Below are 59,772 nucleotides of genomic sequence, written 5' to 3'. Positions count from 1 at the left end.
GCAGAGGAGGAGAGTGAAAGGACGCCAGTCAAGAGAAGCAGAAGGAGCCGAAGTGTTTACACGTCGCCTCCACACAGCAGCTGAAGAAGAGGATCGCCAAGGAGAGAACTGGCTTCTAGACAGCAGGTGGTTCTAAACGTGACACAGGAGCGGTAGACTAAGCAGCAGTTGGCATCTAGAGGGAGCACTGAAGAATCCATGGAGGCTGAGAACTCAATTCTACCCAGAGCTATGGCCCCAGTTCGTGTGCCCAGTAGTATGTCCTTCATGTTAGACTTCATGATTTTGTTAGTAAAGCTGCGGTTACATTTTACGCTGCAAGTGATGTTTGGTCCAGACCAGCTAGCCTGCCTTCTGCCAGCGTGCTGAATTTTAGTATATCATCTGTCAGCACACCTATAAGAGTGCAAGCACCTAGTGTCGTCCCAGTATTAGATAAAGTAGCAGGGGTAGTAGAAACATGTGTAAGAGAGACTATGTCTTGTGAATTATCGCCTCTGGGATACCGTTTGCAGGCAAATTTAAATCTGGTGTAATGAATTTGTGGAACTTTTGTCTTTATTACCTTTAGCAAACATGCATATTGTTAAAGGTAATGCAAAGTCTGGATGTGGAAAATGAGGAAGACAGGAAGCATAGCTTGCCTAAATATTTTAATAATTGGCTGCAGGCCCTCTGCATATGATCATCTGTTTTAGGTGAAAGATTTCCTGACAGATGGAGTGGTTTATTCCCACAAATCAACATTATACTGGAGGCATACTGCATTTTTTTGGTTGCAGTAAAAAATGATGCCAACATAAAGTAGACATATAAGAAATGCTACTTATTAACTATTTTGAGTGGTATTATTTATCTGTCTTACAAGGAAAGAAATTACAATTTTGAAACAGAAAACTTTTTTAATTAATTTTTGGTGTTTTTCGCAAATAAACACAGAATGTATCAACGAAAGTTTACCACTGACATAAAGTATAATGTGTCACAAAAATACAATCTAATTTGGATGAGTAAAAGCATTAAAATGTTATTTGGACATAAAGTGACACGTCCTTAAGGGGTTTTTGAGTAAACAATGAAGTTACAGAAAGCAGAGATCTTAGAAACTGTATAAATTTGCAACTTTCATCAGTCCGCATTATATAATGATCCAACTTTATTTTCTGAATCTGGAATACCACTTTAAGTAAAGGCATCACATTTTGGTCATACACGATATACTGGATAAAAAACAAAAAACAAAATAGAGACTCCAATCAGCACTGTCAAAAGAAGGCTGGCTAGTAGTGGTCCCAAAGGAGTGTCTTAAACTATTACTTATAATTTACCCATTACCTCTTTGATTTGCATTTTCTAAAAATAATTGTAAAGTAAGAAGGAAGTTTTCCATATCTAGGTGAAATGGTAACTAATAAACAACTGACCTTCGCACAGTTATCTGGTTTCTAAAGAAGAATTCCAGTTACTGCAAGTTCAGATAAACCATAGTGAGTTAATATTGAGAAAATAGTTTAGGCCACCTGCCAAATTACACAGATGAATTGATGAGGACAATGTAAGCAGGTAGGTCCTGTTTATAGAGCACAAACTGTCAATGTGTGACATCAAAAACCGAATACAGCAATGTTTATGGGGTATTGCCATACTTGGGAGAAATTGTGTAACAATTTTTGGTGGTGCTTTTTCGTCTACACTCCTTGGAAATTAAAAATGTTAAGTTAAAACTACATATTCTTTAAAAAAAAAAATATATATTTTCACGGCCCAATTATAATACATTATTAAACACCTCTGGGGTCAAAATGCTCACTACACCCACCTATGAATTTCTTGAGGGGTGTCGTTTCTAAAATGGTTCCTTTTTTCTGGGTGTTTCTTAAGTTTTGGTACCTCAAGGTCTCTGAAAACCTGAAATGTTGCCTGGAAAACATTCTAATAAAAAGAAGGCCCCTGAATCCAAAAAGGTGCTCCTTCATTTCTGAGTCCTATGTTTGATCCAAGTAGCACACAAGGACCCGAAATGGGATATTTGGAAAAACTTCTGAATCAGGATAATAAATATTAAGTTGCGTTTCTCTTTTAACACCTGCTGTGTTACAGAAATAAATGTATTAATATTGAATTTCCGCAAAAAGAATACATTTTCAAATTTTTGTTTCATTTCTATGAAACACCTAAAGGGTTAACAAACTTTGTAATTCTGTTTTTAATACTTTAAGTGGTGTCGTTTTTACAATAGGGTAATTTATGGGGAGTTTTTAATATATAGGCTCCTCAAAGCCCCTCCAGAACTGAATCGGTTCCTAGAAAAATATGTTTGGAGCAGATAGATTTTTCGATAAAGTTTGGTGTTTTGCACAAATAAACACAGAATCTATCCACCAAAGTATACCACTAACATAAAGTACAATGTGTCACTAAAAAACAATCTCAGAATCATTTGGATAAGTAAAAGCATTAAATAGTTATTTGAACATAACGTTTTATGTTAGTTTTGAAAAATGGGACCTTGTCTTGATGTCCAAATCTCGCTGCATCCTAAGGGGGAGTTCACACTGAGTTTTTATATGAGTTTTTTGGCGCGGAAACTGCGCCGCAAAAGACGCAGAAAAACGTCCAAAAATGCCTCCCATTGTTTTCAACGGGAGGCATTTTTTTCCCGCGAGCGGTAAAACCGACTCGCAGGATAACGACATAAGGGACATGCCCTATCTTCGGGCGTTTACGCCTCTGACCTCCCATTGATATCAATGGGAGGCAGTGAAAGCGTATTCTGCAGCGCTTTATGCCCGCGGCGCTCAATGGCCGCGGGCGAAAAATTACGCAAGAAACGCCACAAAAATTGGCGTGCAGGCAGAGGAAAATCTGCCTCAAAATTCTAAACTGAATTTAGAGCCAGATTTTCTTCCTGCAAAAAAACTCTGTGTGAACTCAGCCTTAGGCTAAGTTCACACAGATTTTTTTGCCGAGTTTTTTGACGCGGAAACCGCGCCAAAAAACTCGGCAAAAACGGCCCGAAAATGCCTCCCGTTGATTTCAATGGGAGGCGGGGGCGGTTTTCTCCCGCGAGCGGTAAAATCGCCTCGCGGGAGAAAGAAGCGACATGCCCTATCTTTGGGCATTTACGCCTCTGACCTCCCATTGACATCAATGGGAGGCAGTGAAAGCGTATTTTGCGGCGCTTTATGCCCGTGGCGCACAATGGCCGCGGGCGAAAAATTACGCAAGAAACGCCACAAAAATTGGCGTGCAGGCAGAGGAAAATCTGCCTCAAAATTCCAAACTGAATTTTGAGGCAGATTTTCTTCCTGCAAAAAAACTCTGTGTGAACTCAGCCTTAGGCTAAGTTCACACAGAGTTTTTTGACAAGTTTTTTGACGCGGAAACCGCGATGTACACCCCCCATTGTGACGCCAAGAAGGTCTCTCTGCCTCTATACACTACACAGTTCTCTAGCAGCAGAGCGCATGGAAGAGACTGTGTGCACTGGTCTCTGTGCCTGGATGATTCGACCCCTTCCCTCCGGCAAAGGGTCTCAGGACACTGTAATCTGAGCTGCTAATTAGCATCAGATAAGACTAGGACTGCTCCGTCCGTCCCCTCCCTCCCCCTGCAAGCACTCTACCGTCCTGTCTTATCTTCCCTGCACTTGCCAGGGAAAGTGAAAAGAAAAACTCTGATTGCTTTCTTCTGGAGTGTGCAGAGATATTTCCATCTCTGTATATAATGTGTTGTGCTGTGTATAGCTCAGTGCACGTTCACAGTATTGTAATTATACATCAGAGTTCACATCTCTGTATATAATTATGGTGTTGATAACTCCTGAATTAGTCTTCCAAGCATTCAAGAAATGGCGTATCTGGAGGAATCTTATATGTTCAGATGGTGGTAAAGCATGTGAGTCTTTAAAGTAATCTAGGGTCCGAAGGTCACTTCCTATAAAAAATTGTGTAAAACCCCTTGTTAGTCCACCATCGGAAATCAGATCTGTGTATACCTGGGGGAAAGGCAGGGTTACAAGTAATAGTCATAAGTGGATTGTGAGGATATTTAACACTAAACTTTCGTACAGGAGAATTCCATAACTGTAGCATCTGAAAAATCACAGGGGAGAGGATCGAATGTCAGTCTGAAGAAGCTAACCACAATAGTGTTTCCAACGGGACCTGAGGGCATGCCGCCAACTCTAACTGCACCCATTGTGGGTAGTAGGGCCTTATAAAATCATCATTAAATTGTGCCAATCGAGTTGCGTTATAATAATTAAATATTTTATTTTTATTCAGTAAATTATTGTGTTACAACCGCAACTGAGAGTAATACAAAATAATGCTCCACACAATACCCTACAGATTCACGGTTCACATCAACTTCAGACACCCCAAAGCATCTCCTATTTACATAGTTGGTTCTGCTTTTTAGATATTATCTTCTCATACATTTTGATTTTAAGAAAAAGGTTTCTCCACTCCTGAAAAGATGGGGGAGACTCTGCCATCCATTTCCTTGCAATAACAAGTTTAACGAGCAGTAAAACTCTCAAAATGAGATGTATTTGCATTTGCGAAAACGTAGCCATTGCCAGACTTCAGTACAATTCAAAAGTGCCAACTGAGCAGATTTCAAGATCTCCCGATCTAACTTGGATGCCACTTCTTTAAATATCAAAGACCAATATGAATCAATAGAAGGGCACTCCCATACCATATGCAAAAACTCTGCCACTGGATATTGGCATCTATGGCCTTTTGCCTCCTTAATTAAACCCATTTTATAAAGTGATGCAGGAGTATAATATAAACGATGCGTAATATTGAACTGAGCCATAAGATGATTTGTACGGAATTTTCCTTTCCATTCTTATACATAATCACCCATTTCTCCAGACTTATTGGGCCTAAATCCTTATTCCAACCAATTTGACTTGTGAAAACAGTGTTTCATGAGTGTAAAATTCTAACTATTTTATAAATACTTGAGAGAGAAGCCCTAGCTGCAGTCATCTCAAAAATACATTCCAAAGCAAAGTGCTTTTGAACCCTGAACAAATTTTTTAGTGCTAGCATGCCATACTTGATAATATCTATATTCAAATTTTTTATTTAATAAGTGGATTGTAAATCATCAAAAGCAATTAATTGTCCCTCTTTAAAAATGTGACCTACCCGTGTAATACCAATTCTTTCCCAAAAACTATACTTGGGAATTATAATAAATTGTTTATAATTATAGTTATTCCAAATTGGGGTGAAATAAACTGCACTCCTAATCCCACAGAACCTCTTAAAATCTTCCAAACTTTTAGAGAGTAAGCTACTAATATAGAGGGACTTAAACCACCCATGGTTCATTTGCCCAGATTCCAAAAGTTCAAAAATATTACACGTTTCCAACTGCGTTATCAAGTAAAAACTTAAAGACGGCAGAATTCTGCCAGCCCACCACAAATTGGAGTACGAGGCCACAAAGTAACCCTGCCTCCATGGGAGGGGCTAAGCCTCCCTCTCTTACCTTTATCCATAAGTACTTCTGTTTAATCCTGACCCTTTTTCTGCCTCAAATAATATCATTGAAAATTACTTCTATCAGCTTAAAGACCCAGCTATTGATCCATATACATTATATAGTTTTCTAAATGAGTGGCATAATATTCAAAGAGATACGATTTTCCAGATTACCATCTATCTTAATGCCGAGATATTCAAAGTGTTGTGAGGGACTCAAGACAGATAATTTTCCAGATAACTCAAAATCTATTGCATCCAATGGTAGCAGAGATGATTTTTCCCAATTAATCGCTAATCCAGATAACAAACCAAATTCTTCTATTACCTGAATGGCTCTCGGGACAGACCTCACTGTGTCGTTCAGACATAATAAAACATCATCTGCATATAAAAGGATTTTGTCCCTCACCCCTCCACAACCGAATCCAAAAATAGACTCATTCTCCGATATTAGAATCGCCAATGGTTCAATGAAAATGTTGAACAAGAGCGGAGAGAGGGGACACCCCTGCCAAGTTCCTCTAAAGAGTTCAAAATAATGGGATGAATCCCCACCTACACTGACTCTAGAAGTGGGAGATCTATACATAACCTTCACCATGTCTTTGAAATGACTTCCAATCCCAAATTTTGCCATAACCCTCTTGAGAAAAACCCACTCCAAATGCCTCAGTAGCGTCTAAAGACAGGATCGAGCGGGTTCCACCCTGGTCCGACTGTATATTAGCAAACAATCTACGACTATTATTACCCCCATTCCTACCAGGGATGAAGCCATTTTGTTCCTCATGGATTTGAGTATTTATGACCTTTTTAAGCCTGTTTGCCAGTATTTTTTTGCATATTTACCCTCTGTGTTAAAGAGAACCTTTCACCTGCCCATACATGTGCAGCTGAGAGCAGCATGTAATAGGCAGGGCTTCACAAACCCTGTCTCACGTAAAAAAAAATATCCTATCTTTCTCCGTTATTTACATATCGGTGCCGTTATATTTGGTGCCCGATATGTAAATAAGCCCCTGAACTGCCAAAGGGGCGTTTCTATCTAACTAAATGGCAAGGGGGTGTGATCTCTTCGCTCTGACACTGTCCAATCAGCTATGGACAGTGTCAGGGCAGCTAGCGCTGTGCTCCCTCCCGCGGGAACACACGCAGACTGGTGGTTCTGCAGAGAGCGCTCTCTCAGTCTGTGTGTGTTCTCGCGGGAGGGAACACAGTGCAAGCTGCCCTGACACTGTCCGTAGCTGATTGGACAGTGTCAGAGCGAAAAGATCACGCTGCCTTGTCATTTAGTTAGATAGAAACACCCCATTGACAGTTCAGGGGCTTATTTACATATCGGGTGCCAAAAATAACGGCACCGATATGTCAATAAAGGGGGGAAGTTAGAAAAATAATTTCAAGTGAGAAAGTGTTTATGAAGCCCTGCCTATCACATGCTGCAGTCAGCTGCACATGTATGGGCAGGTGAAAGGCTATCTTTGAGGAGGGATATAGGTCTGTAAGCAACCCCCTGTCACAAGGAGTTTCCATTTTTTTGGGGATAAGCGCTATAATGGCTTACAACATTATAATGGCATACGACATTAATTTTGAGAGGTTCCCCTCATGTTTTGCAGATTTTAATACTTCCTATAAGAGGGGTAAAATGACATCCCCAAACTTTCTGTAGATTTCGAAATACAATTCAACAGCTCCAGTGCAAGAATTTCCAGAGAAGGAAAGCAACACTTCTTTCAGCTCCTCAATCGATATAGGGGCATCAAGCATCTCCCTTCCCTCCTGACTGAGGGCGAGGAATGGAATCCGGGCAGGATAACAATCCAGGGCAGTGAGGTCTATCCTGGTGGAGGATCCATACAAACTTGAGAAATATTCCTGAAACTTCCCCTTGACATCCTCCCTATCATAAACCAATGCTCCCATCTGACGTCTAATACACACAACACTAGTTGAAAATCTTTGATTATTAATAGTTTGGGAGAGCAGTTTGTCTGGTTTACCTGCCTCACTGAAAAAGTTTTGCCCAGCTAAAAATATTTTATGTTGGTATTTTTTGAATAAAAAGGCCTCCTGCTCCGTTTCTCATTCAAAATCCCCCAAGATTGATCTACTAGGAAGGCCTTCTCCACATCCAAGACCTGCTTCAGCAAGTTGTTTTCCCGCTCTTGAAATTACTTTCTGAGATAGATGATATTTATAATCAAGAAGCCCCTCATATAAGCTTTGAATGCAAATTTTATTTCAGTGAGGCAGATAAACCAGACAAACTGCTCTCCCAAACTATGGATGGAGTTCAGATTAACCTTCCAAAAAAGTGCAATTTCCCTATGAACGTTTTCAAGCATGTCTATATCCAATAGAGCAAGCCAGTATGGGTTCAATCTAAGCAGAGGTTTTATACCTCCCTTCTCCTACGTTGTCAAGACCACCATGACAATAGAGTGATCTGAAATAATGTTTGGTTCATATTTCATTTTTTTGAATGCAATCAGCAAAGCCCTTATTAAGAAGAGCCATATCAATTTTCGACATATGCGCGGCTAAAACAGGAAAAAATTTGTTTGTCCCAATACTTCACTCTCCAGGCATCCAAAAAGTTTCACTTCAAAATTTAGCCAGAGCGAAAGAGCCCCCATCTTTCCTTCCTCTCCCACCCTATCCAACCACAATTAAAATCACCCTTGATCAAAGCAGGGCAATCTTCTTTTTGAACTGAAAATTTCAGTGTCACGATGGGTGTGTGGACCCACTGGGCTGTACCACTGTAGTGGGATAGCAGCTGGACAAACAGGATACCAAGGCAAAGTCAATAGTTATAATAAGGGTACCTGTGGCAATACAGACAGTAGCGATGGCAGGCTCGGATGGAACCTTGGCAGCAGGCAGACACCAGGCGTGGTGAAATACAGCAGGCGTAGTATACGACACAACATGACTCCAACTCCCTACGGCACAGGAACAAGGTAACACGGGATACAGGATACAGGTAGCAGGAACGGGAACACTGGGAACTGGAAAACTCTAAGGGACCATTTGCAAAGACTACCATGGGTAACACAACAAAGCTCAGGCAATAAAGGAAAGGGCAGGGCCCTCTTATAGTCCAGGGTGATCATGGGAGCAATCAGTCAATCTAAAACATGTGTGTGCTCTGGCTCATTAAGGCCGGGAATGAGCTCAAGCGCGCACCCTAGTGGTCACTGCAGAACAGGACGGCCACATGTGCTGGCATCTCTGGGGAGGAAGACGTCTGCAGGTTGATAGGAGTCTGTGGTCTGTGACCGCGGACGTTACAGTATCCCCCCTCTTACGCCCCCTCTTCTTGGGGCCAGAACGAGAGAGGAACTTCTTAATGAGGGAAAGAGCCTTGACGTACTCCTCTGGCTCCCAGGACCTCTCTTCTGGACCAAACCCCTTCCAATCCACCAATTAAAAGGCTTCAACCACTTATGCATTTGTAGGGGGATGGACGTTGCTCTTGTTGAAGAGACTATATGTAGATAGCTTCAATTCATGGGGACAGAAAAACAGTCACATGAACAGTAGATTTCTTATTTTACTCCCTTTGGGAGAACCAGTTTTTCAAACATAATTGTCTAAAGAAAGCATTATGTTCCACATTTAACTGGAACCAGTCTATTTGACCCACTAGAGTCCCTTATTATGAAACTTATGTTGGGCTGGAGAGTAAGGGAATAATAGGAAATATTTACCACTAGGTCTCAATGGTCTGTTCTCTCTTCCTCTGGTTTGACTGCGGTCCCAAGTCCTTTGTATTTCTTTTTCATGTAATGTCGGTTGCGTCTCTGACCACTACTCCTTGTCTGTTGCCCATGTTGTTCAATCTGTTATGATAGTTTCTAAAAAATCAGTAGATGATGTTGAATATGCTGTAGTCACCTTATGTGGTGGTTCCTCTTTTTTTACTTTTTCATATTCACATTGTGGAATCTCCGATTTAGACGGTCCTCCATCTGCCAGTTATACATTTTCCCATATCCATAGTCCCAGATCAATAGGTAATGAAAGCGTTTGGTGAGTCTGTAGTGTCTGACCTATGCTGGGATAGGATTTTTAGCAAAAGTTTTATGTTGGTGACCATTATTGATTAGCATGTATTAGGGTATTTTCAAACTTGCATTTGAGCCTCTGTGACCTATTCAGATTTAACAGGAGGAATAGTGCTGCATGCAACGCTATTCTTCCTGTCAAAATTATGGAAATCATGACAGGGCCTCAAAGAACTTAATTTTAAGTAATTGGGGACCATCGCATGATATTGGTATTCGTGGTACGATAGATTTGTCACTTTGCTGTGGCTTCTGTTAGAATGTTTTCTCTCTTTTGGTAACAGGTCACTGAACATGTAACTATTCCCTAATCAGAGTCCAATCTGCAATCATTTAAGCAGTACATTTTACCCTGTAGAACTTTGTACCATATGTCATTTCAGGACACAACTGATGCAAATATAGGTGCTCACCTGAGCATGTCAAAATGATTTTGAAAAGGTGAAGCAACTATATGTGATGCTTGGTTATTAATGTAAAAATGAGGTGTAGTCGTTGAAAAAGAAGAAAGAGAATTAGTGTAAATGACAATGTATTTTAATATTTCCAGGAGCATGTTAAAAGTTCAAGTGTTAAAAAAAACTTGGGAGTAGAAACGAAATTAAAGTGGAAGAAGCCATTTTCATTCCAACAAGGAAGTCAGAACCATTGACTGAAACCACCTTTATATTCCCCTTGGACATGCCAAATATGGAGTAATACCTACTGTAGTCTTATTGTATTCAGTCACATAGAACTACAGCTCAGCACTTTGGAATGTTTACTGAGGTCGATCCTTTGCCGTTTAAAAAAAATAAGGATGGGCTGCTGGACCAGAACGAGTACAAAATGAGGCAATCATACTGGGTTCTTACCTCTCATGCCATCATTCCATCACATGTAAGTACAGAGGGTACCTGTTTTGCTGTTAAAGTCTCTTTGTATAAGTTAAATTCAGTATAGCCTGTGACATGGCATAGGTCATAGGTCTATTTTATTTTTGATTGTGAATAGATATTTTAATTTGTAAGTTTTTGTGTGCATTTTAATAAAAGTGAACTTCCGTTAAGCTTGACCCCTCTTCTAGTTCTAACAGAGACCATACCATCTTTGTGATAATTAACTTAAAATGAATTTAATCTATATATTATTTTAATTGAGAATTTTACTAAAATCAAATAATTTTCAATCTGATAACTGTTTTTATCTACAAAAATTAAGATGTAATTTGGTTTTATGTAATTTAATCTTGGACAGTGTGTAACAAAAATTAGGTAGCATTCTAATGTACTTTGTGTATCAATTCTTTGCAATTTTCAATATCTTTGCTTGCCGTGTTTACATCCAGAGGATTAAAAGCTTTCCTAAAGGCAAATTAAACAGGATCAGGGCTCATTACAACAGAGCTCAAATACATTTAAAGGCTATGTACACCTTAAAAAATAATTAAAAACATATAAAAAATGTATTATGTGACCTGACGGAATCGACTTTGACAGCAGGATAAATCTTCTATGTATACAGGTCACATAGAAGCTGTATCTTAACCCGTTAGTGACCGCCCCATAGTGTTTTTACGTCTGTCACAAACGGGCTTTATTCTGATGCAATTGCCTTTCTACGTTACTGCATCGGAATAAATAAACAGAGCAAGGAGCTGTCAAATCTCCCCGCTCTCAGCTACCAGAGGTAGCTAAGAGCTGGGGGCATCCCTGCTCGAATGTGTGAGATCGATACTACTGCCTGTAGTGTGTGCCTGCTAGGTCATGCCTCTGGCATAATACATTGCAATACAGAAGTATTGCAGTGTATTGTAAATGCGATCGTATGAAGTCGTATTGAAGTCCCCTAGTGGGACTAGTAAAAAAGTTAAAAAAAAGTTTAATAAAAAGTGAAAGAAATAAAAAGTGAAAAAAAAAATGAAAAACACACTTTTTCCCCTTACAAACTGCTTTATTATTAAAAAACAAAATAAAGTTAAAAAGTTACATATATTTGGTATAGCCGCGTTTTTTAAAAAAACCCGGACTATAAAGTTATTACATAATTTAACCCGCACGGTGAACGTCGTAAAAAATAAAATAAAAACCATGCAAAAATTGCTGTTTTCTTTGAATCCAGCCTTATAAAAAATGTGCTAAAAAGAGATCGAAAAGTCGCATCAACTCCAAAATGGTATCGATAAAAACTACAAGTCGTCCCGCAAAATAAAAGCTCACATACAACTGCATCGGCAAAAAAATAAAAAAGTTATAGCTCTTGAAATATAAAAACACAAAAACTAATAATTTTGAAAAAAAGTGTTTTCACTGTGTAAAAGTAGTAAAACATACAAAATCTATATAAATTTGGTATCGTTGCAATCGCAACAACCTGCTGAATAAAGTTTTTGTGTTATTTATAGCACACGGTAAACGGCGTAAATTTAGGACGCAAAAAAGTGTGGTGAAATTGCAGGTTTTTTTCTATTCACCCCAAAAAAAAGTTAATAAAAGTTAATCAATAAATTCTATGTACCTCAAAATGGTGCTATTAAAAAATACAACTTGTCCCGCAAAAAACAAGACCTTGTACAGCTATGTCGATGCAAAAATAAAAAAGTTATAGATCTTTGAATGCGACGATGGAAAAACTTAAAAAATTGCTCGGTTATTAAGGTTTAAAATACCTTCGGTATTAAAGGGAATGTGTTGCCAGAAAAACATGTTTTTTTTTAAAAAATTAAACATTTAGTGTGTGGGTGATTAAACATTGTTCAAATTTTTTATTTTTTTTTGCACGAGTCCAGGAAATATTATAAATTATTTCTAATTTATAATACTACCCATTTTTGGTCACTAGATGGAGCTGTTCCCAATGTTGCAGCATTGCAACATTGGGTTAAAAGCCCTCGCTCTAGTGAGCTCTCAGCATCCCCCCCTCCTTTATCCTGGCTAGTGCCGGGATAAACGAGGGGTTTGAACGGTGTAACCTCCTACACTGTGTGTCGCCATTTTTTGTGCTAACCCACAGTGTAGTAGGTTTACATACAGTAGTAAACACACACAAACACGAACATACATTGAAATCTCTTACCTGCTCCTGCCGCCGCGGCTCCCTCCGGCCCGTCCGCTCCGTTTGCTGCCGCTGGTGCAAGTGCACAAATCCGGAAGCCGCGACCGGAAGTAGTAATATTACTGTCCGGCCGCGACTTCCGGTCCACAGGAAAATGGCGCCGGACGGCGCCAATTTCGAATAGGACTGTGTGGGAGCGGCGCATGCGCAGTTCCCACACAGACGCCGTACACTGCAGTCAATGGGACGGGAGCCGTTCGCAGTCCCTATGGGACTGTGGCTGCCGTATTCCATGTCTGTATGTGTCGTTAATCGACACACACAGAAATGGAACAAAAAATGGCAGCCCCCATAGGGAAGAAAAAGTGTAAAAATAAGAAAAAGTAAAACACAAACACACAAATGAATATAAACGTTTTTAATAAAGCACTAACATCTTTAACATATAAAAAAATAATTTGTGATGACACTGTTCCTTTAAGGGGTTAAAAAGCAAAAAAACATTTTTAAATTAAAGTCAATTTTAAAGTTATTTGAAATCTCTTAATATGTTGATTTATTTAAGAGAAAAAAATTGTTCATAGAGCTACATAGCCTTAAAGGAGTCTTGCTCCTGTGTGGGCTTGTCATGTTCAATAGCCTTCAAATGTAAACAAGAAAGTTATGAGTCACTGACAGCAAGCAGAGAACCTGAGAATAGGGAGGAATTGAAACACAATATAAATTAGAAAGTTTTATAACTTTTCATTATATTGTGTTTAAGCTTTCCGTTTCCTTTTAGCAGGAAAAGCCCTGTAATGAAAAAGTATTAATTAAAAGGTATCACGTCTTTTACATTTGTTTGTGGAGTCATTTTCTTTTAGCAATTAAAGTAAATATCCAATCAGACAGTCGCTTTGTAAATGATTTCAGGGCTGAATAGCTATATTCAGCCCTGGCATCCCTTATTTTGTGTGATCTCTATTTTGATGGCAGTCATGTCGACAATAGTATACATTAAATGTGTGTTTCCAGCCTAGACATTTATGGCATATCCACGTGGAATGCCATAAATGCTCGATAGATGCATCCATCTCAAGAATGGAGGGTCACCTGACCCGCGTCCTATCGGGTGTAGCGGCCTCTGGTCGGCACATTCATGCGGAGAGTGAATGGAGAGGTGGCTGCAAATGTGCACCGCCTTCTCAGTTCACCTTTATGGGAGTTCTGAAAACATTCGAACACGCTTGCTCTGCTGTTTTCATAATTCCCATAGACCAGAAAAGAGCGAGTCATGCAAATACGTGGCCACCTCGCCATTCATTATTTGCCTAGATGTGGCAGCCACAGGCCGCTTCACCAGGTGGGACGAGGTTCCAGTGACCCCAGTTAATGAGATAGCAGGACTGGGGCCCGCAGCTATCAGACATTTATGGCATATCCTGTATATATGCCATGTATGATGAAGGTGGGAATACTCTTTTAGGCTCCTAAGCTCCTCCTAGTGGTGGCTGAAAGAAGCTAAAATGTAACTGTATGCTATAAAAAGGGAATTTGGAGCCCTGTATCAGAAAAAAAAACTTAAAGAGGCTCTGTCACCAGATTTTGCAACCCCTATATGCTATTGCAGCAGATAGGCGCTGCAATGTAGATTACAGTAACGTTTTTATTTTTAAAAAACGAGCATTTTTGGCCAAGTTATAACCATTTTTGTATTTATGCAAATGAGGCTTGCAAAAGTACAACTGGGCGTGTTTAAAAGTAAAAGTACAACTGGGCGTGTATTATGTGTGTACATCGGGGCGTTTTTACTACTTTTACTAGCTGGGCGTTCTGACGAGAAGTATCATCCACTTCTCTTCAGAACGCCCAGCTTCTGGCAGTGCAGACACAGCCGTGTTCTCGAGAGATCACGCTGTGACGTCACTCACAGGTCCTGCATCGTGTCAGACGAGCGAGGACACATCAGCACCAGAGGCCACATTTGATTCTGCAGCAGCATCGGCATTTGCATGTAAGTCGATGTAGCTACTTACCTGCAAACGCCGATGCTGCTGCAGAATCATCTGTAGCCTCTGGTGCCGATGTGTCCTCGCTCGTCTGACACGATGCAGGACCTGTGAGTGACGACACAGCGTGATCTTCCGAGAACACGGCTGTGTCTGCACTGCCAGAAGCTGGGCGTTCTGAAGAGAAGTGGATGATACTTCTCGTCAGAACGCCCAGCTAGTAAAAGTAGTAAAAACGCCCCGATGTACGCACATAATACACGCCCAGTTGTACTTTTACTTTTAAACGCGCCCAGTTGTACTTTTGCAAACCTCATTTGCATAAATACAAAAATGGTCATAACTTGGCCAAAAATGCTCGTTTTTTAAAAATAAAAACGTTACTGTAATCTACATTGCAGCGCCTATCTGCTGCAATAGCAGATAGGGGTTGCAAAATCTGGTGACAGAGACTCTTTAACTCTGACCTTTAGGGTAGATTTATACACAGCCAGATGTTAGTTTTAACTTAATGGGGAAATATAAAATGCCCTAGAAACATGGAGTTTTTTCAGATAGCCTTTTCTTTTTTTTAAACTTGCATTTTTACAAAATTCCAGCAAGTCATTTAGTCACACTTTTGTCCCATATACAATCATAGGTATTTTTTTTCCTCTTTAAAAATACTTAAAGAGGATCTGTCACTAGTTTATTAATTCCCTATCTCCTAACTAATCTAATAGACGCTGTGATGCTGATAACTACAGTGTGATTTTTATTTTTTTTTTAAACGTTTATTATTTGCAAAGTTATGAGCATTTTTCTAAATATGCTAATTTGGCTATAATAGCCAAATGGGAGGTGACTCTTTCTTTTCACTCTGGGCGGTGTAATGTTTTCTGTATGACGCTGTGCAATCAACATACAGCTTCTCTCCCTACCGTGCCCAGCAACACAGACCGATCATTTAGTATACAGCTTCTATTCTCAACTGTGTTTTAAACTGGCGATACCTCCGGTTGTTTCACATCTAGAACTGCGAACCTGGTGTCATATGTAAGATTAGAATCTCATCTTTCATATGCCACGAGACCCACTGTTGTAGGTGGTCCACAGCCCGAGATATAGCTGTTCTAAGTGATCCCCTTCCCTCCAGCTTTAGTCTCTCACACTGTGAAGCAGCTTCATGCTGATAGGACAGCGTCAGAGGCTGTGAGGAAGCTCCACCTCAGGAGAATCGCTGGTGTTGATGCCCACTTGTCTAGTATAGCCTCGTTTGCATATTTAGAAAAAAGCTCTTAACTTTTAAAATAATAAACGTTTTGGGACACAATTTTCACTATCATCATCAGCGTCTATTAGATTAGCTAGGCGATATGGCATTACCAAACTAGTGACAGATCCTCTTTAAATATCAGTGTGTGTTGTTTTGTTATGTCATTTTCAGTGGTGTTTTTGCAGAAAAAAAAGCATGTGTTGGCAAAGAGCAATATTTGATCTCTGAATCACATAATTTGCTATGTTAAAACCCACACCTTTAAATAGCGCAGTTAGTAAAACCCACTACTAGCAAGAAACGCCACCAAAAAGGCCATGAGAAACGCATGTATCATTTTACTAAATAAACATTGCATTTTTTGGCCAAGAAAACACCACACAAAAAGTGTGTGTAAAGAAGGCCTTAAGGGTATGTTCACACGCTGAGAGGCAGTTACGTGTGAAAAGACAGACTGTTAACAGCTGCCTCGTTTCACACGTAAAAGCTCCTCCTCGTAATTTACGAGGCGTCTGAGACGCTCGTAAACCTTGAGCCGTGCTTCATTGATTTCAATGAAGAACGGCTCAAATTACGTGGCAAAGAAGTGCCCTGCACTTCTTTGCCGAGGCAGTAAATTTACGGGTCGTCGTTTGACAGCTGTCAAACGACGACTCGTAAATAACAGGTCGTCTGCACAGTACGTCGGCAAACCCATTCAAATGAATGGGCAGATGTTTGCCGACGTATTGCAGCCCTATTTTCAGACGTAAAACGAGGCATAATACGCCTCGTATACGTCTGAAATTTGGCCGTGTGAACATACCCTAAGAGATATTTTTTATATTGGAACATAGTCGCCAACACTTGTAACTATAAAACTGAACAATGTTATTGTAGCAGCTGAGCTTTATTTTTCAAAATAATTCTCATGGTAGATAGTGAAACACTGCGCAAATTGCCTTTCAGTTGCATTAACAACTTTAGTTTCTATGTATCTGCAGCAGTGTGGGTATAAAACTGGTAATGACATCATATATATATTGGGCGCGTGGTGTCCGAGCCACAGTTGTTGTTTTTTTTACTCCGCTGCTTTTCTCTCTCTTACCAAATACAACCAAACTCTATGATATGCGCCAAACCTAATTTCTCTCCTCCTTTCCAATTACTTATTATTATTTCATTTCGGCGATAGAAGCAACAACAACAGGTCTGTGTTACTGGATGTGGTGGGCAATTGCGTTGAAGCGTAGGATTTTCGAGTGGAAGTGGTGGACAATCGAGTTGAAGTGTAGGATTTTCGAGTGGGAGTGGTGGACAATCGAGTTGGAGCATAGGATTTTTTGGTGGGAGTGGTCGAGTGGTGGATATTCGAGTTGAAGCGTAGGATTTTCGAGAGGGAGTGGTCGAGTGGTGGATATTCGAGGAGTAGTCGAGTGGTGGATATTCGAGATGAAGCGTAGGATTTTCGAGTGGGAGTGGTCGAGTGGTGGATATTCGAGTAGGAGTAGTCGAGTGGTGGATATTCGAGTAGGAGTGGTGGTAGTGGTCGAGTGGTAGATAAGAGCGGGAGGGGGGAAAGCCAGAGGTAGCTGAAGAGGGGAAAAGCCCGAATAGGCTAATAAACGCCCAAGTGGCTAATAAACGCCCAAAGAGGTGTAACCATCTTAAGTGGTGTAACTCTTCTAAGGAGCGAAACAACCTTAAAAAGCGTAATTGTTTTAAAGAGTATAATTGCTTTAAAGGGTGTAATTGCACTAAGAAAATGCCGCCAAAAAGAACAAATTTGTCTGAAGACGACATAATCACTAAAAGACAAAGGAATACAGAAGCTCAGAGAATAAGAAGAGCAACTATAAGTTCAGAGGAACGCCAGGAACAACGAGAAACCAATTCCCAAAACAAGGCATTAAGAAGGCAAAACCAAAACTTATCGTCATTCCTTTTGCTAGCAAACCCGTGTAACGGGTTTTCTAAACTAGTAAAAATCTAGACTAAAATAAAACCTAAATGAATGATTCAGCAAAATGGTATATAAGGTTTAATTGTTTTCTGTCATAATGCCATTAGGTCAGTTAACTGCTTATTTATCTTTCAGACCTAGCGGATCATCAGGATGGAGGATGCAGAGGATCACATAGCAATAGTTGGCATAGGATGCAATTTCCCTGGAGGTGAGTCTTATAAATCATGGGGAACATATCAATAAATGAAAAAAAAACTCCTGCTCTCCACTGCCCTCTCCATAGACTTCTATGAGCAGCATAACTGTCTCTTTCTCTTCTCCTGCTTCCCATCCCTCTCTCTAGACTTCTATGGGTATCAGTGTCTGTGTCTTTGTCTCTTCTTCTGTTCCCTTTTCCTGCCTTTGCTTCCCTCTCCATAGACTTCTAAGGGCAGCAGCGTCTCTGTCGTTATCAGTCTGCTCCTACTCCCCTCTCCATAGACTTGTAAGGGCAGTGTGTATCTCTCTCTGCTCCCTTCTCCTGCTCCCTGTACCCTCTCAATAGACTTCCATAGGCAGCAGTATGTCTGTGTTTTTTTTCTCCTGCTTGCTACTCCTGCTTCCTCTCCCCTTTCCATAGACTTCTTTGGGCAGGCTGTGAAAAGACACACCCCCACTTCCTGAAGTCCGACTTCTCTGCTGTGTTACGAGGGATGGATTATGCTTAACAACAGGGAATGGACAGCAGACACCTAGCGGCAGTAATGTCACACAGAATTTGCAAGGATAAAACGACTACATTTTAACAGTTAGTAACTTACAAAGTTGATAGATATCAGTAATAGTATTAGGTTAGCATAAGTTGTTTGAAAAGTTATTGCCAATTTAAAGGGGTATTATCAGCTTACATTTAAGGCCTTTCCATAGGATATGACATTAAAGGGGTATTTAGAGCTTATAAAAAAACAGGGAAAAGTACCTGTATATTTCTGAAAGCTAACCAGATGATGCCACCATAGCTCAGTAGCAATTATTTTTCATTTTTTAATATATTGCCCAGCTCTGTACAGTGCCTTTGTTTTAATGCTGGTAGAGCTTGCTAAGGACGGGATAACCATGTAAAGAAATACAGTTCCCATGATTCCTCTTTCCTCTTACAGACATTTCCTATCTTTACAGCTGCCTGCATGCCCCTCTATTGCAAGGTTTAAGGTAGTGCTGTAATTACTCACTGTCTGCTACTAAGACACAGCTGTGCTATTCTGCTGCTTGCTACACCATCTGCTGTCTAGCATGTGAAACATGATTCCACCAGAGACAGGCAGGGTGGGGGGAGAGAGAAAGGCGCATTGGAGATAAGAGGCATGTGATGTGTGACGAGGGGGCGATAACCACATTTTCAGTTAACAGAGCATCATGCAAATAGGATATAAACACACCTAAAGAGACATTTCTGCTACAGTACATTAGTAAGTGATATATCTTACTGCAGTTAAACCATCTGCACAAACATTTTAAAGAGCAGAAAAATCCTTTAATGCATGATGTTTCCGACCTCTGAGATGCTCATCTATCAAGAAAATGGGGGTCCAATCACCAATCATTCATGAGCAAAGAGCTGAGCAAGTAGCTGACATTCTCTTTATTAAATTCTATGGGGACAGTGACCACTATTCTCCAGATAAGGCCTCGTTCACATATGCATTGGAGGATCTGTCAGGGGCCTACATCGCAGATCCAGCCGAGATTACCGGAAACAATAGCTCTGCTTGCTGCGCTATTGTTTCCGGTAAAGTCACAGACACCTGGACGGAAAGCCAACGGAACCCATTAAAGTCAATGGGTTCTGTCGGCCGCAGGTGGTGTCCGTAGTGAAATGGAAACGTCGCTTCAGTTTTATCCTTGTTCTGATCCTCTGATGGAGCAGAACAACCTAAGTGAGGGTCCCAGAGTTAGGACCCAAACCTATCAGGCATTTCTGGTACATACTGTGGATATGCCATATATATTTAAGATGGGAATACCCATTTATTTTTATACTTAATTAAATCACTACAGCATTCAATAGAATATATTCAAAAGAAGATAAAATAAAAAAGGAGACATCCATATTAATTTTTAAAACATTTTTTTCCCTCTCGCTTGTGTTGGAGGGGTTGCTAGGGTTATTAATTTATTGTGGAAGAAAATAATTTTGGTAACATTGGAATAAGAAAAGAAAATATATATATCTTTCCTACTGAAAGAGTAATCGTTGCAGAAATACAACAAAAAAGTGGGAGTGGTTTGTTTTCCATTTTATTTTTATGTAATATATATACAAAATGCTCATTTAACAGGTGAAGGGATTGAAAATTTCTGGAAAGTTATTTTTGATGGGAAAAATTGTACAACAGAGATACCAGAAGAAAGATTTGACCTAAAAAAATGGTATGATTCTGATCCTACCAAACCAGGCAAAATATACACCAGTCGAGCGGCTTTTGTAGATGGGTAAGTACACTATGTTTATTAGCATTGTTATTATTTATCAGGTGAAATCATTTATTTTGTTTCAACTAGCTAAATATAAATAAGCTGAAGAACTAAAAACAGAATAGATTTTTATATGAAAATAGGATTTTAAAAAAATTACTATAAAACCATTATATTTTCACATTTTAGTATTACTTCTGAAGAAACTTGAATTATTATTTTGATAATACCCTTCATTTATTAGAACTGTCTAACACAAAAGCTGGTCTTTGTTGCCCAGAGCAACTAATCAGAGCTCACCTTTCATTTTCTAGAAAATTGAAAGGTACCTTGTGATTAGTCCCTACGGGCAAAAAGGCCACTTTGGGGCGGGGGGGGTTGATAAATTTGCCTTTAGAGCCATTCCAATAATTTTTCAAAATAACTCTAAATTTTAAGAAATAATCTTAATCTTAAAAATCTTAATCTTAAAAAGATTTAGGTAAAACTAAGTAAAATATAAAAATATTTAATGCCTGTTCTATCTTAACACTTTTGAAGGTCCTCCAATGTCCCTGACTGCCTGAGCAAAAAATGTACCACCTTCTTAAAAACAAGTTTGAAATACCCTATTAAGAAATTCTGAGTTAAGAGAAGGAGTTTCCCCATTTAAAACCCTCATCTATTAACCAAAGTGGAGAGCGGCTACAAAGAGCCCCTCTCATTCTGGAGGACCCGGCACATTAGTTCGTTATATGAACAGTACATTGATTTCAATAAGAACTATGTAATGTTTAAATTCCCCTGTGGTGGTGCTGCAGGGAAATGTAACACTTTCTACTGGATTCCCCCAAAGATTACAGTTGGTCTCTGGGTTTCTAGCAGAGGGACGCCCTGTATTTAATTTATTGTCAGAAAACCATTTTAATCAAATAGGATTGTCCCAAGCGTACATGTCCTTTAAGGTGGGCTTGTGTCACACTGGTAGCATTCTAGCATAAAACGTAAGAACCCATTCCTAAGGAGAGAGGCTCTCATACTCAAACAGTTAGCAACATCAATAGAATAGGACAAACCGGAGAAACAGAGTCCATATATATCAATGTATGAAACTAACTATCTTTATTGAAGAACAAGAATAAAATACATAAAATGACATAGACAGAGAATCCAAAAATAGTCCTAAAACGGATCACAGAAGTGTATATTGAGTCTATATATACATATATATTAGAAAACCCTGATGGTATGCATAGTTACTATGACTCAATATGACTCCAACCTGGGGTGCATAAACATGAAAATGGTATCAAAGTATGAATTTGTGTAAAAAAAGGCAATATGCCTAACTCTGAAAAAAGTCTATAGTGACTAGAAAGTAAGTAGTTATTGCCTAAAGACAGATGGCACAGAGAGCCAAAATGTACTTCCAGAGTATGCACTTACCCATGTATGGGAGGTGAGATGTGACCCAGCAGTGTAGGATAGCGCCCCGACGCGCGTTTCGCCCGTAGCTTTCTCAAGGGGTGCAGATGTTATTTTGGTGCCCTGTTTATATGTGAATCGATAGAGACATCTGATCTCCCCTCTGCCAATCAGGAGCCGATCTAAGCGGCGCCTGACTGTGACGGAACTTAGGTATCGCCGCCGGACATCAGTGACCCACTGCGCATGCGCGAGTCCCGGGACGCGTCACCAGGGAAACAGCGCAGGCGCAGAGAGCCATATTGAAAGACCGGCAGACGAACATCAAGCCCTACCTATTTCTTATAGGTCCCATCTAAAGGGCCAAGAGGTATGAGTATATATTACCAGGATTATTGGTTCTGTGGGATGCTCGAACTACGCTCGCTGAGCATAGTTATTTAGTATCTAGAAAGAATGTAAAATTTAATAACAGGTTGAATACCTGCATTATAGCACCATCTAGTGGTTATGTTTAAAAGTGGAAGTTTATATTCAAAAAAAGAGAATATTAAAGATGAGATGTAAGTGTGTGATGAAGTGTAGACAAAGTGTCAGTGTGAAAAGAAAAATTATGTGCAACCATGGATAGTTGTAAGTCATTACGAAATACAAATATATTACATATATATGTAACAGTGAGTATAGAAAATTATAATCCTCGGATAAATTAATACATATATAAAACACTGTAATCAGAGGAATACACGTGACATAATTAAAGTGATTAAAACAGATCGTGAAAACAAATACACAAATGTTAAGGTGTATATTAAATCACTAAAAAATATATATATGATAAATGCTAAGAAGACAAATAATCCAGTATATAAAAAATACAAATATCATGTATTCACAAAAGGACATAATCCCATATAATTATAAAGACAGTGATAAAGAATAAAGAGGAGGATAAAATATAAAAAATATAAAAAATAAAAAAGAGAGAAATTTAAATCGAGCATTCTTCTTTCTTTTCCGCGGCAAATCCTGGAATCCGTATTGGTCGCAGAGATGAAAATATCAGATTTAAATAGAAGTACGAATCTGAGCACTATCGAAAAAACAAACAAAAAAGCACTTTAATATCACTTTAAAACATCAAAAAATTAAAAACCTAGGTAGAGATATCACAGAAAGGCTGCAAAACTCAAACTTTCATTTAAACCCAGAGGGGTCATGGTGTCAAGGACTGCAATCCATCTGCATTCTTTTTGGGCCAACATGGTCTTCGCATCTCCACCTCTGACACCACAGTGTACCCGGTCGATCCCCCTAACCTTAAAACTTTTGGGGTCTCCTCCATGACAAAGTTTAAAATGTTTAGGGATGGTTTTAAGTATAGTAAGATCCTCAATTTCTTTTGCCGCCACTATGTCCCTAACATGCTCTCTAACTCGGATTTTAAGTTGTCTAGTGGTGAGGCCCACATAGATTTTGGGACAGCCACACGTGGCATAATAAACCACATAATTAGTGTTGCAGGATATGTACTCAAGAATTTTGAAGGTACGTTCACCACTTGTGGATGCAAATGTGGTTGATCGGACCACATTCGCACAGGCCACACAATCACCACATGGGTAGCACCCCTGAATAGGGCCTCTGGTCGAAAAGGGCTGTGATTGTTTGGGCACATAGTGGCTTTTAATGAGGATATCTTTGAGGTTCTTAGACCTCCTTGCCGTCATCTGAGGATTTTTTGGTAAAGAAGACACAAAGGCCTGTTCAGTCTGCAGTACAGGCCAATGTTTCTTTAGAATTGACCGCATCAGTTCCCATTGATTGTTAAAGGTTGAGATAAACCTGACCACATAGTTGTCCTTCATCCCTGCCTTAGCAGGATGTAATAACGTCCGCCTATCAGTATTTTTTGCCCGTCTATAGCCATTTTTGATACATCTGTTACTGTATCCTCTTTCCTGGAATCGTGATTTTAAGTCTCTGGCCTGATTCTCAAAACTGACCTCTGATGAGCAGATCCGCCTCATCCTGAGAAACTGACCAACCGGGACAGCCCTGACAGTGGAATGTATGTGTGCCGATGTAGCGTGTAATAATGAGTTGGTAGACGTCTCTTTTCTGAACACATCCGTCCGCAGCACCCCCTGGGTATCCGCCTCGATGGATATGTCCAGAAAATTGACTTAAATAGTCAATTTTCTGGACATATCCATCGAGGCGGATACCCAGGGGGTGCTGCGGACGGATGTGTTCAGAAAAGAGACGTCTACCAACTCATTATTACACGCTACATCGGCACACATACATTCCACTGTCAGGGCTGTCCCGGTTGGTCAGTTTCTCAGGATGAGGCGGATCTGCTCATCAGAGGTCAGTTTTGAGAATCAGGCCAGAGACTTAAAATCACGATTCCAGGAAAGAGGATACAGTAACAGATGTATCAAAAATGGCTATAGACGGGCAAAAAATACTGATAGGCGGACGTTATTACATCCTGCTAAGGCAGGGATGAAGGACAACTATGTGGTCAGGTTTATCTCAACCTTTAACAATCAATGGGAACTGATGCGGTCAATTCTAAAGAAACATTGGCCTGTACTGCAGACTGAACAGGCCTTTGTGTCTTCTTTACCAAAAAATCCTCAGATGACGGCAAGGAGGTCTAAGAACCTCAAAGATATCCTCATTAAAAGCCACTATGTGCCCAAACAATCACAGCCCTTTTCGACCAGAGGCCCTATTCAGGGGTGCTACCCATGTGGTGATTGTGTGGCCTGTGCGAATGTGGTCCGATCAACCACATTTGCATCCACAAGTGGTGAACGTACCTTCAAAATTCTTGAGTACATATCCTGCAACACTAATTATGTGGTTTATTATGCCACGTGTGGCTGTCCCAAAATCTATGTGGGCCTCACCACTAGACAACTTAAAATCCGAGTTAGAGAGCATGTTAGGGACATAGTGGCGGCAAAAGAAATTGAGGATCTTACTATACTTAAAACCATCCCTAAACATTTTAAACTTTGTCATGGAGGAGACCCCAAAAGTTTTAAGGTTAGGGGGATCGACCGGGTACACTGTGGTGTCAGAGGTGGAGATGCGAAGACCATGTTGGCCCAAAAAGAATGCAGATGGATTGCAGTCCTTGACACCATGACCCCTCTGGGTTTAAATGAAAGTTTGAGTTTTGCAGCCTTTCTGTGATATCTCTACCTAGGTTTTTAATTTTTTGATGTTTTAAAGTGATATTAAAGTGCTTTTTTGTTTGTTTTTTCGATAGTGCTCAGATTCGTACTTCTATTTAAATCTGATATTTTCATCTCTGCGACCAATACGGATTCCAGGATTTGCCGCGGAAAAGAAAGAAGAATGCTCGATTTAAATTTCTCTCTTTTTTATTTTTTATATTTTTTATATTTTATCCTCCTCTTTATTCTTTATCACTGTCTTTATAATTATATGGGATTATGTCCTTTTGTGAATACATGATATTTGTATTTTTTATATACTGGATTATTTGTCTTCTTAGCATTTATCATATATATATTTTTTAGTGATTTAATATACACCTTAACATTTGTGTATTTGTTTTCACGATCTGTTTTAATCACTTTAATTATGTCACGTGTATTCCTCTGATTACAGTGTTTTATATATGTATTAATTTATCCGAGGATTATAATTTTCTATACTCACTGTTACATATATATGTAATATATTTGTATTTCGTAATGACTTACAACTATCCATGGTTGCACATAATTTTTCTTTTCACACTGACACTTTGTCTACACTTCATCACACACTTACATCTCATCTTTAATATTCTCTTTTTTTGAATATAAACTTCCACTTTTAAACATAACCACTAGATGGTGCTATAATGCAGGTATTCAACCTGTTATTAAATTTTACATTCTTTCTAGATACTAAATAACTATGCTCAGCGAGCGTAGTTCGAGCATCCCACAGAACCAATAATCCTGGTAATATATACTCATACCTCTTGGCCCTTTAGATGGGACCTATAAGAAATAGGTAGGGCTTGATGTTCGTCTGCCGGTCTTTCAATATGGCTCTCTGCGCCTGCGCTGTTTCCCTGGTGACGCGTCCCGGGACTCGCGCATGCGCAGTGGGTCACTGATGTCCGGCGGCGATACCTAAGTTCCGTCACAGTCAGGCGCCGCTTAGATCGGCTCCTGATTGGCAGAGGGGAGATCAGATGTCTCTATCGATTCACATATAAACAGGGCACCAAAATAACATCTGCACCCCTTGAGAAAGCTACGGGCGAAACGCGCGTCGGGGCGCTATCCTACACTGCTGGGTCACATCTCACCTCCCATACATGGGTAAGTGCATACTCTGGAAGTACATTTTGGCTCTCTGTGCCATCTGTCTTTAGGCAATAACTACTTACTTTCTAGTCACTATAGACTTTTTTCAGAGTTAGGCATATTGCCTTTTTTTACACAAATTCATACTTTGATACCATTTTCATGTTTATGCACCCCAGGTTGGAGTCATATTGAGTCATAGTAACTATGCATACCATCAGGGTTTTCTAATATATATGTATATATAGACTCAATATACACTTCTGTGATCCGTTTTAGGACTATTTTTGGATTCTCTGTCTATGTCATTTTATGTATTTTATTCTTGTTCTTCAATAAAGATAGTTAGTTTCATACATTGATATATATGGACTCTGTTTCTCCGGTTTGTCATATATTGTTGGAGTCTTTATCTCTAATTTTCCATATGGGTGGTTGAGTGCCTCTCCCACCTTTATATGCATTTGTCCTGTGAGACATCCTGTCTAATCAATAGAATAGGGTAGATAGGATTATATTTTATTTGCTCAGAACTAATATGTTTTGGGTTTATGCACTTCATAACAATGCCTTCATATCTCTAAATTATACAAAAAGACATTCATAAGTCTCAACTTACAAAGTTTTTTCTTTATTAATTAAGGATTAATGAATTTGACAACAAAATATTTGGAATGAATAATTCAGAGACTGACAATATGGATCCGCAACACAGATTACTGCTTGAATGCACATATAGAGCTATGGAAGATGCAGGCTATGCCTCCGAAAGTATAAGCGGAACTAAAACTGGAGTGTTTATAGGTAAGACAATTAATATAAGAAACTTTCTTATAATGTATGTTGGCAGGGCTGCAAAGAGAGGTAAGCAGGAGAGACAATACTATAGGGTTCCACTGTTTTTTTAATTGTCTAGACCAGTGCATATGGTTTAGATAAACAAAAATAGACTTGTAAAAATTAAAAAAAAGCGACTTGTAGATTTTTCTTCCATAACATATTCAAAATTATTGAATTATTGACCTCTTCTATGCTCTATGTAGGCAGTTGACATTAAAGGGATCCTGTCATCAACATCTTACCTGTTAAACTCGCCTGACTCCTCAATGGCCGCAGCTGTCCAGAGTTCGTTCCTGTTCTCTTCTTTCCTGAAGTCCTCTTCTGTCAGTAAATATCGTCGTTTAAACTTTTCCCGCCTTTTATGGTAATTATTTTTCCGTCTGGGATGCAGCTTCTTAACCACGCCCACTGCCACCACCTGTCCGGCCCTGACTGGCTAAGGAGCTGTCAATCAAAAAGAAGGAGGTGGAGTCCACTCTGAGATGCTGGAGGAATGAAAACCTGACTCTTTTCAGATGAAGATTTGACTCTTTTCTGCTCATTTGCATATGGCTTGGGACCACTGAAAAACGGAATACTAAAGCTACAGAGCTTACTTAGAACATATTTATAGCTTAGATGACAATGATTTTTCACCCACTTTCACCAGGTATTGCTGGCTTTATAGCTAAAATGCTGGTGACAGGTTCCCTTTAAGTGAACCAACTGTGATAACTGAACTGGGGGCAGAAGCCATCTCCCAAGAGACAGACCGGCGTAAACCAATGTAGAAGAAATGTACCTAATCCAGATCCAAAAGACCTGATATATCCTCCTACATTACTCCAACCTATCCGAGAAAGTAGGGGGAAAAAAAATAAACCCTGTAAACAAAAGAAAAAAGGGGAAAGGGGGGATGCAGAAAACATATGGTAGTGGGGCTCCTATTACTAGGACCCCATATATCAATATTTTTTTCTGATTACAACCACAAACCAAAATAAATTATAAAGAAATTCCCAACTGTTTATATTACAGTTTATATAAAGAAAGTGAGTAATTCCCCAAACTTGCCTAAATTGCATGTTTCGTACCCAGATGTATTGAACATTTTTATGCCATGTCACAACTATGGAGAGCCCAGCCCCCCTCCACCCTTTTTCTCAAACCCATCACCTCCTCTTCACCCCTAGTCTTATGGAAGAAGAAAAGATTGGTACTTAAGAAAATACCTAAATGAACAAAAAGGGCCTAGGGATATGCCAGAGGAATTAGTGCCAATCTAATAAACCTGTTTTCGTTCTGTTAAATTCTAAATTTACTGCCTGAAATGAAAGATTAAAATAAATTTTAATTGATAATCATTAAAATGGGCCCTTAAAGCCAAAAATACCAGGCTCAATCATAGGGTCAGCAGCAGAGACACGGCCTAAAAGGCAATAGGTAGTATTAACCCCCAGACCAGTCTCTCCTATTATATTATAATTGCTGTACCACAATAATTGAAAGGTAGTTGCGCAGTACCACGCTATACCATGCGCTACACCGCGCTAGTCCGGCTCTTTAAGCCAAGTACAGTGATATGGTCAGCAATCGAACCCAACAACTTCCGGTGATAAGTAGCATACACCTTCTTCTACAATTGCTGCCCCACATTCACTCAATGTTTATTGTGATATACCGCGCTAATCCTACGCGTTTCTGCACCACCAGTGTTTATGGTGCATCATCAGGGATTGTTGGTATTTTAAATTGTTATTTCACAATGTTGCCGCATCGCACATTTGTGTGCTTTACATAACCTCCCGGCCCGTGCACGACTGAGGTATAATAGTCGCACACGAGCCGGTGAGGTGCCGGTCTCAAGCCCTCCTCCTACACTGACATGCCCACGACTGCCGCCAATCCAGATACGACACGTCACTAGTGACCTGTCAGGACTGCGGCGCGCCTCCCTATCTCGGCAACCAATCTAGTGTAGTCCAGACGCTCAGCGTCCCTAGTAACATCAGAGATCCGAAAAGCGGATATATTATTTACATGGGGATCTAGCACTGAATTCCCAGAAGCAATCCATCACTGTGCTCAAGACTTGACTCTATAAGATGTTGTTCTGTTCTTCAACAAAGTTCTATGTACACAACACTTACGCTGTTAGCAGAGTGTTAGCGTCTGGTTGTCATAGCAACCAGCACAGCCATAAGGACATACTGCATTACATTTGCCTATTGACCCGGGACTTGAAGACTCAAAAAGCATTAGGTTACTATGGTATGTAGTTCAATTAGATATACACCCCTACCCTAATAAATCTATAGTGATGACCTCCGTTAAAGAGTAAAACGAACATGGGTATGTTCGCTGGAATCTAAAGCGGCCTATACAAATTTTCATTAGGTGCAACACATCAATAGAATGTAGCTGTATTAAAGGCCTACCAATCCATAAAGTCCTATTATCTAATCAAACAGAATACCATGTACACACCATTTACGGTGTTACCATAGTGTTGGCGTCTGGTTGTCATGGCAAACAGACTGCACTATACATGCCTATTGACCGTGGGGTTTATGACTCCAGACAACATAGAATCACTATGGTGGGTGGGCTCAATTAAGTATAAACCCTGCTTATGTTCAGTCTATACTGACCTCCATTAACGAACTAGGTATACATGGGTATGTTTAACACATTTATAACAACCTGATTACAAGGAGGTCATCACTATAGATTTATTAGGGTAGGGGTGTATATCTAATTGAACTACATACCATAGTAGATCCCCATGTAAATAATATATCCGCTTTTCGGATCTCTGATGTTACTAGGGACGCTGAGCGTCTGGACTACACTACATTGGTTGCCGAGATAGGGAGGCGCGCCGCAGTCCTGACAGGTCACTAGTGACGTGTTGTATCTGGATTGGCGGCGGTCGTGGGCATGTCAGTGTAGGAGGAGGGCTTGAGCCGTTTAAAAGGCCGGCTCGTGTGCGACTATTATACCTCAGTCGTGCACGGGCCGGGAGGTTATGTAAAGCACACAAATGTGCGATCCGGCAACATTGTGAAATAACAATTTAAAATACCAACAATCCCTGATGATGCACCATAAACACTGGTGGTGCAGAAACGCGTAGGATTAGCGCGGTATATCACAATAAACATTGAGTGAATGTGGGGCAGCAATTGTAGAACAAGGTGTATGCTACTTATCACCGGAAGTTGTTGGGCTCGATTGCTGACCATATCACTGTACTTGGCTTAAAGAGCCGGACTAGCGCGGTGTAGCGCATGGTATAGCGTGGTACAGCGCAACTACCTTTCAATTATTGTGGTTCAGCAATTATAATATAATAGGAGAGACTGGTCTGGGGGTTAATACTACCTATTGCCTTTTAGGCCGTGTCCCTGCTGCTGACCCTATGATTGAGCCTGGTATTTTTGGCTTTAAGGGCCCATTTTAATGATTATCAATTAAAATGTATTTTAATAGTTCATTTCGGATATGCCAGAGGGAAGCATATGACACCATAGTTCCACAAGGTTCACTATTTTAGACCCTTCTTGCAAATATTAACAAATCAGAGTACGTTCCCTGTAGTCCAAAAACATGGCTCTAGCTCAACATCTATGCCCATCTACCCTTTTTTCGCAAATCAATACCATGAATAATCATGTACATTCACATTAAATGTGTTATCCTATTCCCTTGGCACCCTAACCATTTTTAGTTTTTTCATTTACGATTTTTCCACTCTGCCATACAAAAGCTAAATCTTTATAGCTTTTGGATTTTTCTCTGGACATAGACATATGAGGGCTAGTTTTTTGAAGGCTGAACTGTACTTTTTAATGACACTATTAAATGTACCATATAATGTACTGGGAAAATGCAAAAAAAAATATTTGTGGGGTAGAATAGAAAAAAACCCTGTAAATCCTCCATAGTTCTATAGGTTTCATTATTACGGCATTCACTGTGCAGTAAAAATGCCATGTTAAATTTATGGGGCCAATACAATTACGTCGATACTAAATGTTGTTTTTTTTTTTTTATTGCTTTATTGAAGTTGTTAACTACTTGTTAAAAAAAAATTGTTTTGCGCCACCATATTCTGAGACCCATACCTTTTTTATTTTCCGGTTCAGGGAGCGGTTAGAGGACTTGTTTTGTTTATTGGTATTATTTTTGTATACATGCGATCACTTTTTATTACATTTTATTTGGAACGTAAGGAGACCAATCGTTAGTTCTCTTTTACGGAGTTCATGTGTGGATTAAATAATGTTATTTGATAATAGATTAGATATTTACGGATTCGTAAAAACGAATTATGTTTAGGGAAAAATGTCAAAAACAATTTTTTAACTTTTAAGATTTTTGGGAATATTAGAAAAAAAATGTGACTTTTTTTTACATTTTTTTTAGTCCTGCTAGGGGATTTGAACAAGTGATTGTTTGATTGCTGGTACAATACACTGCAATACCTATGTACTGCAGTGCATGGTAATTATTTTCGGCTCCTATAAAGCCTTGCTTCTGGAGGCTTTCATTAGCAACCCAGGCTGCCATAACAACCATCAGAACACTGGAATCACATTGTTGGGGGCCGATGAGGTGACATAGGGGGCCCCCTCTTTCTAATTACATAGAAATCGCTCACTATTGACCTAACTAAGCGGTTAAATGGCCAGGATTGAAGTTATCACCATTTCTAGCTGTTGCAGTAAAGGTTTTTTTCACCAAGATGGGTCAAATCATTTTTCACAATATGTCACACAGACAACCTCCGTCTCCAACGTTAATGTGCTTGAGATCTGGAGTCTGAACCAAAGGATTAGCAAGCCCGGATGTACTATACAGCTAGAGTTCTCTTCGTCTCCGGTTCTGAGATATTCAATCCGTAACAGAGTAGTCTAGCCAGTCCAGTATCAATGGAATGTGCAGCCCAAGAAATTCAGCAAGGTTAGGGATTTCACTGGAATCCTTAAAAAATAAAGTGTCTTCCTTCTTTTTGGCAATACGATGAAATGGATATCCCCAGCAGTAAGAAACTCCAACTTCTATTTGTAAGAAGTGGCTGGAGTGGTCTACTCATTATTAGAGTCCTGCTGGATACATCTGGTAAATGCATTGCAAAAGCTTGTTCAAAGAGAACCATTCCCTGTTCCCAGGTTTTGCACAATATGGCTTCCTTTTTCGTATAGTAATGTAAACGACACAAAAATGTCCCGGGGTATCAGAGTCTATTTATGTCATGTACCCGATCTATTTTAAAAGAAGAATCTGCAGGACATCCCAGGACAATATTTAAGTTCTGTGTTATCGTCAATTTAAGATCTTCTTGGAGAAAAATTTCGGCAAGCTCCTCAGCCTTATGTTATTGTGACAACTACTATTTTCTTGGTCATCCAAGAGTAACGCGAAGGATTTTAGGTGAATTTGAGAACTGCCCACCATGTTCTCAAGCCTTGTGACCCGTACACTTAAGGCTGTGGATGCAGATTTCACTTCCAAAGTGCAAGCATCTATCTGATTAATATCTTCATATACCAAGGAAATATCTTGTAGATGTGAAGTTTAAAATCTGTTAACTAAACCATCCAGGTAATTTTTGGTAGGGAAATTTAGTACCAACTCCCTTAACATCTTGAAGTATGTGGTATCGACTCAAAGTCTCTGCATGAGCCCCTTTGGGGTTCTGACTAGGTATCAGCAGCTGACCATTCCAGGACTGGAACACAGTTGGAATCCTGTGGACTTTCCAACCATATTCGCGCTACAGCGTCAGCAACATATTGAGCACTCTGTTTTGGCTGGTGCTGGGGGTGTACCATTGGGCATGCAGAGCCAGATTTTCTCCTTGCTGTGCTGACGTTGAGTACCTCTTCCTTTCCACCCCACATCCTTATCAAAATTCAGGTTAAAAGGGTTTTCCAGAGACACTAAATTTTCGGGGTGGCCAGTGCACGAGTACTGAGGAATTTCATGAGCACAGGGGCGGGCATTAAGAAAATGGGGCGGGCATTGAGGCGTAAGCAAAGAATTGAACAGGCTGGCATTGAGGAGGCTGTGGACAAACGGATGCCTCAAACCCGGAACTTCTGACGTATACCCAGGTTTGAGGCATCCTATTGGTCCACACCCTCCTCAATACCCGTTCAGTCTTTTGCTTATGCTTCAATGCTCAGTGAGGTATCGACACAGGTCTGTCTGCATAATAACGCTCGTGCATGAGCGTGTGTCGAAGCAAAAACACACTAGGATGAAAAGCAGAACTTCCGGCCGGCCAGAGGTAGGGTGAATAGGAAGAAATGCTTTTCTTTTTTTTTTAGTAGAATGCATATTAGGAAGTTTATCTAATTTTGACATAGAGTATTAGTACAAAAATGTTGTATCCCGGAAAAAACTCTTTAATACTGTGGTTATCCGCCACACTTGTCCTCACTCCGCCATTCACTAAACTTGGATCTGTAACTGTATCTATGTATTACACTTGGTTCTTTTACCATATTTATATGCTACACTATATTTTTTTTACCATATCTACAGGCTTAATCTATTTATTCTGGGGGTATAAGGGATCTTCCCGCCCAGGGTGAATACTCTTATCAAATGGCCCCGGTGAAAATGGTAACCAAATGGTCTGCACACTTTTACGTCACCCCACCTATTTCACATATCATCATCACTATTAGTACTGTTTGCTGTGCCCTCCACTAACTACATTGCACTTATTCCATTATTAAAATATTCTGTATTTCTTATTTTATTTGCTATAGTCTTAATATATGTTATAATAATTCCCTTTTCTACATTATTATATCATTATATGAAAAATAATAAGTAAGAATTGCTACCTAAGAAAAATGCTCTATTTTCTATATTTCCAGGTCTCATGAACAGAGATGCCGACAATGTTTATAATAATTCTCCAGATAATATCAATCATTTTAGTGGCACTGGGATAGCCACAAGCATAGCTGCTAATAGGATATCATACTGCTTCAATCTGACTGGACCATCCCTATCAATTGACACTGCCTGTTCTTCATCTTTAGTTGCTTTACATTATGCCTGCCAAGCCATCAGACAAGGTAAAAACAGTGAAATAAAATGAGAATAGATAGATATGTCTTTTTCTTTACCTTTTACGTGATATGTATTTCATATAAATAAATACATGTATATCTCAGGGTCATATTTACACTATGGCCAACTGTGGACCAGTAAAGACTACTCCAGCCTTACAGCTTCTCTTTTTTTTTGGGAGTAGTTTTGACGACAGAGCTCAGTAAAAGCTCTGAAACATGAGCAGCCGTGGAGTAATGCTGTGGAGTAATAGTGTGCAGCGCTGGGGCACGGAGCTGATGTTTTTTTTGTCCCTAACACGGCTGGCAGGCACATGAGGGCGATATGGATGGCATATGTGGGTAATATGGCTGATCCTTGAATTGGCACTATGATGAGTATGTTAATGAGAGCATTAAGACTGACATGGTGTGGTCACACTGGCTGGCATATTTATTTGTGCATATAAGCTTGAAACTCCTGGGCCCCAATGCAAAATCTATTAGAGGATTCCCCACCTAACATGTGCAATTTATATGACTGGTCTTTTATATATTCTTCTTATGTAGCAGAGGGCCTTTGACACAAATGTGCATTTGTAATAGCTGCTACTATTAAATATATAATTGTTGTCGAGGTATACACTGATCAGCAGTAACATTAAAACTACTGTCAGGTGAAGTGAATAACATTGATTAACTCATTCGGATTGTGCCTGTCAAGGGGTGGGATATAATAGGCAGCAAGTAAACAGTCAGTTCTTAAAGTTACTTTTGGGAATAATGGCGTAGAAAAATATTGCAACTTTTCTATTTTTTTAACACAACGCATTTTTTCATTTCCCCAAAAAGTGGGCGGTGCTTAATAGGAGGGAGCATGGTCACCTAAGCCCAATAAATTTACTATAATGCCGTGAATTATAGCACAAATCTACTCCAGCTGAAAACTGGAGTAGATTTGATATTCTGGCGCAAGTGCGGCTAGAAATGCGCCAAATTTATGTGCACCTCTTAATAAATTAGGCGCATGTTTTTCCAACTTTCTTTAGATTGGGACTGGCGTATAAAAAACAACCTATATAAACTGCCTTCAATGTGTTGGACGCAAGAAAAATTGGCAAGTTTAAGGATCTGAGTGACTTTCACAAGAACCAAAATGTAATGACTAGACCACTGGGTCTGAGAATCTTTCAAACGTCACATTTTGTGGGGTGTTCCTGGTATGCAGTGGTTAGTACTTACCAAAAGTCTTCCAAATAAGGACAACCGGTCAACTGGCAACATCGTCATGGGCGTCCAATCGTCATTAATGTTTGTAGGGAGCGACGGCCAGCCTGTCTAATCCGATCCCACAAAGGAGCTACTGTAGCACAAATTGCTGAAAAAAGTAATGCTGGCTACAATAGACAGACAGTGCTTCACAGCTTGTTGCGTATGGGGCTGCATAGCCACAGACTGCTCAGAGTGCCCATGCTGACACATGTCTACCGCCAAAAGCATCTACAATGAGCACGTGAGCATCAAAAGCGGACCATGGAATTTTTCAAGAAGGTGTTTGGTCTGATGAATCACGTTTTCTTTTACATCACGTGGATGGCCACGTGTGTGTCGCTTACCTGGAGAAGAGATGGCACCAGGATACACTATGGGAAGAAGACAACCCGGCAGACACAGTTCTCACGGTTCTGGGGTATGTGGACCCACTAAGCCGCTCCACCGCAGCGGAGTGGCAGCTGACCAAACAGCAGTCAATGAAAGTCTAGCACATGAGTACCTGTATGAGAGTCCAGACAGACACAGATGATTCGTGGCACAGATGACACTTGGCGTGGCAGATGACACTGGGCATGGCAGAGGACACTTAGCGTGGCAGGTGACACTGGACGTGGCAGATGACACTACATGACTCCAACACTAGACTTCAGCTCAGGAACAAGCACAGTTACTGGATACAGGAAGCGGGATATGGGAACACTGGGAACAGGAAACAACTAAGGGACCATTTGCTTAAATAACATGGGAAGACAACAACAATGCTCAGGCAAGGAGAGGAAGGCTAGAGCCCTTTTAAAAGTCCAGGGTGTAAAGGGATTGGCTGGGGAACCTTGCACAGGTGCGCACGCTGGCCGGGAGTGAGCGCGCACGCACCCTACTGGAGACAGTGGGGAGCTGCAGCCACGTGTGCCGGCGTCTCTGGGGAGGGAGACACCGGCATGAAGTGTCATAAGTCGGACATGGCATCGGTCAGCGACCACAGGCACAACAACAGTGTTATGCTTTGGGCAATGTTCTGCTGGGAAACCTTGGGTACTGGCATTCATGTGGATGTTACTTTGACACTTTCCACCTACCTAAACATTGTTGCAGACCAAGTACAACCCTTCATAGCAATGGTATTCCCTAATGGCAGTAGCCTCTTTCAGCATGATAATGCACCCTGCCACACTGCAAAAATTGTTCAGGACGAGTTTTTAAGAACATGATAAATAGTCCCAGCTCTTAATTTGATCGAACATCTGTGGGAAGTGCTGGAAAAGCCAGTCTGATCCATGAAGGCCCCACCTCCCAACCTAAAGGACTTAAAGGATTTACTGCTACCATCTTGGTGACAGATATCACAGGACACCTTCAGAGGTCTTGTGGAGTTCATGCCTCTACGGTTCAGAGCTGTTTTGGCGGCACAAGGGGGATCCAAACAATATTAGGCAGGTGGTTTTAGTGTTATGGCTGGTCGGTGTATATGCTGTTGGCTTGGACTATAGTACAAACACCCTAAGACTTGCAGTCTTTCCCATCTCTTCCACTATGACATACACTGAAATATATATTGTATTATGTTGCAACAATACTGTCCATACCTCCAGATGCTGCCAATAATAGTCTTGCACACCGCGCAAACCTGATACTTACAAAGATGCTCTTGGTCTGCTGAGCGGCCAATGGAAGAAGTCCGGCTGACATGTTGATTTTCTTCATACTAATACTATACTAATAAAACTCTCATAAAAACTATAATTTATTGGTTTCTCAACCCAAAACAATCATTTATATAAAATACACTGTTAATTTGTGTTAATCATTTGTTTATTCTGAACATGGATGGCACTGGTGTTAGTACTGGAAGAAAGTGAGCCACTTAAAAATGTGTACTGGTACAAGGGGGCACTGTTGTGATTACTGCGGGAAGGTACTGATGGCAGAGTACACTGCTGTAAGTATTAGGGGTAGTTCACAATGCATTTTTTAGCACTGATTTTGACACGGAAACTGCATCAGAATCAGCAGGAAAAAAATGCCCCAAATCACCCCACATTGATTTCAATGGGTAGCAGAGGCGTTTTTTTCCCGGTGTCTTTTGGCCGCTCGTAAAAAAAAAAAGTGGAATGCTTTTAGAGCAGTTTCCGTCTTTGACCTCCCATTGAAATTAATGAAAACCTGCGGCGCTTGTATTGGACATTTTTTTGTGGCGGTTTTTGCATTAGATTCCACGCCTAGAAAAAGATGCGGGCCAAAAAAACGCCTCAAAAAAGCCGGTAAAAAAACATGGGAAAACGCTGGCAATTCAAAATCTGCCTCAAAATTCCTGAACGAATTTTGAGGAAGATTTTTTCTGCCTGACAAAAAACACAGTGTAAACTTACCCTTAGGCCCCATTGCCCACTTGAGTTTTTTCCTTCAGGGTGCTAGCCGTTTTTTTGACGGCTAGCACCCTGACCCATTAATTTCAATGGGGCCATGCACAGTTCAGTTTTTTTGACGGTCCCATTGTTCCGTTCTGTCAAAAGTAGAGCATGTCCTACTTGGGTCCGTCAAAAAAACTGAAGGCACACGGAGCCTAGCAACGGCCGGGCGGGCAGAAGTACACGTAGAAGTGCACTGCACTAATCGGCAGCCCCTTCTCTCTATCCAGCACTGATCGAGGGAAGAGGCTGCTGATCAGTGCTGGATAGAGAGCGATAGCGATAGAAAGAAAAAGAAGTTCATATGTACCTTGGCCGTTGTCTTGGTGACGCGTCCCTCTTTTGACATCCAGTCCGACCTCCCTGGATGACGCGGCAGTCCATGTGACCGCTGCAGCCTGTGAAAACGGTGATGGAAGTGTGCATGAGGCCTTAGCAGAAGGGGAGGGAATCATGAACACAGAGGCAATGGAGAGAGGCCTTGCTGTAAATACTGTGGGAAAAGGGGCCTCCTGTGATTACTGGGTTAAGGGGTTATCTATTGTGACTACTGTGAGAATAGTGGGTCTTGCTACGAGTACTGTATGAAATGGGTCAATGCACGGTGTTCTAGAGGAAATGTTTTATTTGGGAACGATTTTCCTGATCATTAAGCCTTATTATGAATATGGCCTAAAAATCTGGATCTTCACTGAACCAAAGTCATTATCTCAAAATGGAGAACACTTGGAACAGTGGTGAATCATGCCAGGACTATCAGGCCTTCCAAAACAACTTAAAAACTCATCCAGGATATCATAAATGTCCTCTCTAGCCTCAGCTAAAGTCAATGTTAATTTTCTCTAAATGTCAGAAATCCCTCAAATATGTAAAACGTCAGAAACCCCTGTGACAAATATGTAAAAGTATTGTACATATATGAGCTAAACACAAAAAATGGTTATAAACCATACCTAATAGAGATCCCAAAATATGCAATCAATATATAGCACGGTGCCGTTTCGGAGAGCAACAATTCAGAAAGAAAAAAATAAATAAATATTTTCCAAAACATACCAGGCACTCTTTGGGATAAGAATAATTTTGTATACATTTTTATTAAATTCCATATAAAAATATATTTTAAAGGTTTTTCATATATATATATATATATATATATATATATATATATATATCTTTCCTCTTTTTTCCATAATACAAACATTTTTTTTAGGAAAAGGAAAGGGTTTGAGCAAACACATTTGTTTCAAACTAGATGTACGTAATTTAAAAATGTCTCCTGGCCAGGATTCCAACACAGACTTTTATAACCTTACTTCCATTAATTTATCCCCCTCTAAACATAATGACATGTCATGATGAAGTATCTTAGTAATATAAATTCTATACACGAGCCTTTCATCTGACCCATATAGGTCGTTAGCTATAAGAAACGGTTCTTAAGATTTTTTGTTCAGACACCGTTGGTCTCAGTTCACACTTGCGTTTTTTTCTTCTTTTAGAAATTTGATCTGAAACTAACAAGAACAGTTCCTCTTATATGATAGCAATGCAAATATAGGTAAAGAGTTGAATACTCATCTTCATGTTGATCTCGCAACTCAGGATGGACTGGAAATTCCCTCCTTTCCACTGTGTTCCTCCTCCTGGAACAATTGTAGGGTTAAGGCAGATTTTAGAAATATACCAATCGGGTTTTTCACCCCTTCGATCTCATCAATGGCAGGTCACAGTTCCCACACGGGAGATTCTCCTTATATCCACTCCATCCACGGTCAATGCTTATGTTGAGTAGCTTAGATCTTCCTATACTCGGGGGCAGCCGAGATTTCACACAAAGGTGAACAAATTTTAGCGATGGAGCACACTCCTACATTGAAGAGTCGGTATCGTGCTATGCTGGTATCCACGTTGATTTTTTTCTGGCAACGCTGGAGACTGCAAGACGAGGCAAGGTTGACGTCACTACCTGCCAGGTGTAGACTAATTGATCAGCTGACGCGTTTCATCCCGGACCGGGATTTCCTCAGAGCTATTTCGTGAGTTCAGTAAAGTCTGGCACCTTTATAGTGCCGAATTTAAAGGGAACTGGACCCATATGTAAGGATATCTCATTAAGTACTCATTCTAATCCAATGATTCAAATCCAAAACATCCAGTTATACACATATTTTTTCTATATTTATAGATTCCCCTCAGTATTTCATCAGACATTTCTATCGGGAGATATGCATATATATATATATATATATATAGATCAGCAGCACAGGATAAATATTTCAAGAGGGTGCACGTCTCCTGGGTCACAGTCCGAGTGACCCCTCAGTCAAGATAAAGAAGAAATGGAGACAGCACTACCAAATTTTCAAAGTGAAGATCCTTTTATTCCATGGTGCAACGTTTCAGCTCAATACGAGCCTTTCTCAAGCATAATAATGTGACATACAAAACGCATATATATGCAATACAGGGTCATCAAACCAATTACATACATATAATAAACTTGTGCAAGAATGCTACAACAGGTATACAAAATTTTCATATCAATAGGATCCCCTGTGAATGTGCTAGTACATAAATAGAAAAATAAATAAAAACATTACATATACATAGTATAAATCGTGCATTCACTATAATAAGGCCAATCAATCAGATGGGCTACATGTGTATAATGACATGTGATAGTGTAAGAAAACAGGTGTATAAAATAAAGTTAAAAACATCTTACCCTCATTGGATCGGCTGATAGCGTTGTACACTTCCTTACTACATGGAAACTAAGCATTGCGTAATCCTAGCACCTGTGTGTATGAGTCATCGCATGATACGTCATTATACGCATGCGCATTGTCTACCAGAGGCGCTAGTCGCCATATTGAAAAAGGGCTATACACCCATAGATGTTTCTCATGAATGACGTCGGATCCTGTCTATCTCAACTATGAGTCATTAGACATATCGTAGATTCACATCTGCGCAAATGCCCATAAAGGATCGTCGGACCCATTTTGAAAAAGGGCAACATCACTCCATATGTTGCCCATACATCCCATCCACTATAAAGTCTAATTGATCAAATATAAAACGATGTGAACTATGTATACTATCTCTGTAGACTGAGATTAAATGTCTCAGACCAATAATCCCTATACTTCATCTATTTAGAAGCGCATATGCGTATATATAGAGCACATAATATACAGAGATTTACACATCGTCTTAGAGATACTGTGGACGGAAGACATGACTAATGTATATGAGAAAACTTTTCAAAAAATAAGATGCATATATTCAAGTATAAGGGTAGTGCAGATACACAGCCTCAACCGATCCTTGAGGAAAATCTTGAGAATAATATTTAAGATAAAAAGACAAAGGAGAAAAATATATAAAGTAGTTTATAGGACATTGATAATATATATCAAACCTAAATATTGTAAATAGCATACCGAATATAATTATAATATAAATGTAGTCAAATTACTTCCTATTCTCCTAATGCACAGAGGAGGGGGAGGAACAAGGGGAAGATGATAAATGCACGGGCAGATGTTCAGATCAGAATGTACCACTGGATTATCTAGAGAAACTCGGAAAGATTTTGAAGTCTATATTAAGACCTCTAGGGGATAAGGTGTCTAATTTAAAAATCCATTCCAACTCCAATCTTTTCAGTTTGGAGATCCTATCTCCACCTCGTCTATGGCGCGGTACATGATCGACAATATATAACTTAAAGTCATTCTCACCATGGTTATTTTCCACAAAATGTTTGGGTAATGGTAGGTCAATTTTCTTGGTACGAATGGTGGACTTATGATTGTTTATACGCTTCCTACAATCAAGAGAGGTTTCACCTACATACAATAATTTGCAAGGACATTGAATAATATATATTACATGGTCCGATTTACATGTGAGGTGATATTTAATTTTGTAGGTAGAGCCTTTAATAGGATGGGTGAACACCTCGCTCCTAACCATATTCCTAGAATTATTACAACCCAAACACGGGAAACAACCAAATTTTTGGGGGGCTAATAAAGACTGATGATTCTTAGTCAAAGAGCCCACATCAGCATGTACTAAACGATCTCTCAAATTTTTGGTCCTGCGATAAGCTATGCGTGGTGGGACCTCAAATTCTGGAATTTTATCAAAAGAACTCCTAAGTATCCCCCATTCTTTTTTAATAATGTTGGCAATATCATTGCTCTTATGAGAGTATGTAGACACCAATGTTAGTCTATTGGAGGGCGATTGTTTGCGATTTTGCAGAAGATCACATCTCGAAATCCCCTCCACTTTAGATTTTTTATTGTCCAATAGTTTTTTAGGATACCCCCGATTCCTGAATTTCTGAGACATATCGCTCAACCTGACGTCGAGAGTTGAAGGATCCTGCACAATCCTTTTCACCCTCAACATCTGGCTGTAGGGAAGAGATGCGATCATAGGATGGGGGTGGCAGCTTTCAAACCTCAATAAATTGTTACGATCTGTAGGTTTACTATACAAATCTGTGGTAAGTTTATGTTCCTGAATATACACTCTAGTATCAAGAAAATTTAGAGATGTTGTTGAAGAATCCATAGTGAATTTAATATCATCATCTATATTATTCAAAAAACTAAAAAAACATTCCAACTCCACTTGGGTGCCTGTCCAGATGACGAAGACGTCGTCTATATATCTCCACCACCTCAAAACCTTGGTGAAGTGGGGAGAGACATAGACGGCGCCTTCCTCTAAAGCTGTCATAAACATATTTGCGTATGTGGGAGCCACGTTAGATCCCATGGCCGTACCCCTCCTCTGTGCATAGAAGGAGTCACCAAATAAGAAATAATTTTCTGTGAGGACAATTTCCAAAAGACACATAAGAAGATTAATACATTCATGGGTGACTCCTTCTATGCACAGAGGAGGGGTACGGCCATGGGATCTAACGTGGCTCCCACATACGCAAATATGTTTATGACAGCTTTAGAGGAAGGCGCCGTCTATGTCTCTCCCCACTTCACCAAGGTTTTGAGGTGGTGGAGATATATAGACGACGTCTTCGTCATCTGGACAGGCACCCAAGTGGAGTTGGAATGTTTTTTTAGTTTTTTGAATAATATAGATGATGATATTAAATTCACTATGGATTCTTCAACAACATCTCTAAATTTTCTTGATACTAGAGTGTATATTCAGGAACATAAACTTACCACAGATTTGTATAGTAAACCTACAGATCGTAACAATTTATTGAGGTTTGAAAGCTGCCACCCCCATCCTATGATCGCATCTCTTCCCTACAGCCAGATGTTGAGGGTGAAAAGGATTGTGCAGGATCCTTCAACTCTCGACGTCAGGTTGAGCGATATGTCTCAGAAATTCAGGAATCGGGGGTATCCTAAAAAACTATTGGACAATAAAAAATCTAAAGTGGAGGGGATTTCGAGATGTGATCTTCTGCAAAATCGCAAACAATCGCCCTCCAATAGACTAACATTGGTGTCTACATACTCTCATAAGAGCAATGATATTGCCAACATTATTAAAAAAGAATGGGGGATACTTAGGAGTTCTTTTGATAAAATTCCAGAATTTGAGGTCCCACCACGCATAGCTTATCGCAGGACCAAAAATTTGAGAGATCGTTTAGTACATGCTGATGTGGGCTCTTTGACTAAGAATCATCAGTCTTTATTAGCCCCCCAAAAATTTGGTTGTTTCCCGTGTTTGGGTTGTAATAATTCTAGGAATATGGTTAGGAGCGAGGTGTTCACCCATCCTATTAAAGGCTCTACCTACAAAATTAAATATCACCTCACATGTAAATCGGACCATGTAATATATATTATTCAATGTCCTTGCAAATTATTGTATGTAGGTGAAACCTCTCTTGATTGTAGGAAGCGTATAAACAATCATAAGTCCACCATTCGTACCAAGAAAATTGACCTACCATTACCCAAACATTTTGTGGAAAATAACCATGGTGAGAATGACTTTAAGTTATATATTGTCGATCATGTACCGCGCCATAGACGAGGTGGAGATAGGATCTCCAAACTGAAAAGATTGGAGTTGGAATGGATTTTTAAATTAGACACCTTATCCCCTAGAGGTCTTAATATAGACTTCAAAATCTTTCCGAGTTTCTCTAGATAATCCAGTGGTACATTCTGATCTGAACATCTGCCCGTGCATTTATCATCTTCCCCTTGTTCCTCCCCCTCCTCTGTGCATTAGGAGAATAGGAAGTAATTTGACTACATTTATATTATAATTATATTCTGTATGCTATTTACAATATTTAGGTTTGATATATATTATCAATGTCCTATAAACTACTTTATATATTTTTCTCCTTTGTCTTTTTATCTTAAATATTATTCTCAAGATTTTCCTCAAGGATCGGTTGAGGCTGTGTATCTGCACTACCCTTATACTTGAATATATGCATCTTATTTTTTGAAAAGTTTTCTCATATACATTAGTCATGTCTTCCGTCCACAGTATCTCTAAGACGATGTGTAAATCTCTGTATATTATGTGCTCTATATATACGCATATGCGCTTCTAAATAGATGAAGTATAGGGATTATTGGTCTGAGACATTTAATCTCAGTCCACAGAGATAGTATACATAGTTCACATCGTTTTATATTTGATCAATTAGACTTTATAGTGGATGGGATATATGGGCAACATATGGAGTGATGTTGCCCTTTTTCAAAATGGGTCCGACGATCCTTTATGGGCATTTGCGCAGATGTGAATCTACGATATGTCTAATGACTCATAGTTGAGATAGACAGGATCCGACGTCATTCATGAGAAACATCTATGGGTGTATAGCCCTTTTTCAATATGGCGACTAGCGCCTCTGGTAGACAATGCGCATGCGTATAATGACGTATCATGCGATGACTCATACACACAGGTGCTAGGATTACGCAATGCTTAGTTTCCATGTAGTAAGGAAGTGTACAACGCTATCAGCCGATCCAATGAGGGTAAGATGTTTTTAACTTTATTTTATACACCTGTTTTCTTACACTATCACATGTCATTATACACATGTAGCCCATCTGATTGATTGGCCTTATTATAGTGAATGCACGATTTATACTATGTATATGTAATGTTTTTATTTATTTTTCTATTTATGTACTAGCACATTCACAGGGGATCCTATTGATATGAAAATTTTGTATACCTGTTGTAGCATTCTTGCACAAGTTTATTATATGTATGTAATTGGTTTGATGACCCTGTATTGCATATATATGCGTTTTGTATGTCACATTATTATGCTTGAGAAAGGCTCGTATTGAGCTGAAACGTTGCACCGTGGAATAAAAGGATCTTCACTTTGAAAATTTGGTAGTGCTGTCTCCATTTCTTCTTTATCATATATATATATATATATATATAAAGTACTAAGATATATACACACAGTACATTACATATAAATTCCTATTTTTTTTAAATAAGAAAAATTCATTTATCCCTAACAAACCCATTAGTGATCAGCAGTGTCTATAAAAAAGAAGAAAGAAGAAAAAAGAAAATGAAAAAAATATATAAATAAAAATAATAATTTAAAAAAAAACAAAAAAAAAAACGAGTACTGGATGAAATGGGTCAATGCACGATGTTCTAGAGGAAATGTTTTATTCGGGAACGATTTTCCTGATCATTAAGCATTATTATGAATGTGGCCTAAAAATCTGGATCTTCACTGAACCAAAGTCATTATCTCAAAATGGAGAACACTTGGAACAGTGGTGAATCATGCCAGGACTATCAGGCCTTCCAAAACAACTTAAAAACTCATCCAGGATATCATAAATGTCCTCTCTAGCCTCAGCTAAAGTCAGTGTTAATTTTCTCTAAATGTCAGAAATCCCTCAAATATGTAAAACGTCAGAAACCCCTGTGACAAATATGTAAAAGTATTGTACATATATACATTTCTGTTTCAACAGGTTTAAATGTATATATTTATTTATATCTGTACATCTAATAGGTGATTGTGAGATGGCGATATGTGGTGGTGTCAGCTGTATCATTGAACCTCGCATCTTTGTTGCCCTTTGTAAAGCAAAAATGCTTTCTGCTGATGGTACCAGCAAGCCTTTCTCCAATAGAGCTGATGGATATGGAAGAGGAGAAGGATGTGGTATTCTTCTACTAAAACCTTTAAAAAAGGTATGAAATGTTTACTGTCTCAATATCTTCTACTTGCCCGCAGCAAGATCTCATTGTCTTGACTCACTTATTGCTTTTTACTTCTCACTTTAATTGCATTCTTCTAATCATGCCTTTCCTGTTCCATCGATTGTCCACATTAAACAATGTTTTAGTACGACTCCAATTATTTTCCCCAAAGTTAACACCCCTTTGGTGTGACATTTGTTTTCCTTATGTTCAGTAAGGTTTTAGTGTAAAGGCTATTATGCTTCACCCCACATCCATGTTTATTTGGCTATCAAAACTCTGTTTAAAAATTTTTACAATTAATTTTTTTAATTTTCCCATTACACAGGCTAAAAAAGAATTCTGCAAAGTCTGGGGACTAATAACTGAAAGTGCATTAAACCAAGATGGACGCTCAGTATCACCAATTACACGACCATCTCAACATCAGCAGGAACATTTATTACAGCACATCTATAGTAAGACAGATCCATGTTCTTTGCAATACGTTGAGGCTCATGGGACTGGAACACCAACCGGTGACCCAACAGAAGCTGCCAGCTTAGGAAACATCATTGGGAGGAAACGTAATAGAATGAAGCCCCTAAAGATTGGATCTGTTAAGGGAAATATTGGTCACACGGAATCTGCTGCTGGGGTTGCTGGGTTGATAAAAGTTCTTCTTATGATGCATCATGAAATTATTCCTCCATCTCTACATTATTCTAAAGAAAATGGCATCAAAATAATTGAGGAATCCAATCTACAAATTCCAACTAGTCCCGAAAAATGGCAAGAGGACGTCAAATTTGGAAGAATGGCAGGAATAAATTGTTTTGGGTTTGGAGGAACTAATGTTCATCTTGTTGTCAAACAAAATAATCAAAAATACCCTAACTATTGTTCAAAAAGATCTGTTGAAATATTTATATTATCGGCAGCCTCAAGTAAATCCCTTGAACTCTGTATTGAAGACACAAAAACAGCGTTAAGCAATGCAACATCCTTATCCCTGGAGAACCTACTCTACACAGCAGCCTGCAGAAGAAGTCATCTAAATTACAAATACAGAACAGGATTTCTTGCCTCTTCTTTAACTAATTTATATCAACAGCTACAAGTTGTGAAAAAAGACACTGCTCCAGCGAAATCCAGTCTCCATATTGTATTTGTATTCTGTGGGAATGGAGTCCTTTATAAAGGGATGTGTAAGATGTTACTAGAACATGAGCCAGTGTTCAGAAAGAAATGTGTAGAGATTGATACGTTGATTCAGGCTTACACTTCCATTTCTGTGGTACAATTGTTAGAGAAAGAGTTTGATGATTTCTCAAAGCCGGATGTGGCACAATTGGTGCTTTTTACAATTCAGGTGTCGTTAGTGGCTCTTCTGACACATTGGGGGGTGAAGCCAGATTGCATAGTGGGACATTCAGTTGGAGAAGTTGCTGCCGCTCATATTTCTGGAATTCTTTCACTTGAAAATGCTGTAAAAGTAATTTATTACAGGAGCAAACTGCAATGCAAAGTTACTGGGGGGAATATGCTGGTAACTGGAAATCTGCCAGTGACTAAAATATCAAAAATAATTCAGTCATACAAAGGAAAAGTATGCATCGCTGCTTATAACAGTCCTATTTCATGCACCGTGTCAGGAGATAGCCATTCAATAGAACAAGTCCATGGGGAATTGACCAAAAAATACAGTGAAAAAAATATATTTCTCCATGTACTCGATGTTCCTGCTGCATACCACAGCCCCATGATGGATCCTATATTGAATGAGGTAAAAGAGACACTGAGGGATTTACATAAACAAAATATGGAAATTGACATTATTTCAACAGTGACGGGTAAGCCAGCATCCAAAGGAGATTTCACCACTGGTGATTACTGGGCTAAAAATATTCGTGAACCAGTCGCCTTTGAACAAGCTGTAGAAGCTTCAGCAAGAGATAAAGAAAACACTCTGTTTATTGAAATAGGTCCGCGGAGAGCATTACAAAGGAACATAACTGAAACTTTAGGACCCAAAACAACCGTATTACCTGCTATACAGCCCCAAAAAGAGTATGAGACCATCTTTTCTATGCTGGTATCACTTTTCACACAAGGATACAATCTTGACTGGTGTAATGTATTTGAAGCTTACAAATCTTCTCCAGCAACTATTCCAAGATACCAATTTGATCACGTCAAGCAAGATATTAAATATGAAAAAATCAGACAGGCAAACCAGACAGTAGCAAGTCCCAACCATCCATTAATCCATAACATGAGTGAGGATTTCACTGACTTCCAATGTAAGGTTTCTAAAACTATTACACCATATGTCTATGAACATAAAAACTGGGGATCGGCCCTTATTCCAGGTGCATTCTATGTAGAACTTGGATTGGCAGCTGCAGCTAACAGCTTCAGACCTAAATTGCCTTTAAATTCTTTGGAAATCAGCGTAACATTTTCCAACCCATGTGTTCTCCACCAAGACTCTGTGGACCTAAAAATCAAGCTACACCAAGAAGGCAATGTAACAGAATTTGAAGTTCTAACATCGCATGTTTTTGCAATTGGGCAAATACAAAAACATAACTGTGTAGTAAACAAAGACAATATAATCTCAGCTGAACATCTATTCAAAAGATGTACTTCTATATTCAAGACAGAAAATGTTTATGAGCAGCTCTCTACATTTGGATTTGAATATGGAAAGTCATACAAACAGCTGGGCGATGTTCATTATGGAAAAGATCTTAAGGAAGGAATTGCAAGAGTAAAAGTGAGTGAAGAAGTCAGGGAAACAATGTATGAGTATCACATACATCCAGTCATCTTAGATTGTTTTCTCCAAATGGCGGTTTGTGTGGGATCGGATTCAAAAGACACAGTGATCTTTCCATCATCCATAGGAAGTTTAACAATTCTACAGCCACTTCAAGAAGAAATGATCATCTACATGAAAACAATAAAAACAACCGAGAAGTACATTGAATTGTGCGGGTGTTTTGCAGATAACAATGGTTCAATTTTAGTAGAAATAAAAAGTGCTAAAATGGCATTTGTAAAAACAACCACCAACAAACAAGAGAAAACTTTTTTCCAACTTAAATGGACATCTTGTACACAATCCAGTCATAGACAAGAAAATGAGCCAAAAATATTGATTTATTCTGACAATGTTGGAATAGGTGAAAAATTATCAAATTACATACATAATGAACTGAGCTACATTACCTTCAACAGTTGGAATTCAGACATTCAAATACAAAAGCTTCTTAATAGTGAATGTAAAGATGTTGTGTTTATGTGGGGAATCCAAACAGTAACTGAAGATATTACAAACAATTTGACACAATATCTAGCGAAATGTTGTGAAGTCTATCGACAGCTGATTTTAGCAGTGAGGCAAAAGAACCCCAAGCCTTCTATACGAACAGTGACGTTCAGAACAGTTGAAAGTACAGTGGATCACATTAACCCTGGATTTGCTTTTGTCGGAATGACAAGAGCTTGTATCTTTGAACTACCCGACATTACATTTCAGCTGATTGACGTCAGCTCCTCAAGTCCCCAAGATCTTGCGGCACTAGCTCAAGTTCTTCTTAATTATAATCTAGAGGACCATCCAGAGATCTGGATTAAAGAGGGTTGTATTTATACCAATGAAATAACACTCACTGACACTAAAAGGAGAACATGGCAAATGGAATCGGTACAGAAATCTGATAACTTTACCCTTTTTACTTCAGAACCTTATAAAGTAACGAAGATTTCTGCTGAACTAACTAATTACAAAGTAACTGAGCTTAAAAGCAAAGACTTAAAGATTTGTGTTGATCAAATTGGCACCCACACCGACGATTATTTTCCTGTTAGCCTTTCAAGCTGGAAATATGGGAATACTTTGTACTGGAACTCTTTGTCTAGTGATAAGCATGAGCTCGTCGCTCTGGACTTTTCCGGTATTGTGACTGCAGTTGGCAAATGTGTTAAGAAGATCCAAGTTGGTGATCGAGTTGTGGCTTGCTATCCAATGACTGCAACCTCTAATGTTAGTCTTCCAGAAAATGTTTGCTACTTAGTAAAAAAAGCTCCGGTGATAAAAAATGCTCCTTGTGTCTCATTTTTTGTTTTAGCCTGGGAAATTCTGCACAATCAACTACCGCATGCAAAGAATAAGCCTAAACTTGCAATTCTAACACCTGATGCAAAGTCGGTCTTATGCACAGTTTTATCCAAGACAGCAAAGCAGAGTGGATGGGAAACTGTAATATCTGTTGGAAGTGGTGTGGTTGATAAGCAGTGCACTTCCATGGTAATTCTTCCTACATTTGGGGCTGTCACTAAAGAAGTTCTTGATGCGTTACCTCTTCTCAAAGATGTGGTTTTTGTATCTGATCATAAAAATGGTAAAATCGGGCACAATCTATTTGCTCTTAGTAGCAACAAAGACTTTCATATCCACTTGCTTGATATTTCTGAAGTTTTCCAGAAGGCATATTTACAACAGCATGCAAAAGAATTGCACAAGTGGCTTTATTCCATATCTTCAGAAAACACCTTTGTCATTTTAAAAGAGTTGGTTCAACCATCACAGAGTGAATCTGGCTTTGATAGTAGAGAAACCAGCTACTTTACAACCCAGTCCTTACCTGTAATTGAGCTAGACAACAGTACTATTTCAAAGATACCATTGTCAGCACCCGATCCAATGCTTTTTAAAGATAATGCGGTTTACATAGTCACAGGCGGTCTCACTGGTCTGGGATTTGAAACAGTGAAATTTATTGTGAACAATGGTGGTGGCAACATAGTGATTCTATCCAGAAGAAAGCCAACCCCTGAAATGGAACAACTGTTAGCTGAGGTTCAAAATGCAAAAGAAACTACCAAGATAGTTGCTCTAAAATGTAACATTTCCTTTTACAATGAAGTAAAAACAGCCTTTGATTTAATAAAAAGAATATTTTCAAATATCCCAGTGAGGGGTGTCTTTCACAGTGCTGTTGTTTTTCATGATGGGATTCTGCAGAACCTAAACTTGTCCCTGTTTGAAAAAGTTCTTAGCCCAAAAGTAGATGGAGCTGTGAATCTTCACCGTGCCACATCAAACATTAAACTTGACTATTTTGTTTGCTATTCATCTGTTGCATCATTTGTTGGAAATGCCGGACAAGCAAATTATGCTGCTGCCAACTCCTTTCTAGACGTGTTCTGTCAATACAGAAGAAATAAGGGTCTTTGTGGACAATCGATCAGTTGGGGTGGTCTCAATCTTGGCGTGTTACTCAACCAGCACCAAATTCATAAACTCTTAGAAGCAAAAGGAATGCTTCTCTTGAATACTGAGGAAATTCATGAGCATCTGAAAAAATGTCTTCAAATAAATAATTCAAATCAAGCAATAGTCAAATTTAATTTTTATACCATGTATAAAAGCCTGATCTCATATATCCCATCACTGAGGAAACGCTTCTATAATGTGATAGTGGAAGAGAAGAACAGTTGGGAGAATACATCAAAAGAAAATCAATCTTCCAATAGTAATAAGGAAACAAGTGAAGATTACATTTTGTTAGTAGTTACTGAGCTCACAGGAGTCGGCTCAAATGAATTCACTATGGGATCTCTTCTCGGTTCTCTGGCGATTGACTCAATGTTGGCCATGACATTACAAAGTCGTATCTTTAAAGAGAAGAATGTGAACATACCTCTGGTCAAACTTTTAGATCCCAACACAACCATCTCAATGTTGGTGTCACTGGTTAAAGAAACCACTAGCGATGAAAAAGAGCTTGGTAGAGAAATAATAGAGGAAACTATTCTGTGATATGGAAATTATACGGCAAGAACTGAACTAAACTAATTGTAGTGCTTTTGCATTACAGCATTTAGTGAACTTTATAGATAAATGGCAATAATTGGTGATTTTAGAGTAAATTTAATTATTATGGCATTCTATCAACTTAGTGTAGAATGTATAGGACTACAAAGGCATTTAATTCTGTTAAAGAAGTTTAAAATCTGTGCACATAAATTGTGAAATACACTTACTTTCCTTATTCCGGTCCAGCCCCTTAATGATCTATAGTTACGGCCCATCAGGTGATGGCTGAGGCCAATCACTGTCTGCATTGGCGACGTTCTGTCCATAGTAATGTTACCTTTGCTGCTGCTGCTGTCACTTTAGTTGTTATCACTATGGCTGTCGCATCAGCTGACACAGAGTAGTAACAGTAGTGGTGGGGCACGCACAGGACCGGTGGCATATTGCACAGATTATTATTTTTCAGTATATATATATATATATATATATATATATATGCACACACATATATACATACACATGAAGAAGATCTTGCAGCAATCCAAGTTCAAAGTATAAAACCGTGGTTTATTCAGACAACATCAAAAAGGTGCAACGTTTCATTCCCACATTGGGATCTTTCTCAAGCATGATATATATGATATACTAATTTTCCCTCATGGACACATTTTTTTCCTAGGACTCTCTTTCAAATGAAATTCCCTACAAGATGAGTCTGGATATAGGAAAGCAATGTGCAGAAAGGTTTTCTTCCTTTTGCACTCTCTGTAATAGTATTCATTAATGTTCAAATATTTTTACACTTTTCTTGTACGATGATGTAATATTACTGTATATTAAAGTACTGTCTATTAAAGTATTCACCCATCCCCATATGCTTTTTCCAATTTTATTGTTTGTTTGTTTTTAAAAAAAAAAACCATATGAATAGAAAAAGCCTTTGTCAACATGAAAAGTAATCAATTCAAATCGATCTACATTAGTTGTAAGATGGTATGCGTTGTCTTTAAAAAAATTTATTAAACTGTTCCATAACAAGGAGCAGGAAGAAGATTTCTAATAAACATCTGACACTAAGGAAATTCCTATTAATTGTCAAGGAGTGGTGGGTAGGTATAGGCTTAGAATACACCCAGTACTGTAATAAAGAGACATTATAATCCTAAAAACTTATTCAAGAACACTTGTAATCCAATAATGATAAGAAATAAGAGTTGTAATGCATAGTGTTAAGTAGAATTGTAATCTACGGGGTTTGGTAAAATTGTAATCCACGGGGTTAGATAGGGTACGTGATTACAGTAATAATATGGATTTCCAAGTAGATAATGGAACAGCTGAACACTAGATAGCATACTAAAAGTCAAAAGTCTCTAAGTAAGCGGTGCAATAGGGATTTATTCGGTTATACCCTATTATTTTAAACATAATGCTCTGCAATTGTACAGTACCATGAGAGAAGTAGGGTATCTATTGATTCTAGTTGGCGACCCCTTAGTAATATCTCCTGACTATAGTGGAAAAGGATACTGCACCCCAATGAGAGCTCTTCAGGACCTTCCTTGCTCTTGACCCACTGCACAGTCTCCTAAGCTGTCATGTTTTTGGGATCAGATACCTACTAGCTTCTAGTCGTAACTTTCTCTTTTATCTCTCTAAGACTGCCTGTCTAACTGCCTAACTGCCGCCCAGCCTTAACTATCAGATAGTACCCCAGATGGTAATAGTGCCCCCACTTAGTGCCCTACACAGTGTTTCCTTAGTTCCCCTTCATTAAAAGTGCTTCCTTATGTGTTTTAAACAGTAACAACGCCCCATACTGTATTATTGCCCCTCACACTGCAATACACTGTAAGAGCATCCCACTTTAGCCTTACAGAGTAATAGTGCAACCGTTTTTGCACTTAAAACAGTAATAGTGCCCCACACACAGTAATGATGTCCACCTTTTTGTCCCTCCCACAGGATTGGTGCCCCCTTAGTGTCCCCCTTACAGTATTGGTGTCCTCTTAGCGCCTTGGTCCCCACTTAGTGCCCCCTCACAGTATTGGTTCCCCCTCACAGTATTAGTGCCACCTTAGTGTACCCCACAGAAAAATGGTTTCCCCTTACTGCCCCACACAGTATTGGTGCCCCCGACACAGTAATGATGTCACCTTAGTTCCCGCCCCACCGTATTGTGCCCCCTCACAGTATTGATGTCCCAAAAGTGCAGCTAATAGTTTTGGTGCCCCCTTAGTGCCCCTTAAAATAATAAAATTAATATACTACTAGCCCTATTCCAATCACTAATGGAACATAGTAGTCTACGGGGCTTCACCCCGTACATGCAGTTGAGGGTTTGGCACATGCAGGCGCATTGAAGTCACTATCGGGTCGGCCTGCGTTGGTATCCTGTCCCAACATCCTGCTGGCTACAGGAGAATTTGCAATTTGATAATTGGTATCGCCGCATCCATAAAATGGTGCCAATGAAAACCTACAAGCTGCCTCACAAAAAACAAGCCATCAGACAGTTCTATCGACAAAAAAAAAAAAAATCAAAGATTATGGTGACACAAAAAGTAGTAAAATGTCAACAAAACAAAAAAAAAAAAAGGAATTGCTGTATTTTTTCTATTCCACCCTACAAAATAACTTTTTTAAGTTTCTCAGTACATTATATATTACATTAACTAGTGCAATAAAAAAAAAATACAACAAGTTCCACAAAAAACAAGCCCTCGTGTGGATATGTCAGGGGAAAAATAAAAAAGTTATGGCTCTTTAAAGTAGGGATAAACGATGCATCGAAACTTCAATACTGTTTCGATACTGTGCATCCCCAAACGGTTCGATACCGTTATTTCATGTATTTCGATACTTAGCTGTGCGTCCGCACAGCTCAGTATAGTAACACATGAATGTATGAGAGCGGGGCTGCGGCTGTGTGATACAGCCACTGCCCCGCTCCTGAGTCCTGACAAGTGCGCGGGCGATCAGCATGATGAGATGCAGCCGGCGCTGCACTAATGAGCGGTAGCACTGAAGACAGAACATGGCGGGCGCACTACAAAACACCCCCATGTTCTGTCCTCAGTGCCTGAACCGCTGCTCATTAGTGCAGCGCCGGCCGCATCTCCTCATGCTGACCGCGCATGCACTTGCTGTCAGGAGCGGGGCAATGACTGTATTACACAGCCGCAGCCCCGCTCTATAATGGCGGAGATCAGGGAAACCTCTCATCTCCGCCGTAATTCCCGTGAAAACTGCGATCAAAGCTGACCACATCATTCAGGAGAAAATGAGAAGGGGGGATGCCCCTTGGATCGCGTCACAGGGAATTCCTGTGACGCGATTGAGGGACATACCATATATGGGCAGACAGCCCAGTATCCATTGAAGGACCCCAGGGCTGTCCTACCATATTTCCTGTTGTTAGGGCATACTTAGGTATGTCCTAACAACTGCCTGTGTACTATCCTACACAGACTAATGTACTGTAATATAGATATATGCTAGTACATTAAAGTTTAAAAAATAAAGTAAAAACATAAAGTAATGTTACATTTAAAAAAAATACACCTACACCTTTTTTTACAATAAATATTTAAATAAGTCTCAATACATAAAACATACACATATTCGGTATTGGCGCGGCTGTAATCACCTGCACAACAATTTTTTTTGTATCATTTATGTGTGCGCTGTAAAAAAATAAAATAAAAACTGCTTTCTATCACTTATTGTAAGGCACGAGGTGCGATGAATTTAACCTCCATGTGCCTCACATTAATAGTAATTAACCCCATCATGTACCTTACATATTAACCCATTATGACTGAGAAATATGGGGTTAATTACTATTAATGTGAGGCACGTGGAGGTTAAATTCAACATCACACCACGCGCCTCACATCAGAAAATAGAAGAACTTTTATTTTTTTATTACTCTTGGCAAAGTATCTAATTGGTATCGAAATCACAATACTAAACGAAGTATCGGTATCGAACTCTAAGTTCTGGTATCGTGACATGCCTACTTTGAAGGCAGGGATGAAAGAAAGAAAACCAAAAAACAATAATATGCATGCTCCTAAAAAGGTTATGCTTGACTCTACTGGCCTTCAGAATACTGCTCTATCTTGGTTTTCTTCGTACCTCTCTGACTGCTCAATCAGCGTATCATTTCCTGGCTCTATTTCTCCTCTGCACCTTGCTGTAGAGGTTTCTCATGGTTGAATGGACACAAACTCTTCAAATATCTCATGCTAATGTATACCTACTACATATCAACTCTGTAATTTACCTATTGTTAAAACTTAGTTGTTTTAGCCATGCAAATTCTGTGTGAATTACTGCCACTAGGTGTCTCCCTTACTGTATTTTGCTATCGACCCCCTGTTTATATTTAGTTACAGAGCAAAGAAGACAGACTTCAGAAAGTGGGGGGGGGGGGGTCTCTTCACAGCCTGCCAATATAAATTTTTGTAGAGGGGGAGCAGGAACAGAGAGAAAAGACAGAGGCTGCTGCCCATAGAAGTCTGTGGGGAGGGGGAGCAGGACGAGGGAGCTGATAGAGAAAGATACAGACATGCTGCCTAAAGAAGTGTATAAAGTGGGTAAAGGGAGCAGGAAGATGGAGCCGGGAAAGAAAGACACAAACCCAATGCCCTTATAAGTTTATAGAAAGGGGGGAGCAGAAAAAGAATGACACAGACACGCTGCCCCTAGTAGTCTAGAGAGAGGAGACGGGGAGCAAAGAGGAGACACAGGCTGCTGGTAACATTTCTATCTCACCCCAGTGCTGGATTTTCAGCTACACTCAGTACTGCTGTATAATCTCCTTAATACTCCTGCAGCTTATATGAATGTATCTATATATATATATATATATATATATATATATATATTTTTTTTTTTTATTTTTAAAAAAAATGTTAAATTTTATTTTTTTATTTTTATTTTTTTCATCCGTAAACTGAACGCCTCCAAACATCCGCCCATTGATTTCAATGGGGAAAACGGCGTTTCGTTCTCACAGGGTATTTTTTTTTACACGATCGTTTGTAAAAACGCCATGTAAAAAAACTCCCCGTAAAAAAGAAGTGCATGTCACTTCTTGAGACGTTTTTGGAGCTGTTTTTCATTGTCTCTAAGGGTATGTTCACACGACAACGCAAAATACGTCTGAAATTACGGAGCTGTTTTCAGGCGAAAACAGCTCCTGAATTTCAGACGTTTTTGCATGTATTCGCATTTTTCACGGCGTCCATTGCGGACGTAATTGGAGCTGTTCTTCATTGGAGTCAATGAAAAACGGCTCCAAAAACGTCCCAAGAAGTGTCCTGCATGTGATAACACCATGTGGCTCACTAGTCTGTATTGGTTCAGAGTGCACAAGACCAAAGGAGGTGCACGAATAGGGTCCCAACCCAATCGCATGTGAAGAAGTATCCGGCACACAAACAAATGTGGTTTAATTTTTCGGTTTTATTAATTTTGATGCCATGGGCAATGTGCGTGCAACGTTTCGGTTCAAAGACCTTCGTCAGGCACTACAGGTGTACAAAATATTACACAGGAATATACTGGCATCATATTTGAACAATAAGTATAACATGGTGCATAATATCAGTGGTAAAGAACAGAAATTAAAGAGAAAATTAAATAAAAATAGAATTCAATAAAAAGATCTAAAATAAGAACAGAGTATTTTGGCAAGACACATACAGACTTCATGTCTAGTCAATATATGCGGTATTTCATTCGGAAAATGCCTCAAAATATAGACAAACATTTATTTAAATATGACCAAATGTATGCTGACGGGTGACTTCCCTTCCAGTGCACAATACTAAATTCAAAGGATAGCGGTACAATCCAGAGTATCACATAAAAATTATCTAGAAATTATATAAAAAGGCTGTCAAGTGTAATGGACACAATAGTGAATAATGCAGCTGTGGACAACAAAGCGAAGTGTATGTGATGATAGTCCGCGTTCCTGTAGATATTCTCTATATCTGTTACCCAATCTTTGAGGAAAAGAGCATTGCAACATAGATAACATTGACCACAGAGCATAAATGTATGGCATTGATATAGAGGTAGTAGAGGGAATCCACCTGGGAAACCTGCATCTCTGTAGCATCATATGTATCCCTATCTGGGGTGCTGTCAATGTGTTGCCAGCACATACAGGATCAACCAAAACCCCCAAACCCTGTCAGTCATGGAGTAGGCAGATTGCATTACGTATTAGTATAAGACTTTAGTATTGTGCACTGGAAGGGAAGTCACCCATCAGCATACATTCGGTCATATTTAAATAAATGTTTATGTCTATATTTTGAGGCATTTTCCGAATGAAATACCGCATATATTGACTAGATATGAACTCTGTATGTGTCTTGCCAAAAGACTCTGTTCTTATTTTAGATCTTTTTATTGGATTCTATTTTTATTTTATTTTCTCTTTAATTTCTGTTCTTTACCACTGATATTATGCAGTATGTTATACTTATTGTTCAAATATGATGCCAGTATATTCATGTGTAATATTTTGTACACCTGTAGTGCCTGACGAAGGTCTTTGAACCGAAACGTTGCATGCACATTGCCCATGGCATCAAAATTAATAAAACCGAAAAATTAAACCACATTTGTTTGTGTGCCGGATACTTCTTCACCATGTGGCTCACATCAGACAACAAAAGGACATTTTTGTGAATTTTTTTATTGTTGGCAAAGTATCGTTTTGGTATCGAGTATCACAATACTACTCTAAGTATTGGTATCGAAGTCCAAATTCTGGTATTGTGACATCCCTAATGCCTCATGCACATGACAGTTTGGGCCGGCCGGGTCCCATCAGTGATCTGTGGAGAGATAGGACATGTCCTATCTTTTCACGGATCAGAGAATTGGGTCCGTTTTCACAGACCCGATTCACCCGCTGACAGCTCTCGCATACGACCGAGGTCGGGCCGTGAAAAACGGTCCGTGTGTCGGCCGGATTTCCCGGCCCGATCACGGCCCAGGTGAACGGGACTCCTGGCGTCATAGACATTTATGATGCTAGGAGTCTCTGCCTCCCCACGGAACTTCTGTTCTATACTGAACAAAATGATACAGTACAGAACAGAAGTTCCTTGGGGAGGCAGAGACTCCTAGCATTAGAAATGTCTATGGTGCCAGGAGTCCCGTTCACCTGTACTGTGGTCAAGCCGGGAAATCTGGCCGAAACGCAGACCGTGGGTCGTGAAAACGAACGGGTGCCACTCGGATGCTGTGAAGAACGGCCTGAGTGGAACTCAATCGTGAGCAAATGCACTTAGTGTGATAGACAAATGGTTAAAAAAAAACTTAAATTTGTTGAAAGGGGATCAATATCTAACTTAAAGGAATATCTCTGTGGAATAAACTGAGACTCATCTGCGCCATTCAAAGCCGTAGATACATATTATTATTAGTTAAGAACAATGATGCTAAACCGAACCAATAGCTTTCAAGTACTGAATGACTGCCTCGTCAAAGAAGTGCAGGACACTTCTTTGGACTTTTTGGAGCCGTTTTCTCATAGACTCCAATGAAAACAGCTCCAAAAACGGACGTAAAAAACGCTGCGAAAACGCGGCGAAAAACGCGGTGAAAAACGCGAGTTGTTCAAAAAACGTCTGAAAATCAGGGGCTGTTTTTGGTCACTACGTGTGCACATACCCTAAGGGTATGTTCACACGACACCGTCCGTAACGGCTGAAATTACGGGGATGTTTTCAGGAGAAAACATCCCCGTAATTTCAGCCGTAACGGCATGTGCAGGCGCTTGAACGCCGCGTCAGTTACGGACGTAATTGGCGCTGCTTTTCATTGGAGTCAATGAATAACGGCTCCAATTACGCCCCAAGAAGTGACAGGTAACTTCTTTGACGCGGGCGTCCATTTACGCGCAGTCATTTGACAGCAGCGCGTAAATATACGCCTCGTGTGAACAGACAAACGTCAGCCCATTGCTTTCAATGGGCAGATGCGTGTCAACGCTATCGAGGCGAATTTTTCGGACGTAATTCGGGGCAAAAACGCCCGAATTACGTCCGTAATTAATGTGTGTGAACATACCCTAACAGTGGCTATACCAAAACCAGGCGTTCTATATGTTGGTCCTTGACAATACCAATAAGGCTGGGTTCACACGAC

At 39.5% G+C, this 59,772-nt stretch overlaps 1 protein-coding gene across 1 annotated transcript; it reads left to right on the top strand.

Moving 5' to 3' along the window:
* Positions 1-17,951: 17,951 nt before the first annotated feature.
* Positions 17,952-51,597, top strand: LOC142653009 (mycolipanoate synthase-like). The gene is made up of 6 exons (XM_075828716.1): positions 17,952-18,009; positions 20,120-20,273; positions 26,646-26,806; positions 33,715-33,918; positions 45,598-45,779; positions 46,117-51,597. Exons 1-6 carry the CDS (start codon positions 17,952-17,954, stop codon positions 51,595-51,597), a joined length of 6,240 nt encoding a protein of 2,079 aa, XP_075684831.1.
* The last annotated feature ends 8,175 nt before the right edge of the window (positions 51,598-59,772 follow it).

Source organism: Rhinoderma darwinii, chromosome 5 (assembly GCF_050947455.1).
Source record: "Rhinoderma darwinii isolate aRhiDar2 chromosome 5, aRhiDar2.hap1, whole genome shotgun sequence".
NCBI classification, from domain to species: domain Eukaryota; kingdom Metazoa; phylum Chordata; class Amphibia; order Anura; family Rhinodermatidae; genus Rhinoderma; species Rhinoderma darwinii.
Note: the sequence above shows the minus strand (reverse complement) of the source record. Positions and strands in the feature narration are given on the sequence as shown.

Excerpts from the sequence above, each read along its gene's own strand:
- LOC142653009 (XM_075828716.1), top strand. The coding sequence starts at position 17,952 with ATGGAGGATGCAGAGGATCACATAGCAATAGTTGGCATAGGATGCAAT. Across the intron at positions 18,010-20,119 it reads AGGATGCAATTTCCCTGGAG|GTGAAGGGATTGAAAATTTC; the intron begins GTGAGTCTTATA and ends CTCATTTAACAG. Across the intron at positions 26,807-33,714 it reads TAAAACTGGAGTGTTTATAG|GTCTCATGAACAGAGATGCC; the intron begins GTAAGACAATTA and ends CTATATTTCCAG.